The 50633-nt window shown below is 48.5% G+C and overlaps 2 protein-coding genes across 2 annotated transcripts; one reads left to right on the forward strand and one right to left on the reverse strand.

Moving 5' to 3' along the window:
• The first annotated feature begins 3116 nt into the window (after nt 1–3116).
• TMEM184C (transmembrane protein 184C) lies at nt 3117–18899 on the forward strand. Its single transcript, XM_054392243.1, has 10 exons — nt 3117–3233; nt 6650–6780; nt 6878–6914; nt 8377–8582; nt 10590–10664; nt 13370–13463; nt 16026–16138; nt 17144–17243; nt 17730–17901; nt 18607–18899. The coding sequence occupies exons 1-10, from the start codon at nt 3117–3119 to the stop codon at nt 18897–18899; spliced, it is 1338 nt and encodes a 445-aa protein (XP_054248218.1).
• Nucleotides 18900–20371: 1472 nt separating this feature from the next.
• Nucleotides 20372–41812, reverse strand: PRMT9 (protein arginine methyltransferase 9). Its single transcript, XM_054392466.1, has 10 exons — nt 41570–41812; nt 40212–40379; nt 39427–39529; nt 37337–37443; nt 35257–35449; nt 29734–29917; nt 24959–25670; nt 23357–23510; nt 21855–21977; nt 20372–20938 (listed from the first exon to the last, which is right to left on the reverse strand). The coding sequence occupies exons 1-10, from the start codon at nt 41803–41805 to the stop codon at nt 20723–20725; spliced, it is 2196 nt and encodes a 731-aa protein (XP_054248441.1). The 5' UTR covers nt 41806–41812; the 3' UTR covers nt 20372–20722.
• Nucleotides 41813–50633: the final 8821 nt, after the last annotated feature.

The raw sequence follows: 50633 nt of genomic DNA on the forward strand, positions 1-50633 counted from the left end.
AGAATGAACAATCCTAACTCTCTCAGTCTGTCCTCCTCACATCCAATCTGAATCTCCCCACTTCTAGTTTTGTTCCATTCACCCCCAGTCCTATCACTCCCTGACACCCTCAAAAGTCCCTCCCCAGCTTTCTTGGAGCCCCCTTCAGATCCTGGATGGCCAGAAGAAGGTCTCCTCGGAGCCTCCTCTTCTCCAGCCTGCACAACCCCAACTCTCTCAGTCTGTCCTCAGAGCAGAGCAGCTCCAGCCCTCTGCTCATCCTCATGGCCCTTCTCTGGACACCTTCCAGCATGTCCGGATCCTGCTTGTAATAGAGGCTCCAGAACTGGACACAGTGCTCCAGGTGGGGTCTCACCAGAGTGGAGCAGATGATCTCCAGAGGTCCCTTCCAACCTCCATGGTGCTGGGATTCATTGATAATATAACTGAGGTAGTTAGCTTCTAATTGACCTACTTCATGTACCATTTTGCCAAGAATGGGTTACCTACAAAGAAGAAAGGGACCTTAATACTGCTTTGCTCATACAATGCAATTCAAAACACAGGAAGAACCTTTCTTTGCTGCAGGACCAGTGAACAAGATTCTGCTCCCATAACCTCAAGCAAATGACTTACCTCCAGTGAAGTTTTATCTGTAACATAAGGATGATCTTTGAGTTCCCTTTAAATGTTTCTTACCCCTAAACTTTAAAACTGGGTTTATAGTTAATTCACTGACTGGTACTAAAAGGTAGTAATGGCAACTGGGGTATCAGACACCAGGTGGTCAAGGCTGCTGCTGAGATGACTGATTCAGACCAGTCTTCTGAGATCTGGATAATGGTGGGAAGGAGAAGCACTCAGGAAAATAAAAGATGGAAAAGAAAGGACATAGACCCAATGAAAAGATGTTTCCTGTCATTTCCACAGTACAGAGATAGCAACTCAAAAAAAACCCAACAACAAACATACAGACCTTCATTACTTCAGTAAAGTACCATTGGTAAAAATATTGGACAAAACTGCAACGCAGAGTAAAAAATTAAAAAGGGGGGGGGGGGGGAACTCAACTCAGGACTTCAGCTAGAGAGAGAATAAAAAAAAGAGGGAGACCCCAGTCACTGTTCTTTAGTACCTTTGACTCCATATGGTTTCTGCTCCTCAGTCACACCTCCAGCTGAAATCTGCATTTATCTTCTTCCAGGATTTTACAGCTGCAGTTCCTCAGATATTTGGCAGAATATCACAATTATCCTAACCCAAGGTCCTGTGTTTTGCCAGTGGTCACTGTGGAGCTCACTGCATTTTGGCTGTCTTCACAAGGTACTTTTAAAGCAAGAAAGTAAACGTCCAACAAGTACTTGAAATGGAATACATCTCACATTATTCATATAGCTGCTGGAGTCTTGATGTTGGAACCTGTCTTGATGTTGGAACCAGTTCAGAGCTCCTGTGGTAGTTTTAGGCTGTACCTTTAAAATTTCCCACAGATCTTGAACAGAAAGTGGTAAAATGTAAACAAATCACGACTGGGTGTAGAAAGGAAAATAACGATAAGCTCTAAACAACCCACCACAGCTCCCTGCACCAGGTTGCTCTGTCCTGCCCACGGGTGAGCAGCTACAGGGGCATTTTAGAAGGGCTCCTGTTTGCAGAGGCTTCATCTGGCTGGGAAGTGCCAGCAGCTGTCTCTGCTAACTTCAGCTCCCGCAGCTGCTGCCTGCCTGCACACCTCCTGCCTGCCTGCACACCTCCTGCCATGCACGTCCACCCAGCTCTCCTCTCCTGCCCTGGCCTGCCTGTCCCTGCTGCCTTGTCAGGAACCAGTCCCTCTTCAGACCAGCAACAGCCTCCTGGGAGGGGAGCGAATGCCCAGCCCGGCAGGCTCACAGATTGCCTTGGCTTGGAAGGGCCCCTCAAAGGTCACCATGTCCAACCTCACTGCAGCAAGCAAGGACACCTCCAGCTAGATCAGGCTGCCCAGGGCCACATTGACTCTGATCTTCAATGTCTCCAGGGACAGGGCCTCAACCACATCCCTGGGCAACCTGTTCCAGTATTTTACCAGTCTCACAGTAAAGAACTTCCTCCTTATGTCCAACCTAAACCTACCCTGCTTCTGTTTAAAACCATTGCTCCTTGTCCTATCACTACAAGCCTTTCTGAAGTCCCTCCCCAGACTTCCTGCATATCCTCTTCAGATATTGAAACATAGCTCTAGGTCCCCCTGGAGCCATCTCTTCTCCAGGCTGAACACCCCAAGCCCCCTCAGCCTGTAAGGAGGTGTTTAAAACGGGCAGAGACGTGGTGCAGAGACACGGTTTAGCACCAGACATGGCAGAAACAGAGAACGTTTGGACTCGACGATCTTAAAGATCTTTTCCAACGAAACGACTCTCTGATTCCCCTCACAGGTGGCACGGCTGCCACGGTGCCCCAGAGAAGCCGCCTGCAGCGGTTCCTAGACCGGGTAGCGTGGGCGGCACACGCTCCCGCCAGCACCACCACGGCCAGCGCGGGAACAGCAACACACCGACACGACTGCGCCAGGCGCGGGACTCCAATCGCGGGAGTCCAATCGCGGGGTCTTAATAGCTGGAGTCCAATCGCGCAGCTCCAATCGCTGGAGTCCAACTCGGGGTTCTGATCGCTGGAGTCCAATCGCGGGGCTCCAATCGCTAGACTCCAACTGCGGGGCTCCCTTCCGGGGCGGTGCCGACCCCGGTCCCGCCGACCCTGCCATTGTCCACGGCCGCCGGTGGGCGGTGATGGGCAGGGCGAGAGCCAATCGGCGTGGCCTCTGGGGCCGGCGCTGGCCAGCCGGAAGCGCGGCCGGGGCGTGTGCGAGGGGCGGTGCCGCGCTGGGCCGGGGCAGGGGCGGGCGGTGGGGAGCTGAGCTGGGCGCTGATGCCCGGGCAGTGAGGAGCTGAGCTGAATGCTGATGTTCGGGCGGTGAGGAGCTGAGCTGAGTGCTGATGTTCTGGCGGTGAGGAGCTGAGCTGAGTGCTGATGTTCGGGTGGCTCCGCCCGTGATGCGCGCCCCGCGGGGGCTGCCGGGCCCGGCGCCGGCTCGCTGAAGCGCTGCGGGCCCCGGGTCCGTGTGGCCAGCGGGGTGAGGCGGCGGCCTGACCGCGGCCATGCCGTGCACGTGCGGGAACTGGCGGCGGTGGATCCGGCCGTTGGTGGTGCTGCTGTACATCGTGGGGCTGCTCGTAGTGGTGCCGCTCTGCGTGTGGGAGCTGCAGAAGCTGGAGGTGAGGGACGGGGCCCGGGGCGGGGGGCGGGGGCGGGGTGTCAGTGCTCCCGGGCCCAGCCGCGGCTTCGACCCCTGCGGTGGTTGGCAGCGCACTTCAGCCCCGGGGTGGAGACCCATCGAGAAGAGGAACCGGAGAGGTTCCACCGCGCCGCTGTGTGCGTTTGCCGTGCTGTGAAAGCGCAAACGAAGGCAATGGAACAGGACAGAATTTTCTTCTCCTTCCGGTTCAGTAGTAGTTGGTGTTTAAACAGTAGAATGATGCTGAAGGAATATTGAAGTCAGTCTCCCCAGGGCCACAGCTGGAATTCTGCCCTGCCCAGGGCTTGGTGTTGTGACACGTAGTAGTAACAGTGGCATCAGGAGCTTACTATTTCAGTTAACTCTGTCAGGTCAGGGAAAATCGAGATGGAGAAGCTTCTCTTTCCTGCTGGTGGCACCCTGGTATGCAGTTAAAGCAGCATGTGAATTGCACACACACCTACCAGCATTATTTTTCTAGCATAAAGCCAACATTTAACCTTAAAACATGTATTGTCCACTCAATCGAACACAAGCTTGTATTAAATTGGAAGTAAGCTTTTTTTTCATGGCTTAATTTTTAGCTGTTATGGTAAAATCAATCCTGGCTGTACTTTAAACTGCTGGGCTTGAAACTTTGTTCTGCTGCCTTTCACACGTTCAGTGTAATTGGTGTTTGTGTCATAGTGGTGTTTGATAGCTCAAACCCATTAAATCTTATGCTGGTAGAGGAACTACTCAGAAATGGTCTTTGAGCTAGAAGGCAACCGAAGATCATAGAATCCTAGAATCAGTCAGGGTTGGAAGGGACCACAAGGCTCAGCCAGTTCCAACCCCCATGCCATGGGCAGGGACACCTCACACTGGATCAGGCTGGCCAGAGCCTCATCCAGCCTGGCTGCAAACACCTCCAGGGATGGAGCCTCAACCACCTCCCTGGGCAACCCATTCCAGGCTCTCACCACTCTCATGGTGAAGAACTTCCTCATGTCCAGCCTGAATCTCCCCACTTCCAGCTTTATTCCATTCCCCCCAATCCTATCACTACCCAACACTCTAAAAAGTCCCTCCTCAGCTTTCTTGTAGACCCCCTTCAGATATTGAAGATGAGGGATGTTGATGTACAGCAGGAGCAATCCTCACTGTCAGTACAGACTGGAGGAAGAGGTGATAGAAAGCAGCCCTGAGGAGAAGGACTTGGGGGTGCTGATGGATGAGAAGCTGGCCAGGAGCAGGCAGTGTGAGCTTGCAGCACACAAGGCCAGTGGCAGCCTGGGCTGCATCCAAAGAAGCATTGCCAGAGATCCAGAGAGGTGATTCTGCCACTTGGCTCTGCTCTGGGGAGACCTCACCTGGAGTCCTGTGTACAGGTCTGAAGCCCTCCATAGAGGAAGGACATGGACCTGATGGAGAAGGTCCAGAGGAGGGCCACAAAAACGATCAGAGGGTTGGAGCACCCCCCACCTCAGCACAGGCTGAGGGAGCTGGGGGTGTTCAGCCTGGAAAAGAGGAGGTTCCAGGGAGACCTAATAGCAGCCTGCCAGTACCTGAAGGGGGCTACAGGAAGGATGGGGAGAGACTGTTTGCAAAGGCCTGCAGGGACAGGACAAGGGGCAACAGCTTCAAACTAGAGAAGATTTAGATGGGATGTTAGGAAGAAGTTTTCTGTGAGGGTGGTGGAACACTGGAACAGGTTGCCCAGGGAGGTGGTTGAGGCCCCTTCCTTGGAGATATTCAGGGTGAGGCTCAATGAGTCTCTGAGCAACCTGATCTAGTTGGGGATGTCTCTGCTGACTGCAGGGAGGTCAGACTGGATGAGCTTTGGAGGTCCCTTCCAGCCTGGACTATTCAATGAATCACAGAAGAAATTGCTAACAAAAAGAGCCTGTTTGAGAAGAATCTGCTCTGTTTCTTTGGTACTTAGGATCATTAATTTAGTTCTTTGGCTTAAAGTCATAGCTCTGTGTTTCAGCAGACATGCTGTACATACCTATTTCAGAGTGTTAAATGAAACTAGTTGAAACTGATTACCAGTTGGAGCTTGACTTTAAAGCTAAAAACTACTTGAAATCTGCAACCTTTCAGAAACTTTATGACCTTGATATGAGTTCTAAAAAGAAGGAATCTTCTTGTAGTTTTCAATGAATTAAATAGTGAATGTTCCTCTGGTTCTGCAAGATTTTCATCTCTCTTTGGAGTTTTTTAGTTTTACTCTAAGCCACCTCAACAGATTGCAAAGGAGATTTTGGGGGGGGGGTTGTGTGTTTGAGAAGGAAAAGTTAGAAAAGCTAAAATTCTGAGAGATGTACTTAATGTCCATCTTAAAATGTTATTTGTAGTGGAAAAGAGAAATAATCTTTCTTACAATATGAGGTTAAACTTTAAAGTATTCACAGACTCACAGGATGTTAGGGGTTGGAAGGGACCTCCAGAGATATCCAGTCCAACCTCCCTGCCAGAGCAGGACCACAGAATCCAGCACAGGTCACACAGGAACACATCCAGATGGGTCTTGAAAGTCTCCAGAGAAGGAGACTCCACAACCTCTCTGGGGAGCCTGTACCAGGGCTCTGTGACCCTCCCAGTGCAGAAGTTCCTCCTCATGCTGAGGTGCAACCTCCTGTGCTGGAGTTTCTATCCATTGCCCCTTGTCCTATGCCAGGGTGCACCTGAGCAGAGCCTGTCCCCTCCCTCTTGACCCCCAGCCCTCAGATATTTATAAACATTTACTAAATCCCCTCTCAGTCTTCTCCTCTCCAGACTAAGCAGCCCCAGAGCTCTCAGCCTCTCCTCATCAGGCAGTGCTGCAGTCCCCTAATCATCCTTGCAGCCCACTGTTGGACTCCCTCCAGCAGATCTCTGTCCCTCTTGAACTGGGGAGCCCAGAACTGGATGCAGTATTCCAGGTGGGACCTCACCAGGGCAGAGCAGAGGGGGAGGAGAACCTTCCTGGATCTGCTGGCCACACTCTTCTTAATATACCCCTGGATCCCATTGGCCCTCTTGGCTACCAGGGCACATTGCTGTCCCATGCAGAACTTGCTGCCCACCAACGTTCCCAGGTCCTTCAGCAGATACCTCCCAGCCTGTAGTGCTGCAGTTTATTCTTCCTTCCCAGATGCAGGGCTCTGCATTTATCTTTGTTGAACCTCACTGGGTTCCTCTCTGCCCAGCTCTCAGGCTGTCCAAGTCTCTGAATGGCCACACAGCCTTCAGGTGCCTCAGCCAAGCCTCCCAGTCTGGTATCATCAGCAAACCTGCTGAGCAGACTCTGTCTGTCTGTTCCCTCACCACTGTCATTGGTGATGTTGAACAGGACTGGAGCCAGCACTGCACCCTGGGGGACTCCTCTAATTAGTGCTAATACTGAAACATGGATCTTTCTCTCTTTGCAAGGTTGGCATCCACACCAAGGCATGGTTTATTGCTGGGATATTCCTACTAATGACAATTCCAATATCTCTCTGGGGAATACTACAACACTTAGTCCATTATACTCAACCTGAGCTACAGAAACCAATAATAAGGTAACAGTTCACATTTTGCCTGTGCTATGAGTGTTGACTTCAACTGAAACTGAAAATATTTCCAGCAATATTAACTGTTCTTTTGTTCTTGCAACAGGATCCTGTGGATGGTGCCAATTTACAGTTTAGACAGTGTGAGTATTTTCTTCCTGGTAACAGCTCAATAACTTCTGTTTGCTGTGGGAGTGAGGGCAAACAGTGTCACAGAATGAAGAGTCACAGTCCTAGGAACTTCTGGCCATTCACAGAGTCACAGAATATACCTTGCTGGAAGGGACCTCAAAGATCATCCAGTCCAACCCTCAACCCAGGGATGTCAGAAGCATGGTTGTAGTGATAGCACATTGTTCCCCTGGAGCTTGTGGGATTGCTGTTGTTAACCCTTCATAATCCTGTCCTTGAATGTCCTTTATGACAGATGTGCACAGGGGTACTACACAAACCTGCTTTTGGTCCTTCCACCTTCAGTAACAGCTGAACTGGAAACCAGACTGCACCAAGTACTGTCTCCAGATTGGGTGCTTTACCTTTCTTTTCTGAGTTAGGATTAGTGCTCAGATTGATTCCTGAATTAATGCTTAGTGCTAAAATTCTTCTCTTTTTTTTTTTTTTGCCTCAGGGGGCAAGGGGTAGGATCCTGCAAAAAAACCTCCACCTCTGAATACTTTTATGTGACAGATTCTGGCCAGGAGCCAGATGTGGTGCCTGTAAATGCATCACCTGTGGAGATGATTTTGGCCAGAGCTAAGTCTGTGGGCTGTACAGGATGTGTCTTTACATGTTGTCATCCCTGTTGGCATTGCAGATAGTTCTGTTTCCCCCCACAAGATTTCCAAGAACTTTCCCATTGTTTTATCTCTTGAGTCTTTAGTGCCACCCTTATGCATGTTCTTATTTTCCTCTTGTGGTTTTCTTTTTGGTTGGTTGGGTTTTGTTTGTTTCATTTGGGTTTGGGTTTGTTGGGTTGGTTTTTCTGTTGTGTAAAGACTGGGATTTAGAGTACCTGAGAGTGAAAGAGAAAGTGGGGAAGAAAACAACATTATCCATTCCCTGTGAGGAATATCAACTGCCTCAGGCTGATATTAATTTCAAGTACAGAATTTTCCTTTGGAAGAAAATTACCTGCTGAGGAAATGAGCTCTAGCCAGACGTTCAGAGGCAGTTCTGACATACTAAAAGCTTTGCCCAGGCTCCTGGTTCTTGTATCCTGGAGTGCTTAGTCTGAGCTGAAAGGAAAGTCCTCTTCCCAGATTCAAATACTGGGCAGTTTGCAGCCCCTCTGCCCCAAGCCTGGAGCCTTGGTGGGGTGGTTGTGACCAAAGCGCAGCACCTGATGGCGGTGCCCTCAGCCCTTCGACCCAACCTGCTCAGCTCATTTGAAGCAGCAGAGAGGCAGCCAGGAGTCTTGCTTGTATTTCTGCAGAAGCTTGGTGTCTAGCTGTAGCATCACACTCCTCAGCCAAGTGCTTCAAGCCCTGTTCAATCAGTGCCTGCTGTCTGATGCAGTGTTGCTTGCCGTCCTGAGCCAGCAGTGTTGTCATCGCAGTCACTTGCTCTTTCTTGCACGTAACCTTTTGTGTACCTCTCTCCTTACAGTGGATAGCTTTGAAATACCCCAACATTGCAATATATGTGGATACATGTCGAGAATGCTATGAAGCTTATGTCATCTATAATTTTATGGTTTTTCTTTCAAACTATCTAACCAACCGCTACCCAAACCTCGTATTAATAATAGAAGCGAAAGATCAGCAGAGACATCTGCCCCCTCTGTGCTGCTGCCCATCATGGGCTATGGGAGAGTGAGTATGCCTTCAGATCTTAACACTTGGAAGCTGGGTCAGCAGCTCCAAGCATTTGGTGTGGTTGTTCAGCAGTATGATTGCTGTTGCCTGGCAGAGTTGGTTTATGGTTTGTGCTGCTCTCGGTTGTCAGCTATGAACCCCTGCCAAACACAGCTGCCAGAGTGTTTGCCCTGAGCTGGAAAGCTTGCTCTGGGTGGAGTGACTGACCTGCAGTGACTCAGGTAGTGCTAAATGCAACTTAGAATCACAGAATCATAGAATGGTCCAGGCTGGAAGGGAGCTCCAAAGCTCATCCAGGCTGACCTCCCCACACTCACATTATTTGTATGCTGCCTTATATTAGGAAACAGCAGTGGCTGCTTGAATGTTTTTAAGTAATGGAACAAATGAATAGAATCATCATGGAGCAGAATCAATCATCATGGAGTAGAATCATCATAGAGCAGAATCATAGAATGGTCCAGGCTGGAAGGGACCTCCAAAGCTCATCCAGGCTGACCTCCCCACACTCACATTATTTGTATGCTGCCTTACATAAGGAAACAGCAGTGGCTGTTTGAATGTCTTTAAGTAATGGAACAAATGGGTAGAATCATCATGGAGTAGAATCAGTCATCATGGAGTAGAATCATAGAATGGTCCAGGCTGGAAGGGACCTCCAAAGCTCATCCAGTCTGACCTCCCCACAGTCAGCAGGGACATCCTCAACTAGAGCAGGCTGCCCAGGATCTCATCTGTCCTCACCTTGAATCTCTGCAGGGATGGGGCCTCAACCACCTCCTTGAGCAATCTGTTCCAGTGTTCCACCACCCTCATAGTGAAGAACTTCTTCCTGATAGCCAGTCTAAATCTGCCCTTCTCTAGTTGGAAGCCTTTGCCCCTTGTCCTGTCACCACAGGCCTTTGTAAAAAGTCTCCCCCCATCCTTCCTGTGGGCCCCCTTCAGGTACTGGAAGGCTGCTCTCAGGTCTTCTTCCTTATTTTTCAAAAATATTGGAAAAAAGTTTCCTTGACTTGGTTTCCTTTGCTATCAGACAGTGTTTGCCCAAAGCTCCTGTAAGAATCACTGACAGACCACATAGCCTAGTGCCTTTACTTGCATTGCTGAAGGACCAAAGACCTTGAATCCAGAATGGTTTGGCTTGGAAGGGGTCTCAAAGATTGTCTAGTTCCAAGCCTCTGCCATGGGCAGGGGCATGCCCTACTAGCCCATGCTCAAGGCCTCAGCCAACCTGGCTTTCACCACTTGCAGGCTGGGAGCCTCCACAGCTTCTCTGGGCAACCTGTTCCAGTGCCTCACCACCTTCATGGGCAAAAACTTCCTCCTAATGTCTGATCCAGCAGCTTCCAGTTTGAAGCCACTGTCCTTTGCCCTGTCATTCCACACCTTGGTAAGAAGTCCCTCTCCAGCTCTCCCAGAGGCCCCTTTAAATCCTGGAAGGCTGCTCTAAGGCTACCCGGAGCCTTCTCCTCCCCAGGCTTGAAGAACCCCAACTCCCTCAGTCTGTCCTCATAGCAGAGGTGCTCCACCCCTTGGATATCTTCATGGCTCACCTTTGGACCCAGAACTGTTTGTTTCTGTGTGCTTAATCTGATGAGCATCTCCTAAGAGATTTGAGATTGTGACAAAGCTGTTGACAGTGTTCAAGACAAACTAGGAGTGTGAGTCATTCCTCAACATACCCAAGCACAGTGGGAACTGCAGTCTTTATGTTTGAAAAGAGTCCTGGGAGCAGAAGTTGAAACTACCATGAAGTAGAAATTCAGTTTAGTTAACAGGTTGCCCAGGGAGGTGGTGGAAGCCTCATCCCTGGAAGTTTTTAAGGCCAGGTTGGATGTGGCTGTGAGCAACCTGCTGTGGTGTGAGGTGTCCCTGCCCATGGCAGGGGGGTTGGTCCCTTCCAACTCTAACAATTCTATGATTCTAATCTACTGAGCAGAGCAATCTGCCATAAAGGAGTTGTCTTTAAACCCTTAGACAATGAGGTTTGTGTTTCTCTTGCAGAGTGTTATTGTTTAGATGTAAGCTGGGTGTTTTGCAGTACACCGTGGTCAGACCCTTCACCACCATTATTGCTCTGTAAGTACACTCAGAAATAATCAACAGTGGTCTTCAGGATGGAAGTTTGAGCTACACTGGAAAGAATTTGCATGCCCTTTGTATTGAATGGAGGCAGTGTGTGAGCAGGCTGATGGTGGTGCATGCTAAATGGGCGCCAGCCAGTTGACTCAACCACTGACCTCTTGAGAGAAACCTGGATTTGTTCTGGTTGGAAAAGGTATTTAAGATCAAGTCCAACCATTCTCTAACTCTGCCAAGGCTGGGGCTAAACCTTGGCCCTCAGCACCACAGCTCTCCATCTTTTAAGGATTTTCAGGGATGGGGATTCAACCACCCTGCTGGGCAGCCTGTGCCAGTGTTTGAGAACCCTTTCAGTCAAGAAGTTTCTTCTGATGTCCAACCTAAACCTCCCCTGGGGCAACTTGAGGCCATTTTCTCTCATCTTGTCACTTATGACTAGGGAGAAGAGACCAGCACCCACCTGGCTTCAAGCTCTCTTCAGGGAGTTGTAGAGAGTGAGAATGTCTCCCCTCAGCCTCCTTTTCTCCAGACTAAACAACCTCAGTTACTCTCTCAGGTGCTCCTCACCAGGCCTGTTCTCCAGCCCCTCTGCCAGCTTTGTTGTCCTTCTCTGGACCAGCCTCAGCACCTCAATGTCTTTTTTAGTAGTGAGGATCCCAAAAGTGACCTCAGTACTCCAGGTGTGGCCTCCCCAGTGCTGAGTTATGTGACTTCTGTAGCCAATGACTCTGCAGAATTGAAATGATCACAGAATCACAGAACATTAGAGGTTGGAAGAGACCTCCAGAGATCATTGGGTCCAAACCCCCTGCCAAAGCAGGATCACCCAGGGTAGTCTGCACAGGATGATTAGATCCCCTCTCAGTTTTCACTCCTCCAGACTAAACAGGGCTCTCAGTCTCTCTTCACAGGGGAGATGCTCAAGTCCCCAACTCCTCCTCCTGGCTCTCCCTTGGATTCTCTCCAGCAGGTCTCTGTCTCTCTTGAACTGGGGAGCCCAAAACTGGACACAGAATTGCAGCTGTGGTCTCAGCAGGGCAGAGTAGGTGAATCTTGAACTCCTCCTGCTGCAAGCAGTGTGAGAGAACATGGAGCACTCATATGTGGCAAAGACATTTTTATTATCTCTTTATTTTTTAGAGTCTTTTTTTTTTCCCTTCCTTTTCCTTTTTCTCATGGCCTTCAACAATTGGGTATTTTTAAAGTCAGCTTTCATTTGACGCTTTTAAAAGTTTTATTAAACTCTGCTGCATATGACAAAGCTGCCCCTGTGCCTTCATATGTACAACGTAACCTGTTGGAAAGCAGCAGCAAGTTGATGCTGAGAGCTTCATGAGCTTGGTGTTGATGGCCATTACTCTTAATTCTGGGGAAAAATGTTGCTGCTCACCAGTAATATCCATCAAAAGATTTGTGTTAGCTGTATCACAGTCTCACAGTATATCAGAGACTGGAAGGGACCTCCAGAGATCATCAGGTCCAACCCCCCTGCCAGAGCAGGATCACTTAGGGGAGTCTGCACAGGAATGCATCCAGGTGGGGTTGGAAAGGCTCCAGAGAAGGAGACTCCACAACCCCCTGGGCAGCCTGCTCCAGGGCTCTGTCACCCTCACTGGAAAGAAGTTTCTCCTCCTGTTGAGCTGAAATCTTCTATGGTCAAGTTTGAAGCCATTGTTCCTTGGCTTATCACTGGGAACCACCCAGCAGAGCCTGGCCCCCTCCCCTTGCCCCCCACCCCTCAGCTATTGATAGACATTGAGCAGATCCCTCTCAGCCTTCTCCTCTCCACACTAAACAGCCCCAGGGCTCTCAGTCTCTCTTCACAGGGGAGATGCTCAAGTCCTCAAATCCTCCTCCTGGCTCTCCCTTGGATTCTCTCCAGCAGGTCTCTGTCTCTCTTGAACTGGGGAGCCCAAAACTGGACACAGGATTGCAGCTGTGGTCTCAGCAGGGCAGAGTAGAGAGGTAGAAGAACTTCCCTAGCCCTGCTGGACACCTTTCTTGATACATCCCAGGATCCCATTGGCTCTCTTGGCCACAGAGCACTTTGTTGTTCCATGCAGAACTTGCTGCCCACCAGCACTCCAAGGGCTTTCTCTGTGGAGCTGCTCTCCAGCAGGGCAGCCTCTAACCTGTCCTGCTGCCTGTTGTTATTTCTCCCCAGATGCAGGACCTTGCACTTGTCCTTATTAAACTTCTGAGCTTTGCCTTCCCCCAGCTCTCAGCCTGTCCAGGTCATGTTGGATGGCTGCACAGCCTGAGGGGTGTCAGCCAAACCCCCTCCCAGTTTTGTATCATCAGGAACTTGCTGAGGGTGCTCTCAATGCCCTCAGCCAGGCTCAGATAAAGATTGAACAAAACTGGACCCAGTCCTGATCCCTGGGGGGATGGGTATGGCTTCTAACAGTTCAAAGCTAAACAGCTGGGGAAAAAATACTTCATTGATGTTGCATTGAATTGAATTGAGCAGTGGGATATGGTAACCCTGCATTCAAACTCCTGTTTCTTCTGTGGGAACACAAGACAGACTTCCTATGCCATATGCAGTTGGGAAGCTGGATTCTTGTGCAAGACCTCCCAGTGCCCACCAGTGAGTAACTGAAGTGATTTTTGGATTCTAACAGTTGGTCAATGTAAAGAAGATTGAGCACTCTGAGCAGCAATCTTTTGGCTCCATGGTGATTAACTCTCAATTCTTCCAGAATCTGTGAGCTGGTGGGAGTGTATGATGAAGGCAACTTCAGCTTCAACAATGCTTGGACTTACTTGGTTATACTTAACAACATGTCACAGCTGGTGAGTATCCAGAGTACTTCTGGCTGCCTTTTTTTAAGTCATCTCATTTAGTGTTTTGTGCATCTTCTGTGGGAACTCTTGGCAATGATTGTCTTGATGTCTGGTCACTCTTGTGGGTAGGGTAGTTCCCACTGTAAGTCAAAGTTGGTAGCTGTTAAGTGCTGTGTCTGCAGAATCCCAGGCAAACCGATACTCAAACCTTCATTATTTTTACTACAAAGCTCCATAGAGCAGTGAAGTGCCTCACCTCTCTATCCCAAACTGTTTGATGGGTGAGGTGGCATGGCCCAGGCATTTTAAGAGCCAAGGCTGTGCCCCTCTGTGGAAAAGATGATTTCACCCACCCTGGCAGCTTCCTCCCAACAGTGGCTGTCTTAAAAATGCTGGTAGGAAGCTGGTGGTAACAGCATTGACAGGGTGTGATGGGTTGAAATTCCCCCCCCCCCCACCAGCTAATTTGGAGAAAACTACCCCCAAAATAAAATTGCCAGACTTAGCTCAGTTTGGGATGGAAGCAAATTAAGCTCTGTTTACAAGCAAACTAAAATCTAGAGATATGAAATGCAAGGAATATGTACAAAACACACAACAGATGTACAATATAGAGATATTTACAAGTTATAATCAACACAGAAACTCCTCAGATGCCCCTGGATGGATGGATCCAGGGGACCGTTCACCTCCTTCCTCACTCCTTTCCTCCTTCCCACTACCTCACATAGTAGTCAAAACAGAGATACCCTGGCATGGCTGTGGGAGAGAGAGAGAAGTTGCAAGCAGAAATGACAGAAGAAGAAAAGAGAGCAAAAACTATTTATGCCTCTTCTCTATATCCCCATTAGCAAGCCAATGAATTCTGCAGACCTGAGCATTATTTTCCTTTTGCGTCCAATGGTAATTTATTTTACTTTCAGTCTTTGCAGTCAGGGACTAGACTAAAGTTCCCCCTTCAAACTCTTAACACAGGAGAAAATGGAAATGGTGCAGACAGTGGAGTGCCCAACACCTTGTGGTGTTGGTTCAGCAGCCAGAGGATGTCAGGGTGAGATCATAGAATCAGTCAGGGTTGGAAGGGACCACAAGGATCATTTAGTTCCAACCCCCCTGCCATGGGCAGGGACAGCACCCACACCTGAAAGTTCCATTTTGGAGGTCAGGGACTGCATTTAGTGGCTTGCTGGGAATGCAGGGGAATTATTTGCTGCTTCACCCAGGGCACCCAGAGCTCTGGCTCCTTGTTGCTTAGCTTTGCAGCATCCAAGCTTCTTCCTTCTCACAGTAACAGCAGCAGGAGTCATAACAGCACTGATATCCCTTCTGGAAAGGGTAACTGCTGGGGAAGGAGCTGGAGCAGCAGTCCCAGCAGTAGCACATACTTCTACACATCCTGGTTAATGATTGATTAAAGAAACTTGATAAGAAGCTAGGAGGATGTCAGAAAAGGGGAGAGAATTCCTTAGGCTTGACTGTACAGCTGCTGGCAGTTGTCTTTCATAGGGAGCTGGTTCAGATTGGCAGTGAAGATTGCATTCATTGCTTCATCTCACACAGGGAGAAGATCTGAGGTGTTCTTAACAGAAGCCTAAAAGAACACAAAGTGCTTTTGATGCCATTTTCTCTAGAGGTGTGCCTGGCAGTGAAAAGATTCTATGGGACCTTCCTGTGCTTTGCTTTTAGTGTATCCAGCTGACCTCAGCAGATGTCTGCTGATACCATGCATTTCAGAAGCACAGGTTCAGCCAAAAATAAAAGCAGTCTGCTTTAAACCAGTTAGGTAAAGGTTCCATAAATGCAGAGCCTTTTTGCCTGGTACTGTAATGGACAAGCAGCTGAAGAGGAGCCAGCAGTGTGCCCAGGTGGCCAAGAAAGCCAAAGGCATCGTGGCTGGGATCAGCAATGCTGTGTCCAGCAGGAGCAAGGAGGGGACTGTCCCCTGGCACTCAGCTCTGGGGAGGCCACACCTGGAGTGCTGTGTTCAGTTCTGGACACCTCAATACAAGAGAGATGTGGAGGTGCTGGAGCCAGGGCAGAGGAGGGCAAGGAAGCTGGGAAGGGCCTGGAGAATAAATCTGATGAAGCTGGAGATGGTTAGTTTGAAACAGAGGAGGCTAAGGGGAGACCTCATTGCTGTCTGCAACTACCTGAAAGGACACTGTAGAGAGGTTGGTGCTGGTCTCTCCTCCCAGATAATTAGTGATAGAACAAGAGGGAATGGCCTTAAGCTATGACTGGGTAGGTTTAGACTGGGCATTAGGAAACATTTTTTTCAGGGAAAGAGTGGTCAGGCCTTGGAATGTGCTGCCAAGGGAGGTGGTGGAGTCCCCAACCCTGGATGTGTTTGCAGGTGGTTTGGATGTGGTGTTTGGGGCTATGGTTTAGGGGTGAGCCTTGCAGAGCAGGGTTAATGGTTGGACTTGGGGATCCCAAGGATCATTCCCAACCTGAATGTTCCTGTGGTCCTGTAATACATTCTCTTAACTGAAGAGATGCTGCACAACAGCTCCCTCACAAACAAGGCTTTGAAAGCTTGTCTTCCATTCTTTTTTTTCCCTTCCCTTTTAGTTTGCCATGTACTGTCTGGTGCTGTTTTATAAAGTGCTGCGTGAGGAGCTGAACCCCATCCAACCTGTTGGCAAGTTCCTTTGTGTGAAGATGGTGGTTTTTGTTTCTTTCTGGTAAGTGAATTATTTCCTCACTGCTTCTTGCTCTCAGGGTAGATCATAAAGGAACTGAAAAGGCTGGGTTTGGTCAGGAGGTTAGAAGCCTCCAAACACTGACCCATAAGCTTAGTGAAGTGCTGGGAGAAGAAAAGGGCATTGATGTGTTGGACACAGCAGGTATCTTCCCTTGAGATGGGTTTTTAGACTTGCTGTTTTGCAAGGGGATTCTCAAGAACATGATTGAGATTGCTGTCTTCACTTGCAGTTACTTTAAAACCAAAAATATTTAGCTTTTTAAAGTAAAAAAACCCAACCAACCAAACAAAATATTTTCAAAATAAGTTGCTCTAAGTTAACTATAAAGAGCTGTTTAAATGCATTGCTCACACCTGGCTGCTTAGGAGCAAGTGCATTTGACTGGCTGAACATCACTGTGGGCTGCAGGGATGCCCTGAGAGAGAAGCATCTTCTTCTAGTAACTGGAAGCAGCAGCTCCTCTCTGGAGAGCTGGTCTTTAGGACCATGGATCAAGGACATCTCAAGTCTGTGTTCTTCCTTTTCAAATGTGACTACATAAACAGGTTTTGATAAGATTCTTAGAATTCTTGATAAGAATTCTTGGCAAGATTCTTAGAATTCTTGATAAGAATCTGAGAATGGTTTGGGTTGGAAGGGACCTTAAAGATCATCCAGCTCCCTGCAATGGGCAGGGACACCTCCTACTAGCCCAGGCTGCTCGAGGCCCCATCCAACCTGGCTTTCAACACTTCCAGGCTGGGAGCTTCTCTGGGTTCCAGTGCCTTACCACCCTCACAGACAAGAATTTCCTCCTAATGTCTAATCTAAATCCAGCTTCTTCCAGTTTGAAGCCATCACCCCTCATCCATGTCAGAAGTCCCTCTGCAGCCCTCCTGTGTATGTCTGTACACACACCCCCATAGGAACAGCTCTTGTGTAGCAGGTTTGCTTGCAGGGGTTTTGGCACTGTTGCTCCAGTAACACCACTAACAATCTTTCCAGGCAAGCTGTGCTCATTGCATTGCTGGTGAAAGTTGGTGTCATTTCTGAGAAGCACACCTGGGATTGGCAGAGTGTGGAAGCCGTGGCTACAGGCCTACAGGTAGGAGCAGACAATTACTTCCTAGGAGCAGTGGCTCTATGTAAGGTGAGGTAGCTGATCTCAAGCAAATGCTGCCATAGTCACTTGAATTAAGACAGGCTGGATTAGCACTGAGTTTATTGTAAGGTGGGCTAAGTGTCAGCCAGTAACCCCAGGTGAGTTTCCTGCTCAAGGCTTCTGCATCTGAGGCAGAAGGAGGGTGCCTGAGTTAAACACAGCTGTTGTTGGGTGTCTTGGCCTTCCTTCTTGCATAGTCATTGTAGAGCTGCTGCTTGTTGAGTATCTGCTTCCAGCATGCCAGTCCATGAGGGAAGGACTGATTCCATGTGTTTGTGCTCTCTGAAGCCTGCCAAGAATATCCTGCCTCTGGTGGGAAAAGCAGCTGATGGCAGTATCCCAAGGCACAGCCTGTCAGCTGTAGGAGAAACCCAGAAGCTCCTTTTCTCCAGTTAAGAAGGGTTAAGCATTGAGTCTCTCTCCTTGCAGGATTTCATCATTTGTGTGGAGATGTTCCTGGCTGCTATTGCACATCACTACAGCTTTTCCTACAAACCTTATGTTCAGGAAGCTGAAGAAGGGTCCTGCTTCGACTCCTTCCTGGCCATGTGGGACGTTTCTGACCTAAGGGCAGATATATCCGAGCAGGTCCGCAACGTGGGTAAGGAACAGACGCGTTTGTGGCATCTCCTAACAGCCTCTGCCTCTCCAGCTTCATGGTACAGTCAGCCAGCTCTGAGAGCACTCCACACCAAATGACTGGCTGCTGCATCCCTGTAGGATTTCATGGTTGATCTGGCACTTGGCTCTCTGTCCAGAACTCCTTACTGATTCAGAGCCTCAATTTTACACTTTTGTTTTAAACAGCTACATCTCAGGGTAGGTGTCAGATAAAGAGAGTAATGAGGTCCTTTCTTGGGTTGGGTTTGTTGTTGGGTTGGTTGGGGTTTTTTTAATGGAAAGACATCCTTTTATTTATTAAAACTAACAAAACTTAATCATCAAGGACTCATCTTCTCATTTCACATGCCTGTTTGAGTTGATGTGTTCCAAAGACCCTGGTGTAGTGCTGGAAGGATTAAGTCTTTTCCTTTGACATCTTCTCATTTCACATGCCTGTTTTAGTTGTTGTGTTCCAAAGACTCTGGTGTAGTGCTGGAAGGATGAAGTCTTTTCCTTTGACATCTTCTCCTTTCCTATGCCTGCTTTAATTGTGTTCCAAAGACCCAGGTGCAGTGCTGGAAGTATTAAGAAGTCTTTTCCTTTGACAACTTCTCCTTTCCTATGCCTGTTTTAGTTGATGTGTCCCAAAGACCTTGGTGTAGTGCTAAGTATTAAGAAGTCTTTTCCTTTAACATCCTTCTAGGAAGGACAGTTCTGGGCCAGCCAAGGAAGATGTTTTTTGCTGAGGATCATGAACAAAACGAGCATACAAGTTTACTGTCTTCATCTACCCAAGACCCAATTTCTGATGCTTCTTCAATGCCATCTTCACCCATGGGTCATTATCAGGGGTTTGGACACACTGTGACACCTCTGACAACACCGACGACAGCCCCTGCAGTCGATGGCATCTATAACACCTCTGCTGTTGGGGACGCTGAGGAGTCCCCTGAACTGGAGCACAGGTCATCAGGGAAAGCTCTGGATCAGAGCTAGACTCATCTGGCCTTTGGGTGTGTCCAGCAGCCTGGTCTTTCCTTGCCATGGAAGTTGGAAAGCTTGGGAAGGCAGAGACAGGAAGTGGCTGCACCTGACAGCTGTATCCTGACTCTGTAAGGGATGTGTCTGAGAGCCCCAGGAGTATGAACTACGCACACGGTAAAGGGTCCTGCTTAGATGGCAGTCAACTCCTTCAACTGCTCAACACTTGGATGTCACCTCAGAGTTACTCTGGCTTGTATGAACACAGAAGAAGTGCTCTGCTCTCCTGAAGATGAAGTGTAAGTACAACACTTAATTTCAAGAATGTAATTCAAGGAGGGCAATAGCAGAAGGTGTTTGTCCCAGCTTTAGTTGTGCTCTTTCTGCTGGTGACTTCCATCAGAAGTGTGGATGAAACGGTTAACTTCTGTACAGATGCCATCTTCTACCCTTCCCTGCACAGCTAAACAAGCTCCCTTGATGGAGCTAATTCTTACAGAGCATCAGTAAAGAATTCCTACAAAGAAAGCATTCCTTGCAGGCCTCGCTGGACAATTCCCTGCCCAGAGCAAACAGTTGGTGTATCTCTTGTCCTTGTAGCTCATCATCTTTAAGTCTTTTACTCTCTGAAAAGACAGTAAGTTTTGGATTGATACACTAGACTTGACTACTTTTTTCCTATCCTTCTAAAAGAAGAGTAACAGTTACTGCCTTCAAAGAGGTAGAAGAAGAGACTGAAGGATGGCAGAAAGGAAGCAGGAAACAAACTGGATTTCTTTACTTTGGGCTGCAAGTAAATTCTTTAACACTTAAGTTATTTTTAAGCTGTTAAAGCAGAAGATTTTGACATGGTGTCTGTAGTACTTTGTATCCATCCAGCTGTGTTTGTGTGGTTATTGTGTTATGCTTCTAGTAGAGCCTGGAGGCAAATGTGATGGTTGATGATTACCTCCCCAACCCTCCCCACCCCAGAGAAGACCCTTGCAAAGGTAAAAATCAAGTAGCTAGTCTTATCCTGGAGTTAATCGTGTTAGATTTCAGTCCAAGAAGAAGGAAACTTGTGTCAGTGTTACTTTGCAAAGCCTGACAAGACTCAGAGGGATGTTGTTTGAGCCCATTACCTGATTGATTTTTTTTTTTAACTCCTCTTGCATGTGTAATCTGGCAGCAGCAGCCCCCCAACCTGTAGAGCACTGAGTTTTAGTGACATTTGAAGCTGCAGCATTGTGAGCATTTGCAGGCTCAACATTTAACCCTCTGGCTGTCACCAGTGCATTCATCTGAAGTGCTTCTTTTGCAGTACTAGTGTGATGTAAATACAGCGCCTTACTCACTAGGCTGCAGAGGTGAGAGCTGACTCTGTCCTTGCTGTACCTGAAGTTAATGGGAAAAGTGGGAAGAAAAAGAAAATACCAAGGTTTTTCAGTTTGCCAACTCATTGCCTTTGTTGTAAATAAGCCATTAAAGATTTTATTTAAACTGTTCACCTTCTCTTGGTTTGATTGCTGCAGGAACCTGAGGGCAAGCACCATGTTGCCCTCTTCATGGGACAGAGGGAGCTTAAGTGGAAGTGGGACCAGAGCTTGGCCTTGCAGTATTTCAAGGCTTGTACTGAAAATAGAACTGCTGTGGTCACTGCAATAGCTACCAATCAGCTTCTTGCCCTCCTGCCAGTGCAAGGTTTATAGTCCTTACATCAATGGAACTCAAGTATCTACTCTGAAAGCCACAAAACAGCCTCTTGGAGCTGTAGATAAAATGTAAGCTTTTAATATAAAGGACAAGCAGTGGTGGTGGGAAGAGTCAGGTCCCGCACCGGTGCTGCACCACCCTGGGGGTCACCGCTTGACTGTGATGCTGAGATTGCTTTTGTGGTGCTGAACCTCCAGCACCAGTTCATCTCCAACCTCCACGGGGAGGGGCTCATCCAGAACAACTGCAGCTTGTTTCCAGTGGGATGACTCATCAGATGTATTCAAGCTGTGGTCTTCATCTAGATGGATGTGATACCAGAAGGGAATTGCAGTGACTCGGCCAGACTTGCAAACCTGTACCTAAAACCATTTGAAACAGTGATCAGTGACACCCTTTGCAAAGGAGTAAAGCAAAATAGTTCAAGACACTTCCACCCCTTTGATAGAAACATAGAATCCTAGAAAAATTTTGCAAGTAAAAGGCCTTCAAGATCATCCACTCCAACCCTTCTCTGACTCTGGGCCTAAACCATGGCCCTCAGCACCACATCTCTGCCTCTTGGAAACACCTCCAGGGATTGGGATTCAACCACCTCCCTGGGCAGCCTGTGCCAGGCTTTGAGAACCCTTTCAGTCAAGAAGTTTCTGCTAATGGTCCAACCTTGGGGCAACTTGAGGCCATTTCCTCTCCTCCTATTGCTTGATACTAGGAAGAAGAGACTGACCCCCACCCAGCTTTGACCTCCTATCAGGTAGTTGTAGAGAGCAAGGAGGTCTCCCTGCAACCTCCTCCAGACTGACCAACTCCAGTTCCCTCAGCTGCTCCTCCAGACCTTTCACCAGCTTCACTGCCATTCTCTGGACCTGCTGCTCTTATAGGGAGGGCCCCAAAACTGACTCCAGTACTCAAGGTGTGGCCTCACCAGTGCTAAGTACAAGACCCTGGTTCTGCTGGGACCACTCCCCCTGATCCAGGCCAGGATGCTGTTGGCCGCCTTGGCCAGCTGGGCACACACTGGCTGACGTTCAGCTGGCTGCTGACCACCCCTCCCAGGTCTCTCCCTGCTGGGGAGCTTTCCTGCCACCCTGCCCCAAGCCTGGAGTGCTCACAGAGTTGTGACCCAGGGCCTGATCCAGCACTCAAGCCCCTGTGTACTTCAGAGGTACAGGCAAGTGAATGCTGTATGGAGGCTTCCAGCCAAGGTGAGCAGTTACAGAGCAGCCCCTGCAGAGCAGCAGCTGAGCTCACCTGGAACTTCATCTATGACCAACTCACCTTCACTTCCCTGCTGGAGCTGTTGAGCAGAGGGTTCATGAGATCTAACCTTAAAAGCTCTGCTGGCTCACTCAAGGGTAGACAGGGTAATGTGGAGAGATCCAAATACACACGAACAGGTACCTGAGGGTATAAACCACAACTTCAGGCAGCAGCAGCTGTGGAAAAGTTAAAACAGGCTCCAGCATAATGCAAAAGTTTTAAGGAACAACTGCAATGCCTGCCAGAGGCAGCCCCAATGCAAAATACAGCATTCAGGAGTGTGGCTGCTGGGATACAAGGTGATGAAAGACAGCACAGGAACACTGCAGGTATCTTTCATCACTCAGACAAAACTTCACCCACACCAGTTCTCTCACAAGTATTACCCACTTGAGCTTAGCTTAAGGTCCCTCTCTGGTCACACAAACCTCAGAGAATCCTAGAATCAGTCAGGGTTGGAAGGGACCACAAGGCTCAGCCAGTTCCAACCCCCCTGCCATGGGCAGGGACACCTCACACTGGATCAGGCTGGCCAGAGCCTCATCCAGCCTGGCTGCAAACACCTCCAGGGATGGAGCCTCAACCACCTCCCTGGACAACCCATTCCAGGCTCTCACCACTCTCATGGGGAAGAACTTCTTCCTCATGTCCAGTCTGAATCTCCCCACTTCCAGCTTTGTTCCATTCCCCCCAGTCCTGTCACTCCCTGATAGCCTAAAAAGTCCCTCCCCAGCTTTCTTGTAGCTCCCTTCAGATACTGGAAGGCCACAATGAGGTCACCTTGGAGCCTTCTCTTCTCCAGACTGAACAGCCCCAACTCTCTCAGGCTGTCCTCAGAGCAGAGCAGCTCCAGCCCTCTGCTCATCCTGGTGGCTCTTCTCTGGACACCTTCCAGCATGTCCATATCCCTCTTGTAATAGAGGCTCCAGACCTGGATGCAGTACTCCAGGTGGGGTCTCACCAGAGCTGAGCAGAGGGGGAGAATCCCCTCCCTGGCCCTGCTGGCCACACTTCTCTTGCTGCAGCCCAGGCTCTGCTTGGCTCTCTGGGCTGCAAGTGCTCCCTGCTGGCTCCTGCTGAGCTTCTCCTCCCCCAGCACCCCCAAGTCCCTCTCCTCAGGGCTGCTCTCCAGCCAGTCCCTGCCCAGCCTGGATTTGTGCTTGGCATTGCCTTGGCCCCTGCTACAGGACCTTGCCCTTGGTCTTGTTGAACCTCCTGAGGTTGTCCTGGGCTCACCTCTCCAGCCTGTCCAGGTCCTTCTGGATGGATCCCTTCCCTCCAGCCTGTCTGCTGCACCACACAGCTTGGTGTCAGCAGCAAACCTGCTGAAGGTGCACTCAATGCCTCTGTCCATGGCACCAACAAAGATGCTGAACAAGCCTGGTCCCAAGACTGATCCCTCTCAGTAATTTTATCACTATGAAGAAGTTTCACCTCTTCAGGTTTTTGTTGCAGTTTACACCAAAGGCAAACATCTAGACAGCTGCAGAGTGCCTGGAAGACACCCACTGCCCTCCTACCTTGAACTGGTTGATGAAAGGGGCTACATGAAAGCCCAGAGTTGGTTCTGATCCTTGGACAGCACTCTCCAGTAGCAGAGACTCTGACTCTACAAGCATCCCATAGACCAACACATACTGTGGGAAAATCTTCCCTCCACTGTGAAGCAGACATCTGTAAAGGCAGAGAGATTTCACCTCTGGAGCAAACCCTTTAACAGCAGAAAAAAAAAAAAACTGAGTCATGTAAGGAAGGCACACTCTGCCTCTGAAGCCCAGTGCCTCACAAGGGTTTGGGTTGGATCCCATCTGACCAGACAAACCAGGAAGATGTGTCACATGGCACTAGAGCTGTGGAACCAACTCATCTGTACTCTGGAAACAGAGCTAGTTCAAGATGAAGGGAGTGGGATTTATTCCCAGCACCAGCATCTCATGCTGAAGGACTGGCAGAAATGCTTACCAAAACTGGAAGTCAGGAAGGACATGCAGTGGGGGGCACTGGTTAAGGAGGCAGCATATCCATAGGGAAACAAAACCTGCTGGGGTAAGTCACCCTTCTTCAAGTGTTTACCTAAAGCTGATGCAATCCAGGAGGCAGCACCTGTCCTGAATCAACATCTGAGCCTTGCTTGGTCTCTTGCTACAGAACATCTCACTGCTGAGAGCAGCCACACCAGAGCAGCTTGCACTGGGCACAAACACCTCCCACTCACCACAGAATGCTTTAGGCTTCCTTTTCCCCACAGCAAGCCTCTTTTCACTGGAACTGGGTAGCTGAGTGGTGCATTACTGGAGGCAGTTTTGTGCCAACAGATTTGAGTCTACTTTTGACAAAAAGTCATCTCCCATTTGTTCTTACAGCACAAAGAAATCTCAGAGGTCATCCAAGGATTTACTCAGAACTTAGGAAAGGCAAGGGACAGAAATATTCTGCAACACTCTGCCATCACTAAACATGAGGACCAACAGAGAAGGTTCCCTGGCACCACAGAAGGGCACAAACCCTTTCACATTTACTTTGTTACCTATTGCCATTACTTTCTTTCTCTTGCCTTGCATCCCTTCCCACCCACCCTGCCAGGGGTTACTGGGAGTTTTGTTGCTGCCTCCTTAGCTGTTCCAACACCATGTGTTTGTCCTTTAGCAGAACCAGTTGGTTCCAACAGCAGTTTGCATCTGGGCTTTCCTAACCCTGCATCAGACCAAGCCATATCCTTGCCTACAAAATACAAACAAGTCTACAAAAGGAGAGTCTTGACACTAAGATATACATACACACATATACAGTGGTCACACCACACTTTGTGGGGTTCAGCCTGCTCAGAAAATGAACTCCTGCTGCTCTACAGAACCAACAGGGCAGGATTTTGGGAGCTGGAAGAAAGATTTTCATAGAATCATAGAATTGTTAGCGTTGGAAAGGACCTCAAGGCTCTGCCAGTCCCAACCCCCTGCCATGGGCAGGGACACCTCACACCACAGCAGGTTGCTCACAGCCACATCCAGCCTGGCTGCAAAAACCTCCAGGGATGAGGCTTCCACCACCTCCCTGGGCTGCTTCCAAAAGCTTTCAGATAATTATAGGTTCCTAGGAATATTTTTTGTCCATTTATACTGTACCTGGATATTGCAGCTTTTTCCATCACCTCCTGCTGGATTAAACCTGATGTCTCTATAACATCCAAGATAATGATACTCCACAGTTTGTCTGATTTGGGCCTCTGTAGCAGAACACTTTCATCTTCTAAGTGGCTGAGCCAAAACTCTAAGGTTTCCTTAGGGAACTGGTTAGCTTCTGCAATGACATTAAGGGCTGCCTGATGCTGTTCCTTCTCAACAGAACTGTAGGCTCTGACTGGTCCGAGTTTGCCAGCTATAATTGGCAGGATGGAGAAGCCTTCAGATACATCTAAAATGTAGAGAGGATCAGGAATCTCATCTGGAGAGCTCTTGTTTGGACTCTCTGGGAAGTTCATCTCGCTGCCAAGTCCATCAACGTCCATGGACTGCAAGTCCTTACTCGGATTTAGGGAGAGCAGCACTTTGCCCATGGCAGCTTTAAAGCATTCATGGTAGGAGACATCATTCAGCAGGGCTATTTCTGTAGATTCCAACACACACACTTGACTGCTGCCATCCTGGTTGCTGGTTGTCTGCAGACCAGCCAGAGCATTACACAACTCAGCCTCATTGCCCAAACTCAGCAGGTCACCTCTGTCACTGAAGTCCATCCCACACTCTGAAGGCAAAGAAGAAATCTTCTGGATCTTCAGGTAGCAGTCTTGGCAGCACACCTCCATCACCACAGCATCTCCAGTCTTCACAGAATGATCTTGGCCAAACAGCACAAGCAAGTCACAGAGAATCACAGAATCAGTCAGGGTTGGAAGGGACCACAAGGATCATCCAGTTCCAACCCCCCTGCCATGGGCAGGGACACCTCACACTGGATCAGGCTGGCAGAGCCTCATCCAGCCTGGCTGCAAACACCTCCAGGGATGGGGCCTCAACCACCTCCCTGGGCAACCCATTCCAGGCTCTCACCACTCTCATGGGGAAGAACTTCTTCCTCATGTCCAGTCTGAATCTCCCCACTTCCAGCTTTGTTCCATTCCCCCCAGTCCTGTCACTACCTGGCACCCAGCTTTCTTGATCCTGGAAGGCCACAAGAAGGCCATCTCAGAGCCTTCTCTTCTCCAGCCTGCACAACCCCAACTCTCTCAGGCTGTCCTCAGAGCAGAGCAGCTCCAGCCCTCTGCTCATCCTCAGGGCCCTTCTCTGGACACCTTCCAGCCCCTCCAGATCCTTCCTGCAACAGAGGCTCCAGACCTGGCCCCAGAGCTCCAGGTGTGGTCTGAGCAGAGTGGAGCAGAGGGGGAGAATCCCCTCCCTGGCCCTGCTGGCCACACTTCTCCTGCTGCAGCCCAGGCTCTGCTTGGCTCTCTGGGCTGCAAGTGCTCCCTGCTGGCTCCTGCTCAGCTTCTCATCCCCCAGCACCCCCAAGTCCCTCTCCTCAGGGCTGCTCTCCAGCCAGTCCCTGCCCAGCCTGGATTTGTGCTTGGCATTGCCTCGACCCAGCTGCAGGACCCTGCCCTTGGTCTTGTTGAACCTCCTGAGGTTGTCCTGGGCCCAGCTCTGCAGCCTGTGCAGGTCCCTCTGGATGGATCCCTTCCCTCCAGCCTGTCAGCAGCACCTCACAGCTTGGTGTCATCAGCAAACCTGCTGAGGGAGCCTCAATGCCACTCTCCAAGGCACCAACAAAGTTACTTGACAGCAAGGATCAGAGAAGCAGCCACACAGTGCTTCCAAACACCCCAACACTGCCTCACTTCCTGAGTTTTTACTGCTGTGATTGAAAGAATTCTGGTCTGGAAGCCAGAAGCTAAAATCTGTGACTTGACTGCACATTAATGTTTGCCTTAAACTGCCCCACAGCCAATGAAGTCCATTTCTCCTCCAACTATGCCTTTCTGGGTGTGGTGGGTTGAAAATTCCCCCACCCCAACATTACCTTTGCCAGAGCAGCTCAGCTGGAAGCAAATGCAAGCTGTATTTACCAGCCAAACTACAACCTACAATGGAATGCAATGAATATGTACAAAATACACAATATTGAAAATATTTACAGAGATTTACAGTTAATAAGCAGCACAAGGACCCCCCTGGCCAAAAGACCAGGGGAAGCTGCAAGAGCTTCTCCCTTCCCTGCCTTCCCCTTTCCCCTGGACAATAAGGACAAGAGACAGAAGCAGAGAAGTTAAAACCAAACCAATGCAGCCAAGGTCAAGCAGAAGCAAGTTAGTATCTCCCAGAGCAAAGAAGTGAAGAAGAGAGAGAAAAATTGTTTTGGGAACCAAATCTTCTGGTGGATCTCTCTCCAATGGGGATTGTTTAGAATTGTCTTTCTTTTCCTTTTTACACCCAAGAGTGATTTATTTACATTCTACTACTTTCTGTTCAAGAGCTGTGGAAAATTTCAAAGGCAGAGCCTAAAACTGCCACACTGGGATAAGCAGACAGTACTCTAAGTGTTCTCTCAACAGCAGAGTGGAACAAAATCATACTGGGAAAGGAACTGGGTTTGCTTTAAAACACTAAAGATCTAGATTTTAGTACCTCCTGGAGACAGGTTTGTAGTTGCATGGAAAAGAGCAGCTACAATTTACTGGCATGTTTGTGCCAGTCTTTGGCTGCTCTCTGTGGATGTTCTGTGGAGGTGAATCCACTGACACAGACCAGAACTGCAGAACAGAAATGCTGTGGGGTTTGAGAAACTCAGCTTTCAATGGCCACATAGGCTACAAGAGTATCTTCCCTCCCCTGCACTCTTCAGTTGAGCCAGCCTAGGGCACAGCTGCCCCTGCTGGGCACCACAATGGGAGAAGGACATCAAACTATTATCATAGCATGATCCAGGTCAGAAGGGACCTCCAAGGCTCCCCACAGCCAGCAGGGAAATCCCCAACTGGATCAGGCTGCTCAGGGCCTCATTGAGCCTCACCTTGAATATCTCCAGGGATAGGACCTCAACCACCTCCCTGGGCAAACTCTTCCAGTGTTCCACCACCCTCATAGTAAAGAACTTCTTCCTGATATCCAATCTAAATCTGCCCTTCTCCAGCTTAAAGCCATTGCCCCTTGTCCTGTCCCCTGTTTGCAAACAGTCTCTCCCCATCCTTCTTGTAGTCCCCTTCAGGTCCTGGCAGGCTGCTGTTAGGTCTCCCCAGAGCCTTCTCTTCTCCAGGCTGAAGACCCCCAGCTCCCTCAGCCTGTCCTCATAGCAGAGGTCTTCCAACCTCTTGATCATTCTCATAGCCTCCTCTGGACCCTCTCCATCATGTCCAGGTCCTTCCTATACTGAGGTCTCCAGACCTGCACACAGTACTCCAGGTGAGGTCTCACCAGAGCAGAGTATGAGAGTGTTCAGAGGAGAGTGACTAGACACTAAGAGGCATCAAGGAGAAGATTTATGAGGAGCAGCTGAGGTCACTTGGCTTGTTCAGTCTGGAGATGACAAGGCTGAGGGGTGACATCATCACAGTCTACAGCTTCCTCAAGGTGGGCAGCAGAGAGGCAGGTGCTGATCTCCTCTCTGGGGACCAGCAATAGGACACAGGGAAATGGAGAAGCTGCATCAGGGAAAGTTCAGACTGGACATCAGGGAAAAGCTTCTTCACTGAGAGGCTGATCAGTCATGGGACCAGGCTCCCCATGGAAGTGGTGACAGCACCAAGCCTGTCAGAGTTCAAGGAGCATCTGGACAATGCTCTTGAGTCATACGAACAGTTTGAGGTAGTCCTGTGAGGAGCAGGGAGGTGGAGCCCTGATGTATCCCTTCCAACTCAAGATACTCCCCAGATTCTATGGAAAAGGAACAAAGAGGTGAATGGAGAGTAGAGGCTGCTGGGAAGGACACTGCCACCATGTGCAACTGGGGAACAGTGTTCAAGCCAAGTCCAAAATGGGGTTGAGGGGCAGGCAGGAACATTTAGTTTGGTTTCTGTGGCAGCAGCAGTCAGCAATTCCTCCCTTGCCTCCCCCACCTTTCCCCAGTCACATCTTGGCTAAGGAAGGCCACTCAGCAGCCTCACTTTTTGATTTGCTCCACAATGCATTTAGTTCAGTGCAGAAAAATGAAAAGGAAACACTTAATGAAAAGTGTTCCCCCAGACCTTCAGCAGGTCCCTTGTCTGCTTCAGAGCAGAGTTCCATGGACAACCCCAGAGGCAGGAACTGTGCACTACAGCCCAGAAACATGATCACAGAATCACCCAGGTTGGAAAAGACCTCAGAGATCATCAAGCCCAACCTATTACCTAACACCTAACACCTCCTGACTACTAACCCATGGCTCCAAGGGCCACAGCCAAGCTTTTTGTGAACACCTCCAGGGATGGGGACTCCACCACCTCCTGGGATGGGGACTCCACCACCTCCAGGGATGGGGACTCCACCACCTCCAGGGATGGGGACTCCACCACCTCCAGGGATGGGGACTCCACCACCTCCCTGGGCAGCACATTCCAATGGCCAACCACTCTCTCTGTGAAGAACTTTCTCCTCACCTCCAGCCTAAACCTCCCCTGGCACAGCTTGAGACTGTGTCCTCTTGTTCTGGTGCTGCTTGCCTGGGAGAAAAGACCAACCCCCACCTGGCTACAACCTCCCTTCAGGTAGCTGTAGAGAGCAATAAGGTCTCCCCCCTGAGCCTCCTCCAGGCTAAACACCCCCAGCTCCCTCAACTCTTCCTCATAGGGAACACACCTGACAGCTATTTGCTGTTGAACTTCTAAACCTATTTGCTGCCACTTGCTAATCTCTGAGGTTATAACTTAAGTAGCTCAAACACAAAATGAAAGCAAGATAATGGCAACAAGGAAATGCAGAGGACATACCAAGGTGGCCCTGCACAGGGTAGACTGCCTGTTCCCAGCAAGTCTCTTCACTAGGGCTTGTAGACAGAGCATGCTCATCATCAAGCTGTAGCACAAACCACACCACAACAGCATCTAATATTCCTCCTTTAGTGACTGGCAGGCTGAGCTTCCATGGCTTTCTGGCTGCAAGGCTTTTCAGCTCCTGATCAAAATGGAAAGAAAGAGAAAGCGTGAGAGTTTTGCTCCAGAAAGAGGAAAAAAAAAGGCTTTATTACCCTGACTCATCCATATTTCTGCACTGATCCTTGATGGCACCAACACAATCACAGAAACAGTCAGGTTGGAACAGCCCCTCAGGATCCCCAAGTCCAACCATTGACCCTGCTCTGCAAGGCTCACCCCTAACCCATAGCCCCAAGCACCACATCCAAACCACCTGCAAACACCTCCAGGGTTAGTGACTCCAGCACCTCCCTGGGCAGCACATTCCAATGCCTGACCACTCTTGCTGGGGAAAAATGTTTCCTAATGGCCAGTAAAGCTAAAGTGAAGAAGCTGCTGCAATACCAATTATCATCATTCCTTCTCTTTAGCACAGGAACTGTATTCCCACATGACCTAGCTGCATCCACCAGCCATTACAAGTATTTGTCTGTATCTAAGAACATACTTTAAAAGACTAAAAACTGTTAAGAAAGCCTTTAGAAAGTTTAGGCTTGCCTCAGGAGAAGTAATAAAAACAGAGCCAGTCTTTTAGTCTGGATTCAAGCCAAGGCTTGGGCCCATGCTGCACCCAAGGCCTATGTTCCATCAGCCCTGGAAACACTGTCTGTAAGCACTGAAATTGGTCAAACTCAGCTTTGGCAAAAATCAGCACAAAAACACTAAGTCAAACATCTTGGAGGGTAATTTCTCTGCTAGCTGGACTAGAGGCTTTATGTAAGAAGCTCAGGCATGCAGCACTTCACTACTGGGCAGACCTAAAGGGTCTCCCCGAAAGGGATCAGGTTGTAAGTTCTCCTAAAAAGCTTGGAATATATAATAGAAATTAAGCCACCTTCCAAGTACAACTTATTTTTCTTTTGCTACCAGCATTCACAAACTAAAAGGCTCAGCTCCAGTGTCTTGGTTGTGACACACCAATTAACAGAAGGCCTAGCACATGGGACAGAAGACTCTCTTAGTCACAGCCATTCTGCTCAGTAGCAGCCCTTCCTATGCATTTATGAGCTTCCTGATCTGCTTCTGTCAACATCTCTCCTAAGTTTCAATCTTAAAATGCACAGGACAGAAGAGAAATTCAGCTCTAAGGACATGACCAGTTCTCCTGTGCTGCATTTTGCCTTCTTCCCTCTTCATTCTCCTTCTGTGCTCTCCTCTGGTCTGTCCCTCTTGGCTCAACACTGCACATGTTGAAATTACTGTGGTGCTAATAACATTCTGTTTAATAAAGTTCTATTCAGCCTGGAGAAGAGAAGGCTCTGAGGAGACCTTCTTGTAGCCTTCCAGTATCTGAAGGGGGCTACAACAAAGCTGGGGAGAGACTTTGGAGGGTGTCAGGGAGTGACAGGACTGGGGGGAACGGAGCAAAACTAGAAATGGGTAGATTCAGATTGGATGTTAGGAAGAAATTCTTGCCCATGAGGGTGGTGAGACACTGGCAGGGGTTGCCCAGGGAGGTGGTGGAAGCCTCATCCCTGGAGGTTTTTGCAGCCAGGCTGGATGTGGCTGTGAGCAACCTGCTGTGGTGTGAGGTGTCCCTGCCCATGGCAGGAGGGTTGGAACTGGATGAGGTCCCTTCCAGCCCTAACAATTCTATGACTCTGATCTCACTGCTCTTCAAGAGAAGTGCTTTGCTGATGGTCATTTTTCCTGTACACCCTCCAGTGGAGTGGCAGACAGTAGCAAGCTGAAGCTTGGCAGGCACTAAGCCCCTTGAAGAATGACAGCAAGAGCAGAAGCATGCAACTGTTAGCTTCTGGGAAGTTCAGAAGTGTATTTGAGATATACTTTGGTATATTTGATATTAAATACTCCAGAATTTCTCAACTACTCCCCCCACAGTAACTTCTCAAGAAAAGCAGAGCAAATATCTCTCATTGTTGGCAAGAGCACAATTCCTTTAGGGCCTGAAAGTGAGACTGAGCTTTAATTGCTGGCTGCTGAGGTAAATGCACACTTCCACTCCCAGTGGCACTGATCTGCCAAGCAAACAGGCACACAGGCAGCACCTGGCAAGGTGCAAGTCTCTGTAGCCTGTAATTACAGCCAGTGCCCAGGAGAAACTGAGCTGCTCATAATAATAAAAGCAGTCATAAAGTAATCAGCATAACTCAGGTACTTATTTCCTTTTTGACTTATTATTTCTCTGTCCTGTGCTGATGTCTTTGAATCCCTCTGCAACTCACTCTGAGAAATTATTGGACCCTCTTGGAAGTCTTTTTCTCAGTTCTGTCAATTGCAGGTGTTGATAGTTAGCACACACAGGATAAATACAGCCCCTTCCTCAGCCTTTGGGACCTCAGTTTAGAAAACAGGTCTTGGAAATGTCTTTAGTAATGCCAAGTGATTTCTTATCTGAATTTCAATCTCCAGCAGGTAATCCTGCTGTTGTTTGTAAGTATAGCAGGGGGTTTTATTCCAAACAAAGGAACACAGATAATGTTTCTGAACATCCAGGCACCAGTGGCCATGATGAAACAAACCCAAAGTGAAACAAACCCCACAGGTTGAAATTAATCTACCGCTGTATCTTCCCTTTCCCTTCACTTACAATATCTTATCATTTCATCACAGGATGTTAGGGGTTGGAAGAGACCTCCAGGGATCATCAAGTCCAACCCCCATGCCAGAGCAGGACCACAGAATCCAGCACAGGTCACACAGGAACACATCCAGAAGGGAACTGAAAGTCTCCAGAGAAGGAGACTCCACAACCTCCCTGGAGAGCTTCTTCCAGTCCTCTGTGACCCTCCCAGTGAAGAAGTTCCTCCTCATGTTGAGAGGGAACCTCCTGTGCTACAGTTCACATCCATTGTCCCTTGTCCTATGCTAGGGTGCACCTGAGCAGAGCCTGTCCCCTCCCTCTTGACCTCCAGCCCTCAGATATTTATAAATATTTATTAAATCTCCTCTCAGTCTTCTCCTCTCCAGACTAACCAGCCCCAGGCAATGGCTCCAGTCCCTTAATCATCCTTGCAGCCCTCTGTTGGACTCTTGAGCAGATCCCTGTCCCTCTTGAACTGGGGAGCCCAGAACTGGATGCAGTATTCTAGGTGGGGCCTCACCAGGGCAATGTATAGGGGGAGGAGAACCTCCCTTGATCAGCTGGACACACTCTTCTTAATGCACCCCAGGCTCCCATTGGCCCTTGGCCTCCAAGGCACAACTTGTTATCCACCAGCCCTCCCAGGTCCCTCTCCACAGGGCTGCTCTCCAGCAGATCACCTCCTAACCTGTCCTGCTGCAGTTTATTCTTCCTGCCCAGGTGCAGGACTCTGCACTTCTCCTTGTTGAACCTCACTGGGTTCCTCTCTGCCCAGCTCTCAGGCTGTCCAAGTCTCTGAATGGCCACACAGCCTTCAGGTGCCTCAGCCAAGCCTCCCAGTCTGGTATCATCAGCAAACCTGCTGAGCAGACTCTGTCTCTCTGTTCCCTCACCACTGTCATTGGTGATGTTGAACAGGACTGGAGCCAGCACTAATCCCTGGGGGACTCCACTAGCCACAGCTCTCCAGGTGGACTTGGCACCACTGACCACCACTCTTTGGACTCTATTTTATAGCCAGTTCCTAATCCATCTCACTGCCTGTTCTTCTATCCCACACTTCCCGAGCTTGCTCACAAGGATATTAGGGGAGACAGTGTCAAAAGCCCTACTAAGGTCAGGAACACTCCATTAGTTTAACTGAAACTTCAAAGGAGCAGTTGTGAAACATGGTTTAAAGAGTAACACTGTCCTTGACTCTTTAAAGTTAACTTGACACATGAGCCAGCAGGCAGATGCTCAAGAGCAGGAATCTCTCAGATGAGTAATAGTTTCTCATTGATGCTAGAAGCAGAAGCAACATTAGGTCAACAGAGAGATGGCTCCCAGCAGCACACTGAAGAGCCTTGTCTTACTTCATTTGTAATCTCAGGATGTCAGACAAGCCAGCTAGGAACAGCTATTGATTCAGAAACGTTGCAAATCCTGGCCAAGCAGTAGCCAAGAATAATTTCATTTATATAACAGGATCTATTTTAAGCTTTGACTCAATGCTAACTCCTCACCATGGGTCAACAAGCAAGACACACAGCAGGGATCAGATGTATCATCTTTTTAGCACACTCAGCTGTGAGCTGCTGAGGTCCCTGACTGATTTAGTCTAAGCATACAGATGTGTTCTGTGCACAACACAGTGAATAATGCTGCCAACCTGCAGGGTGCCACAGCACTGAAATACTGCAAGAGACCACAGGAGCTGAAGGCTGGAATCAAACTGATTGAACAGGATGAAATCACTTCTTCATCTCCTTTCTTTTACACTTACAGATGTTTTTATGCCAGATGTTTAACACATCCTTTCTCTTCTGTCTTCAGGAGGTTCTGAAAGACTTAAAGACTGGGGTGCATTAAGAGGAGTGTGGCCAGCAGATCCAGGGAGGTTCTCCTCCTCCTCTACTCTGCCCTGCTGAGACCTCACCTGGAATACTGCATCCAGTTCTGGGCTCCCCAGTTCAGGAGGGACAGGGATCTGCTCAAGAGAGTGCAACAGAGGGCTGTGAGGATGATGAAGGGACTGGAGCACTGCCCTGTGAGGAGAGGCTGAGAGCCCTGGGGCTGGTTAGTCTGGAGAGGAGAAGACTGAGAGGGGATTTAATAAATGTTTATAAATATCAAAGTGTCAAGATGAAGGGGACAGGCTCTGCTCAGCTGCACCCTAGCATAGGACAAGGGGCAATGGTTATGAACTGCAGCACAGGAGGTTCCCTCTCAACATGAGGAGGAACTTCTTCACTGGGAGGCTCACAGAGCACTGGAAGAAGCTCTCCAGGGAGGTTGTGGAGTCTCCTTCTCTGGAGACTTTCCAGACCCATCTGGATGTGTTCTTGTGTGACCTGTGCTGGATTCTGTGGTCCTGCTCTGGCAGGGGGGTTGGACTTGATGATCTCTGGAGGTCTCTTCCAAACCCTAACATCCTGTGAGCCTGTGATCTTTAGTCAGCTCCACAACTACATAATTTGAGTTGATTACATTTCACCTCCCTCTCCCTGCACTGAGGCTGGCAGTTGTTTGGCCCTGTGTTGAGTTATTTTAGTCCCCTAAACTATGCCAAACAAACAAGACACTCCACCTTCTAAACCTCACAGACTGTCACCTGATCAATCACTTCACCCCACAACCAGACAGGTGTCAAAAACCAGCAGAGGATTTCGGTGCAGCGTCGCACTTGTGAACTGCTCTGAAATTGAACCCGGAGAGCAAATAAGATATGGAGCTCAGCAGACATGGAGCTCAGTAAATAGATTACTTATAAAAGATGTGAAAGAAATCATTACCTGCAGATCATTGAAATCTACTGTCATGACTTGGCAGGGTTCTGTCAGGGGGGTGTAACCTCCAGGCACACGACTGAGCTTCTCGGTGGTGTAAGGTTCAACAGTTTCCTCTGAGCCAGCCCAAGCATAAGTTGGACTGAAGAACTGCACTGCATTTGGCAAGCACACACCAGCAACTTCTTGTGCTTCCACCCTGGGAATGAAAGGAGTATAAAAATCACAATTCATATAAACCGACCAAAAAAGAAAGAAAAGAAGAGGCCAAAAGGAGATTCCTCCCAGGCTGAGTATTTTTAAAGGCAGAGTGCAAGACTAGAAAAAACTAAAGAACAAGAAACCAATTCTGTGAGGTTTTTGTTATGTTCAGAGCAGCTCCAAAGCACAGAGAATGAGGAGTACTTTCAAGAATCACAACTGAATGCTGCCCCTAGAAACTGAGAAAAAGGCCCACCATGTTCTGTGTCTAAGGGCAGAGACTTTGCTAGAATTACATTTAATTCTCAAGAACTTCCCCTCCCCACAAAAGACCTCTGCTGCTAATTCAGCAATCCAAAGTTAGGGAATATTAACTATCATCCTGTCTATGTTCTGTAAAGGAAAGGGAAAAATGTTCTGTTCAAAATGCAATTCCCCCCCAGGTTTTGAGGCAAAAGTCTATCTTCTAATTGATGACAAAATAACTTTTCCTAAAAGAAAGTTCTTCAATGATCATCTCCTATAGGATCTTCTGTCTCTCTCTGGCCATTGTCCACATCTACTGCAGTAGGAAAAAAAAAAAAAAAAATCACTGATGCAGCCTGAATCCTTTCCATCCAGCACACTGAAGCTCCTAGATAAGCTAAATGTTTTCTTTAATCTGCAATAAGATGAATCCTAACCAAAAAACATTAAGTGCAAACCTCTGAAAAGAGACCATCTCCATACAGTGATACTGTTCTAGAAGATAAATTAATATCCTAGGCTGTATCAAGAGATGTGTTGCCAGCAGATCCAGAGAGGTGATTCTGCCACTTTGCTCTGCTCTGGGGAGTCCTCACCTGGAGTACTGTGTCCAGCTCTGGAGCCCTCAATAGAGGAAGGACATGGACCTGATGGAGTAGGTCCAGAGGAGGGCCACAAAAATGCTCAGGGGGTTGGAGCAGCTCTGCTACAAGGACAGGCTGAGGGAGCTGGGGGTGTTCAGCATGGAGAAGGCTCCAGGGAGACCTAACAGCAGCCTGCCAGTACCTGAAAGGGCTACAGGAAGGATGGAGAGAGACTGTTTGCAAAGGCCTGCAGGGACAGGATGAGGGGCAATGGCTTTAAGGTGGAGAAGGGCAGACTTAGGTTGGGTATCAGGAAGAAGTTCTTTACTAAGAGGGCACTGGAACACTGGAAGAGGTTGCCTAGGGAGATGGTTGAGGCCCCTCCCCTGGAAATATTCAAGGTAAGGCTCAATGAGGCCCTGGGCAGCCTGATCTACTTGGGGATGTCTCTGCTGACTGCATGGAGGTCAGACTGGATGAGCTTTGGAGGTCCCTTCCAGCCTGGACCATTCTATGATTCTAATTGATACAGTGCTGTCAGAACTAGTCTCAAAGAAATCAGGCTGCATGTTAGTTCAGAATTAAGCAAGGCATAAATTCAGAGAGATAACACTAAGGTGGGGTTTAGTAATCCACTCAGGCTTTACAAAATCCTGCCCTCCTCATCTGAAAGGGTGAGGGATGGAGCAAATCTTAAAGAGGTCAAAATAAGAATAAGGCCCAAGTATTAACCCCACAATCTCCAACACAAAACTAAGTAATTTTACTATTAAGGGATTTTTTTTTTAAGTGTGTGTCTCTTCACCATGTGTAAAGGCCTATTTTCAGCAGAACTGAAAATCATCAATTTCTGATGAAGTGATCCAGAAAGACTGAACCACAAAGAGGGAAAAATAAAATAAAAACAAAACAGAAAAAAAAAATAAAAAGGCAAGAGATAAACTGGAAAAATGAGTGGGGAGGGTGAGAACAGAACTTGTTTAGTGAAAGAGTTCAGCAGTCTCTCTTCCTAGATAACAAATATGGGCTCAAAGTGTGTTAGAGTTTGAACACACCTGTGATGTCTACGTATCTCTTGGCATTCTACTGCCATTCCAAACACTGTAGCACTTGCAGGAATAACTCTGCCATAGTCTCCAGCACTGACATCTTGATTTTTGGGCTGTGAAAACATGAACAACAACATGCAGTGAGACAGTGACCCGTTTCTGCTATCCCTGTAAAGCCTGGGTTAGGTGTTAATGAGCACTCAAGATCACAGTCAAAACAGCAATGAGTTCTTCATGACTAGTAAAGCTTCAGGTCTTTGTCATTCCAGCTAACCACTAAAGGAGTGTCTGAAATGCTGTGTTTCAATATATCCACACATCAGCCTTACTCTTCTGACTCCTACTTCCTCTGTGTAATTCCGATTTTTAAGTTTGTATTCTGTATGAACACATTGAAACATTCCAGGACCTTTCCTTCATGCATCGCTCCTACACTTAACACTAGAGGTCATCAGTTTCAGTTCAAGACAAAAGCTTCCAGACAGGCAAGACTGAGGCAGCGTGGTCTGGATGATCAGGGAGTGAGGTGGGTGTGAACTGGCTGAAGGAGAGAAGTCAGAGAGTTGTGGTCAATGGGATGGAGTCTAGTTGGAGGTCTGTATCTAGTGGAGTCCCTCAGGCGTCAGTACTGGGACCAGTACTATTCAACATATTCATCAAAGACCTGGATTAGGGCACTGTCAGCAAGTTTGCTGATGACACAAAACTGGGTGGAGTGGCTGACACAGGACAGCTCTGCTGCCATGCAGCCAGACTTAGACAGACTGAGAGTTGGGCAGGGAGACATTGAATGAAGTTCAACAAGGGCAAGGAGAGAGTCTTGCACCTAGGAAAGAACAACCCCAAGGAGCAGTACACCTGCTGGAGAGCAGTGAAGGGGAGAAGGACCTGGGGGTCCTAGTGGATGGGAGGTTGACCATGAGCCAGCAATGTGATCCTGTGGCCAAGAAGGCCAGGGACATCTTGGGGTGGATTAGAAGGGCTATGGTGAGCAGGTGCAGAGAGGTTCTCCTCTCCCCCTCTACTCTGCCCTGGTGAGGCCACATCTGGAATATTGTGTTCGGTTCTGGGCCCCTCAGTTCAGGAAGAACCTCAGGGAACTGCTTGAGAGAATCCAGCACAGAGCCACAAAGATGCTGAAGGCAGTGGAACATCTTCCTTAGGAGGAGAGACTGAGGAAGCTGCGGGCTCTGTAGCTTAGAGAAGGGGAACCTGAGGGTGACCTCACTGCTGTTGATAAAGATGTGCAGGGTGAGTGCCCAGAGGCTGGAGCCAGGCTCTGCTGGGTGATGCCCAATGACAGCACAAGGAGCAATGCTGGAAGTTGAGACATAGGAAGTTCCATGAGGGGAAGAAAGAGCCCTAGAGTTTTTGTTGAACTCCAGGTAGGGAGAAGGGGAGTGCTAGGTTTTTTTTGGTCAGGTGTAAAGGAACTTGTGTGTTAAGATTAGATTGGGGATTTCCTTGAACTTTAAATGCTTTGCTATGCTCACCACTATGCTTTGTAGTTTCTGTAGTCATATGAATTGCTTTTCCATTTGAACTTTCCATGACTATCCAATCCATTTGTGTGACCATTACTCTTTTGAACCAATATGGCAATGTGTCCTGCTTTAACCTAGGACAATACATGTAGCTGCCTCCCTGCCTTTCACCAAAGCCAAACTGATAGAAACACCAAAACCAGATCCCTCATTTGAGCAATACCAATAGGTAATATTTACAGGCAGTTGTTCCTCAGTCAGTCTGTGAAGGTGTGCAAATGTGTTGCTTCTCCCAGGCAAGCAGCAACAGAACAAGAGGACACAGTCTCAAGCTGTGCAGGGGGAAGTTTAGGTTTGATCTTAGAAAGAAGTTCTTCACAGAAAGAGAGACTGGCCTTTGGAATGTGCTGCCCAGGGAGGTGGTGGGATCAATGTCCCTGGAGATGTTTAAGAAAGGCCTGGATGAGGCATTTAGTGCCATGGTCTGGTTGATTAGTTAGGGTTGGGTAAGTGGTTGATAATCTTGGAGGTTTCTTCCAATTTGGTTGTTTCAGTGATTGTGTATCAAACAAAGCAGGAGTCTCATGTATATATAGTATCCACAGCACCCACCTTTGGCTGGAGAAGGAGATGCTCCCAAGCATGTATCAAGCTCTCTACAATGCCTTCCCCAAACAAACCAGCATCAACTGTTTCTGTGACGACCAAGGACACTCTAGACATGAACAAGAACACCATGAAATAAAACGTGTAACACACTGAAAGAACAAAAGCACCACACCAATGTGAGCTCAAAGCAAAACTGCTGCCACTGGCTCTGAAGTTTCAGGACAGGTGGGCAGTTTAATTCCAACAAATGATGTGTTTTGAACTAGTTACAAGTGCCACAAGATGCAGGTAAAAGAGAATAAATACTGAGCAAGAGTTTACCACAAAGCTTCGCCCCATCCTTGGAGGAGACCTTATTGTGCCCTTTCAATACCTGAAGGGGGCTACAATAAGCTGGGGAGGGACTTTTGAGGGTGTCAGGTAGTGATAGGACTGGGGGGAATGGAGTAAAACTAGAAGTGGGGAGATTCAGATTGGATGTTAGGAAGAAATTCTTCCCCAGGAGGGTGGTGAGAGCCTGGCAGAGGTTGCCCAGGGAGGTGGTGGAAGCCTCATCCCTGGAGGTTTTTGCAGCCAGGCTGGATGTGGCTGTGAGCAACCTGCTGTGGTGTGAGGTGTCCCTGCCCAAGGGGGGTTGGGACTGGCTGAGCCTTGAGCTCCCTTCCAACCCTGACATAGAATTCTACGATTCTAAGTTACTTCCTGTTTAGCTCACAGAGCATTTTCTTTTTTTTTTTTTTATGCAGAGCTAATTAAAGATAACATCCCAACAGTATGCAACAACCTACCTTTCAGGCATGTGCCTTGGAATTTCTATATCAAGTGACTTCAGATGCAGAAGTTTGATCTCTCTTTCCATGTTATTTGCTGCCACCACATCCCGGGCAAGTTCATACATGGTTTTTGACAGCTCACAGGCATAGACAGAGGATGCTCCTGCCTTTTTTGCAAACATACTGAAAAACATGAACCATGGCTTTTCCCCTCCAGCTAAAATCACTTTAGGTAAAGCATGACAAGACACTAACTTCCCTTAAGATCTTTTCCTTCACCTGTTCCGTATTTTAAGACACTTCCAAGTCTAAAAATTGTTATGAAGTTAAGTAGTATCTATTGTGTGGACACTGATACTGCACAAACTGATGTCCCCTTGATATGCCACCATGCAGGTAGCAGGAGAATACTCCCCCAGCTATGCTACATCCACTCTAATAATATTAGACTCAATATTTAAAGAGAAGAGACACAACATTACAGCTCCAAAGTAACTCAATTTCACAGCAGCTGACACTGGCACAAAAGGCATCTGCAACAAAGCCTTAAAGCAAAGCATTCAAAGCCACCACTAAGACACCAACTTCCCAACTCACCGACCTCTGAAAGCTTTGTTTCCTGTCCTTAACTTTTGTCTCAATAAACGCCTGCAAATATGTTTACTAGCAATCAAATGCTGTTAGACACCAAACACGTTTCCATGAAGCCATGCAACGTGTTCCTGTGGCCAAGAAGGCCAAGGGCAGTCTGGGGTGGATTTGAAAGGGTGTGACTAGGAGGTCAAGAGCGGTTCTCCTCCCCCTCTACTCTGCCCTGCTGAGGCCACATCTGGGGTATTGTGTCCAGTTCTGGGCCCCTCAGTTCAAGAAGGACCTCAGGGAACTGCTTGAAAGCATTCAGAGCAGAGCCACGAAGTGATTAGGGGAGCAGAACATCTTCCTTATGAGGAGAGACTGAGGGAGCTGAGGGCTCTTGAGCTGGTACAGGAGGACATTAAGGGGTGACCTCATTGCTGTTGATAAAGATGTGCAGGGTGAGTGCCCAGAGGCTGGAGCCAGGCTCTGCTGGGTGATGCCCAATGCCAGCACAAGGGGCAGTGGTGGAAGCTGAGGCAGAGGAAGTTCCATGGAAACAGGAGGAAAAAATTTTTCCCTGTGAGGGCCAGAGAACACTGGAAAAGGCTACCATGGCAGTTGTGGAGTCTCCCTCTCTGGAGATATTCAAACCCCACCTGGATGTGTTCCTGTGTGATCTGCTCTAGGTGTTCCTGCTCTGGCAGGGGGCGTGGACTGGATGAGCTTTCCAGGTCCCTTCCAACCCCTAACATTCTGCGTTCGGGAAAGTTGAGCTTCAATATGCACTTATGACCCACCTCAGAATTCCTGTTCCTGTTCCAATATCAAGGACAGATTTGCAGCCTGAGTGAACAGCCTTCTGGATGGCTTTCAGGTAAGTCAGGTTCCTTTTGGAGTCGTTGAGCATGATGAAATGCCAGCGTTCCACCAGCCAGTTCGCAACACGGTAAAAATTCTCCTTTGCGTCAGCAAAATCAGGGTTAAGCTTCACTGCCTTGTGGAAGTATCCAGCTGCTTCATCTCTGAAACCCATCCTAATGGTTAAGAGGACCATGGAATGGAACAAAAGTAGATATGGGTAGATTCAGACCGGACCCGCACCAGCAGCGAGGCTCCGACCGGACCCGCACCAGCAGCGAGGCTCCGACCGGACCCGCAGCGGCAACGAGGCTCCGACCGGACCCGCACCAGCAGCGAGGCTCCGACCGGACCCACAACAGCAACGAGGCTCCGACCGGACCCACAGCAGCAACGAGGCTCCGACCGGACCCACAACAGCAACGAGGCTCCGACCGGATTCAAAACAGAAACTCAGACAGGATGTTAGAAAGAAATTCTTCCCCATGAGGGTGGTGAGACACTGGCAGAGGTTGCCCAGGGAGGTGGTGGAAGCCTCAAGTCTGGAGGTTTTGAAGGCCAGGCTGGATGTAGCTGTGAGCAACCTGCTGTGGTGTGAGGTGTCCCTGCCCATGGCAGGGGGTTGGGACTGGCTGAGCCTTGAGACCAGCACTCCCTCCCAGATTAGTGTCATCTTCAAACTCACTGAGCGTGCCCTTGATGCCCTCATCCAGATCATTGATAAAGATATTAAAGAGAACTGGACCCATGTCTGAGGCCTGGGGAACACCACTTGTTACTGGCAGTCAACTGGACTTAACTCCATTCCCCACTACTCTGAGCCCATTCATCCAGCCAGATTTTCAAGACAAGAGAATGCCACAAACCTCAACACTGTTTCACCACGTGTAACTGGAACATACTGTAAAACTGCTACATCTTCAGTTGCCATAGATGGCATTAAGTGACAATTTTGGAACCACCTTGTGAACCTGAAGCGAGTTTTTATGATCCCCACAGCATATTCTCAAATCACACAGCACTAAAACCACCCCAAATCTATGAAGAGCTAGAAGCATGCATGTTTGAATGCAATACTGGGAGAGTATCCAGTTTCAGAAGGCCTTAGAACCCTGAGCAACAGCCTAGCACCATGATTTGCACTGTCTGGGGGAAGCAGGAAGATAATGTTTTACACTAATAAAAACATAAGCTCAAATCATTTAAAAGCAGCCCCACAGAGCACAGTACACACAACCACATTCTTCACTTCAGAGGTCTGTTATACGTGACCTCAAGAAGGACCATCATTAAAAGACAGTATTCAAGAGCAAGTAGTTCCCAGGGATCTAACAGGAAAGAAAGAAAGAAAGCTCTTCAACTATTCTGAAGAGACCTCACTGTGTCCACCTCTGGGGCCCCCAACACAAAAAAGGCACAGACCTGCTGGAGCAGGTCCAGAGGACGGCCACAAAGAAGATCAGAGGGCTGGAGCACCTCTCATTTGAGGACAGGTTGAAAGAGTTGGGGCTGTTCAGCCTGGAGAAGACAAGGCTCCAGGGAGACCTTAGAGCTACATTTCAATATCTGAAGGGGACCTGCAGGAAGGCTGGGGAGGGACTGTTTAGAAGGGCCTGTGGGGATAGGACAAGGGATAATGGTTTGAAACTGGAGCAGGATAGATTTAGGTTGGACATAAGGAAGAAGTTCTTTACAGTAAGAGTAGTGAATATTGGCACAGCATGCCCAAGGATGTGATTGGGGCCCCATCCCTGGAGACATTCAAGATCAGACTTGATGCCCTGGGCAGCCTGATCTAATTGGAGGTGTCCCTGCTGCCTGCAGGGGGGTTGGACAAGATGACCTTTGAGGGTCCCTTCCAACCCAATGCAAGCTTTGAGTCTGTGAACCTGTGATTAACTGTAGGTTCATCAGAACAACAGCTAACACAGGAACTGAACAACTTTGGTCTCTTTTTCAGTTCAGCAATTCCTTAATAAAATATTAAAATGTATTTTAAGGCAGTGCTTTCCGGTTTTAACTTTCAATAAAGTGCTTTTACTTCTTAATCCTGGGGTGTGGCCAGCACCAGGGAGGTTCTCCTCCCCCTCTACTCTGCCCTGCTTAGACCTTACATGGTGTATATTGCATCCAGTTTTGGAAGAAGGACAGGGATCTGCTGGAGAGAGTCCAACAGAGGGCTACGAGGATGATGAAGGGACTGGAGCACAGCCTGATGAGCAGAGGCTGAGGGACCTAAGGCTTTTTAGTCTGGAGAAGGCTGAGAGGGGATCTAATAAATGTTTATAAATATCTGAGGGCTGGGGGTCAAGAGGGAGGGGACAGGCTCTGCTCAGTTGCACCTTGGGATAGGACGAGGAGCAAGGGATAGAAACTCCAGCACAGGAGGTTCCACCTCAACATGAAGACTTCTGCACTGGGAGGGTCACAGAGCACTGGAACAGGCTGCCCAGAGAGGTTGTGGAGTCTCCTTCTCTGGAGACTTTCCAGCCCCATCTGGATGTGTTCCTGTGTGCCCTGTGCTGGATTCTCTGGTCCTGCTCTGGCAGGGGGGTTGGACTGGATGATCTCCAGAGGTCCCTTCCAACCCCTAATATCCTGTGATTCTTTTGTTTTAATTCTGCTGACTATCTACATTTATCCCAGCACTGGCCACTCTATTTTAAGCCAACAAACAGGTCTGAAGTTCACCAATACACACTACAGGAAACACATCAAGTACATGTTGTGTACTTCTTTTAAGTGCATTTTACAGGCTGTGCTCAATTGGGCCTGCTTTGTTAACATACAATACTGAATGGGAACCTTACAGCAACTGAATATACACTACTACAAACCTGAAAAGATGTTCTCCCATACTGTTACATATCACTTCATCACTTGGATATAGTTCAAGTGCTTGTTCATAACAGTTAAACAGATCTGGAATCCGTGCCAGAGAATCCAGCTCTTCTGCCCATTTAAAGAGAGTAAACTGAAAGGTTTCCTAGAAAACAAACACACACAACTCAGTTAATGGCAGTTACCAGAAGCAGGGAACTAAGCCTTGAAAACACCTAGAGGAAGCCTGGTGTGCACCTGAACGCTCTCATCCCCCTAAGCAGCAGCCTATAATTGTTTGTTATCATCCTAAATTAGAAAACTCACTTTAAGAAGCAGAAACAAGCTCTCAGAGTGTCATCATCCAGCAGCACTCACCCACTGTACTAAAGCCAATAGGAACAAGGCTCCACTTTTATTTAATTCATGTGGCATACAGACTAGAAGTATATCAGTTCCCTTCCCACAGGCATACAGAGCTTAGCAAACAAGTTACTGGCTGTCTACATTGCTGTTTACTGCTTTTATTTTGAAGACCAGGTAGTAAAATCTGATTCATAAAACGAGCACAAAACACATCCCTAAGCCTCAAAAGGAATACAGTAAAGGAAATGTTTTCATACAAATCAGAGAACACTTACTTTGACACTAGTTTTTAACTCAGGAGCTAGGTTTAGTACCAGAAGATAGTGGGCATATGCAGTTCCAAAATCCTGATCCTCCAGGCAATGCTGAGCACTCTGCAAAGACCTGGTAACTAACTCCCTCCTGCTAGCTTCCCGACCGCCTCGATGGTTACGATGAAGTTTAGAGTTGGAGTTGGGCATTCTGGAGAATGTAAACACTCACTCTTCCTAAGGAAAGAAAAATTAGGTATACTGCAGATCAAAAAGCTTGCATTCAAAGCTGACAGATCAAATAACATTGTCATTTTCAGTGGCATGAGTAAAAGCATCCTCCCTCCTCTCAAATCACAACCATTCCAAAATCTGCTCATCTCTATGCCATCAAGAACTCCACCAATTTTCAACTGAGTGTTCACCAATCAAAAGGCCAAGAATGCAGCACATTTCTGTTAGAGCAGGTCTATGGCAACTGCTTGCACTTATCACTATTTTTACAACTGATTTCCTAATACATATTTCAGCATGTCTCTGACCAGATGGTTTTGTGCACAATCAACCACAAAATCTGCAGGTGAAAACTTTTCCACTTTTACATCTTCATAAAGCAAGGACTCCCATAAACAGACCTAATGTGCTCACAGTTTATTTTACACCAGGCAACATGACTACTTAAGAAAACATTAAACAGTTACCAGAACCAATATACACATTTTTCATCACTACTTTTAACTTTTAATGGTTACTTACATCAGAGGACTTAATATCGCCTTCAGGATTTTTAGACGTACCCCAGAACTGAAGAAAATGAAAGTTACATGGGGCTGGCCTGCAAAAAATACAGCACTATCACAACCAGGTTAGTGGTTTGTTTTCTTTTTCTAAAAAAAAAAAAATCCCAACACACGAAGCAAACGTCGGCCAGGTCTCAGGTGAGCACCATTAATCTACTGAGAAGCATGCACAAGCAGGGAGGCTCATGCAAACTCGCCTGCCCTAGGCCTTTGGAGGCCCTGTTGCATAGAGGACGAGGGGACCAGCTCGGACCGCCGTGGAGGCCTCAAAGGCCGCACGACCTCCAGGCGCTGCCCCACTCGCGAAGAGAGGCCCTGAGCCGCTGCGCAGGGTAGGCTGGGATGGGAAGCTTCGCTTGAGACCAGACCAGAGCGCCGAGCGCTCCCGAAGCCATCACCTGCTCAGCACGGAACGGAACTCCCAGGAAAGCGCCGCTCACGCTGCAGGCCGCAGCCATCTTGGTGCCGGGCAGAGGTCACGGCGCATGCGCGGGACCGGGCGGGCAGGCGGGGCTCGGCCGCGCGTGCGGGGAGCGCGGCCGCGCACTATGGGACTCGGCGGCGCGGAGAGGGCTGGGGCGTGCTGTGGCTTTCTGCGCTGCTGGCCCCTGAGGGTGGGCTGCTCACCGCCTCTCTGGCTTCGCGGCGCCTGGTCAGTACCGGCAGGCACCGAGCCGCCTGCTCTGCCTACGGAATGGTTCCCTCAGTCGCTCCCGGCAAGTCTGGGCCCCGCTTGCCTTAGCCCCGGGGACAGGACGGGACGGGCGGGGCTGGTTTCATCTCCTTAGTGTGCAGAGACCCTGAGCCTAACGCGGCGTGAGCGGAGCAAGATGGAAAAAATAACTTCGCTTCATCTCGATTTCGGCTCGGTTTGTGACAAGTGGCTCTTCGGGCTCCCCCGCTGTTTTTTTCTTCTGCAAAGTCAATGTGTAGCCCTTCGCTTCCATTGTTTGCTTAAAGGGAGAGGTGAAATGTACACGTTCAAGAAGCCAGGAAAAAAAAGCCATGGAATGCCATAAGCTAGTACGACAGGCAAGATGAGGCTATGAAAGGTGACAAGAAGGAGGCACTATAGGGCTGAAAGAAAACTCCTAACTTCATTGGTAAGCAAAATGGTTAAAAACCCAGCAAAACGCTGTGGGTGGTTTGTCAATGCTGGCTTAGCTTGTTACCTCCAGGTGAAACAAGGACTGGAAGGGTAGCTACCATTTCTTCCTATCTGTATACACATGGAATAAAGGCTTCTTCTTAGTCGATGTTCTTTCTCTAGCCACACCCAATCCTTCAAAGCTGGTAATTCAGCTCATATCAACACAGGAACTAGAAGACCAAGTGTGAAGCCCTGCATCTGGGTCGGGGCAATCCCAAGCATTGATACAGGCTGGGCAGGGACTGGCTTGAGAGCAGCCCTGAAGAAAAGGCCTCGGGGGTGCTGGGGGATGAGAAGCTGAGCAGGAGCCAGCAGTGAGCACAGGCAGTCCAAAGAGCCAAGCAGAGCCTGGGCTGCAGCAAGAGAAGTGTGGCCAGCAGGGCCAGGGAGGGGATTCTCCCCCTCTGCTCCACTGTGCTAAGAACCCACCTGGAGCATTGTGTCCAGTTCTGGAGTCTCTGTTCCAGGAACGATCTGTAGGGGCTGGAAGGTGTCCAGAGAAGGGCCCTGAGGATGAGCAGAGGGCTGGAGCTGCTCTGCTCTGAGGACAGCCTGAGAGAGTTGGGGTTGTGCAGGCTGGAGAAGAGAAGGCTCCCAGGAGACCTTCTTGTGGCCTTTCAGGATCTGAAAGGGGCTCCAAGAAAGCTGTGGAAGGACTTTTGAGGGTGTCAGGGAGTGATAGGACTGGGGGGAAAGGAACCAAACTAGAAGTGGGGAGATTCAGATTGGATGTTAGGAAGTTTTTCTCCATGAGGGTGGTGAGAGAATGGCAGAGGTTGCCCAGGGAGGTGGTGGAAGCCTCATCCCTGGAGGTTTTTGTACCCAGGCTGGATGTGGCTGTGAGCAACCTGCTCTAGTGTGAGATGTCCCTGCCCATGGCAGGGGGGTTGGAACTGGCTGATCTTTGAGGTCCCTTCCAACCCTGATAATTCTATGATCCTAGAAGTGTCCCACAGCAATGTTAAAGGCACTCCCTTGCCATTTGCTGGTGTTCAGATCTGCTCTACTGGTAAGAACTCTAAGTGTTTCCCAGAGGTAGTGTAAGAACTGCACACTGTGCAGGCATTGCTTATGCTGTTCCTAAAATTCAGTTCAGCTGTTGCTAACTCAACATCTACCCAGCCCAGGCTAAGCACTCCTCATCTGTCCTTTGTCAGGAAGAGCTCTCATCCCTCCTGCCTCCTCAGGCTTCTTCACTTGTGGCAGAATACAGGGAGAAAAGCACAGCTGCGTTTATTCACACAACAAAGCACATCTGACAACACAGAGAGGCAAAATACAGGTAAGAACACCAAGGACAGAACTCAAGACAGTTATTGACATACCCACAAGCATGCCCAAAAACTGGAATATCAAAACCTGCTTTCCACTGACAAAGCAGAAAATGCATCAATAAGCAGCATGTGGTCATTACCATAAGTGTCCATTGGATTCTCCCATCACCTCCTGTACTGTCAAACTCCCCCAGCCCAGATTGCTTATTTACCTTCTTGCTTTACAGCAGCAGAAGTCCACCTGTCTGCTAAAGACAGTTTGGCTTAGCTCAAGAAATGTTTAGCCTGTACTGCTGCTTCTGCTCCTGGAGAACTACAGCTCTGTCAGCTGCACAGATGCCAGAAATAAAATGCAGCAAGCATAAGTGGGAGCTCTGAATACAGAATGCTTGGTGACATCTTCTTATGCATTCAGTCCCAGGAGTGACACCAGTGACTGTCTCTCCAGGGTAGGCTTTTCTGCCTCAGTCTCTTCTGAACCATGTAGAGAATGATCATGCAGGGCTAAGAACCTGAACTGTTGTATGGAACATGACTGTGAAAAACTGAATATCTTGCCCATTTCTTACTTTATTTGCACACACTGAAATGAAGCAGCAGCCTTTGTAAAGAACACACATCCTACAGCTGCACAGACTTCATGTTAGCCACACTAAACAGCATACAGCTATTTCTTCATTTAAAAAAACCCATATATCACATTTTTATATATATGTGTGTGTATATATATATATATATAAGAAACCATCTAGAAACACAACCAAAAATACATTCAAGAGCTTTTTATAAACCTTGGCACAGTATTATTTGTACTGTAGGAAGAATACTTCTGAGAGAAAGACAAAAAGACACAAACATACAATACATAATGTCCAGTGCTTCTCTAAACCCTGAAAAGAAAATCTGGTCTTTGGTATTGCTAAAGAGAGTTGGTTGCAAGGGTCTAAAGCATCTACAGTCCCAGCTCACAGCCTCTGCTCTGCCCTCTCTGACTGGTTTGCTCCTCACCATTTTGCACAGGCTTTGCTGGCTGCCAAGTTTCACACTAGGTTAACAAGCAGGCAGGGAAATAAAACCATCTAAAAGCACCACAGTGTCTTCCTGCAAGGGCTCAGTCCAACCTTCACGAAATTCAGTGGAAAATATTCTACTGCCTTGGTTTGGCCTGAAAGTTACATGAAATATTTCAACTGATTTGTTGTCCAAGTGATGGCCACCCAGCAGCACAGAGTAATTGTGATCATGGAACAAACCATGGAACTGCTCCTGGGACAGCCCCTCCTGGGATAATTCAGGAGCAGCAGCTAGGAAGCTTAGGCAGCAGTCTTGAGCAGCTGAACCCTGAGCATGCATTACAAGTTGCCTGGGAGGTTTTCTAAGCAGCATGTGAAAGGCAGAGTGCTTTGGCAGCTTCACTGAGACAGTCTGGACTGGATTTTGCCTCAGTGGGAGCTGAAGCAAACCCTAGCAGCAGCTGCAAATGCACTGAGCCTACAAGCCCAGCAAGACACTCAGGAACATCCCTGGTTCCACAGCAGTTATGGTTCATAGCTGAGCACAGCAGAAGTCTTCTGTGTAAACCATGAATGCACCACATCCAACTGCATTTATTAGCCAATCAGCTTCACAAACCAACTTCCCTGCTAGGACAATTCAGAGGTTAAGTGGCAAAGCTCAGGTGCATATAAATTCTTAGGGGAATCATAGAATCATAGAATTGTCAGGGTTGGAAGGGACTTCAAGGCTCAGCCAGTCCCAACCCCCCTGCCATGGGCAGGGACACCTCACACCACAGCAGGTTGCTCACAGCCACATCCAGCCTGGCTGCAAAAACCTCCAGGGATGAGGCTTCTACCACCTCCCTGAGCAACCTCTGCCAGGCTCTCACCACTCTCATGGGGAAGAACTTCTTCCTCACATCCAATCTGAATTTCTCCACTTCTAGTTTTGCTCCATCCCCCCCCCCCCAGTCCTATCACTCTCTGACACCCTCAAAAGTCCCTCCCCAGCTTTCTTGGAGCCCCTTTCAGATACTGGAAGGCCACAAGAAAGTCTCCTCAGAGCCTTCTTCTCTCCAAACTGAACAATCCCAACTCTCTCAGCCTGTCCTCACAGGAGAGGTGCTCCAGCCTTGTGCTATGTTCTGATTATACAAACAGCTGACTGATAAAACTAATTCCTAGACTCATTTAATCACCCAGACCTTGGGATGTCTCTAGTCCAATCTCTTGCTCAAAGCACAGTTCAGACTGTTCTGCTCCAGGCTCTTAAAAACCTGCATGGAAGGAGATTGCATAACCTGATTGGGATCCTGGGAATTTCACAGGGGAAATACTTTCCCC

Source organism: Indicator indicator, chromosome 25 (genome assembly GCF_027791375.1).
Source record: "Indicator indicator isolate 239-I01 chromosome 25, UM_Iind_1.1, whole genome shotgun sequence".
In the NCBI taxonomy this organism is placed as follows: Eukaryota; Metazoa; Chordata; class Aves; order Piciformes; family Indicatoridae; genus Indicator; species Indicator indicator.

Excerpts from the sequence above, each read along its gene's own strand:
- TMEM184C (XM_054392243.1), top strand. The coding sequence starts at position 3,117 with ATGCCGTGCACGTGCGGGAACTGGCGGCGGTGGATCCGGCCGTTGGTG. Across the intron at positions 6,781-6,877 it reads CTACAGAAACCAATAATAAG|GATCCTGTGGATGGTGCCAA; the intron begins GTAACAGTTCAC and ends TTCTTGCAACAG. Across the intron at positions 16,139-17,143 it reads GTGGTTTTTGTTTCTTTCTG|GCAAGCTGTGCTCATTGCAT; the intron begins GTAAGTGAATTA and ends CAATCTTTCCAG.
- PRMT9 (XM_054392466.1), bottom strand. The coding sequence starts at position 41,805 with ATGGGTTTCAGAGATGAAGCAGCTGGATACTTCCACAAGGCAGTGAAG. Across the intron at positions 39,530-40,211 it reads CCAAGGCACATGCCTGAAAG|AGTGTCCTTGGTCGTCACAG; the intron begins GTAGGTTGTTGC and ends GTTCATGTCTAG. Across the intron at positions 35,450-37,336 it reads GAGATACGTAGACATCACAG|GGTGGAAGCACAAGAAGTTG; the intron begins GTGTGTTCAAAC and ends TTTCATTCCCAG.